This window comes from Quercus lobata, chromosome 8, assembly GCF_001633185.2.
Source record: "Quercus lobata isolate SW786 chromosome 8, ValleyOak3.0 Primary Assembly, whole genome shotgun sequence".
Classification (NCBI taxonomy): Eukaryota; Viridiplantae; Streptophyta; class Magnoliopsida; order Fagales; family Fagaceae; genus Quercus; species Quercus lobata.
The window spans coordinates 65,384,574-65,456,662 of record NC_044911.1 but is presented as its reverse complement, the minus strand read 5'-3'; the positions used below and the strand labels follow the sequence as shown (position 1 = coordinate 65,456,662).

The 72,089-nt window shown below is 35.8% G+C and overlaps 3 protein-coding genes across 7 annotated transcripts; all 3 read right to left on the bottom strand.

The window, feature by feature from the left end:
* Positions 1 to 14,940: 14,940 nt before the first annotated feature.
* LOC115954930 (OVARIAN TUMOR DOMAIN-containing deubiquitinating enzyme 9-like) lies at positions 14,941 to 24,855 on the bottom strand. The gene is made up of 9 exons (XM_031072933.1): positions 24,549 to 24,855; positions 24,182 to 24,450; positions 21,054 to 21,127; positions 19,431 to 19,485; positions 17,856 to 17,930; positions 17,694 to 17,767; positions 17,544 to 17,592; positions 15,932 to 16,042; positions 14,941 to 14,994 (listed from the first exon to the last, which is right to left on the bottom strand). The coding sequence occupies exons 2-9, from the start codon at positions 24,404 to 24,406 to the stop codon at positions 14,971 to 14,973; spliced, it is 687 nt and encodes a 228-aa protein (XP_030928793.1). The 5' UTR covers positions 24,407 to 24,450; positions 24,549 to 24,855; the 3' UTR covers positions 14,941 to 14,970.
* A 17,296-nt stretch (positions 24,856 to 42,151) lies between these two features.
* On the bottom strand, positions 42,152 to 52,332 carry LOC115954612. Of its 4 annotated transcripts, none has more exons than XM_031072520.1 (11): positions 52,095 to 52,332; positions 50,912 to 51,014; positions 49,627 to 49,827; positions 49,304 to 49,415; positions 49,195 to 49,228; positions 46,127 to 46,164; positions 45,951 to 45,985; positions 45,704 to 45,856; positions 43,050 to 45,583; positions 42,756 to 42,845; positions 42,152 to 42,598 (listed from the first exon to the last, which is right to left on the bottom strand). In XM_031072520.1, exons 2-11 carry the CDS (start codon positions 50,980 to 50,982, stop codon positions 42,531 to 42,533), a joined length of 3,336 nt encoding a protein of 1,111 aa, XP_030928380.1. In that variant the 5' UTR covers positions 50,983 to 51,014; positions 52,095 to 52,332; the 3' UTR covers positions 42,152 to 42,530. The 4 variants fall into 4 exon arrangements, with proteins under 4 accessions (XP_030928380.1, XP_030928381.1, XP_030928382.1 ...); XM_031072521.1 differs by having other exon boundaries at positions 50,912 to 50,996; XM_031072522.1 differs by having other exon boundaries at positions 52,102 to 52,332.
* A 9,331-nt stretch (positions 52,333 to 61,663) lies between these two features.
* On the bottom strand, positions 61,664 to 65,152 carry LOC115957945. 2 transcript variants are annotated; one of them, XM_031076295.1, is made up of 9 exons: positions 65,073 to 65,152; positions 64,443 to 64,988; positions 64,132 to 64,279; positions 63,879 to 64,029; positions 63,584 to 63,709; positions 63,398 to 63,478; positions 63,017 to 63,209; positions 62,671 to 62,941; positions 61,664 to 62,065 (listed from the first exon to the last, which is right to left on the bottom strand). In XM_031076295.1, exons 2-9 carry the CDS (start codon positions 64,644 to 64,646, stop codon positions 61,797 to 61,799), a joined length of 1,443 nt encoding a protein of 480 aa, XP_030932155.1. In that variant the 5' UTR covers positions 64,647 to 64,988; positions 65,073 to 65,152; the 3' UTR covers positions 61,664 to 61,796. The 2 variants fall into 2 exon arrangements, with proteins under 2 accessions (XP_030932155.1, XP_030932156.1); XM_031076296.1 differs by lacking the exon at positions 65,073 to 65,152 and having other exon boundaries at positions 61,664 to 62,062; positions 64,443 to 65,066.
* Between the last annotated feature and the right edge of the window lie 6,937 nt (positions 65,153 to 72,089).

Genomic DNA, 72,089 nt, shown 5'->3' with positions numbered 1-72,089 from the left:
CCTAAACCCTAAACCCTAAACCCTAAACCCTAAACCCTTTTTAAACCCTAAACCTAAAACCCTAAAACCCTAAACCCAAACCCTAAACCCTAACCCAAACCCTAAAAACCCTAAAAACCCTAAAAACCCTAAACCTAACCTAAACCCTACCCTAAACCCTAACCCTAAACCCCTAAACCCTAAACCCTAAACCCTAAACCCTAACCCTTAAACCTTAAACCCTAAACCCTAAACCCTAAACCCTAAACCTAAACCCTAAACCCTAAACCCTAAACCCTAAACCCTAAACCTTAAACCCTAAACCCTAAACCCTAAACCCTAAACCCTAAACCCTAAACCCTAAACCCTAAACCCTAAACCCTAAACCCTAAACCCTAAACCCTAAACCCTAAACCCCTAAACCCTTAACCCTAAACCCTAAACCCTAAACCCTTAACCCTAAAAACCCTAACCCCTAAACCCTAAACCCGAAACCCTAAACCCTAAACCCGAAACCCTAAACCCTAAAAACCCTAAACCCTTAACCCTAAAAACCCTAACCCCTAAACCCTAAACCCTAAACCCTAAACCCTAAAACCCTAAACCCTAAACCCTAAAACCCTAAACCCTAAAACCCTTAACCCTAAACCCTAAACCCTAAACCCTAAACCCTATATGAGTAAATTTTATCACTACTCATAGAGTCATTTCCACAAACACCTTTACTATGCTTCAAGTTGGCCTTTACCACATCACTTTCCATGGGAAGCCAAGAGGGTCTTGGATCACACTCAGGTATTTAAACCACAGCAAGTGAACCCGCTCTGATACCAATTTAAAGCTCGAAATGTGTGAAAACGCACGAGTTTGTTTAGACCCCCAATTCAAATTACGACTTAATTGATTTTACACTAACTTAATACTAAGTATAGAATAGTGTAAATGCAAGCAAACAAACAAGAGAGCTACTCTAATTCATAATTAAAGAACACAGCAGTAAAATGAAATAAACAAGAGTAGGGAAGAGAGATGCAAACACAGATAACACCAAGACGTGTTATCAAAGAGGAAACCGAAGAACTCGGCGAAAAACCTCTCTGCCGCCCTCCAAGCGGAAATCGATCCATTACACAATCAGTTGGGATACATGGGTAAGCAAGAGACCCTCCAAGCCTAATCTACCCTCTGTACCTAAGCCCTCCAAACTCTTACTCCAACAAGGCTTCTCGGAACCGTGTCTTGTCTAGCTCTCCGGATCTCGCAACAAGCTCTATGTTGCATCTGTCATCCTTGGCTTCTTCCAATGTTTCCCAGCAGCACCAAAACTTCACTGGTCACTCTTAAAAGGTGTGGTAAGTGTTTGGGCTATTGACCTCTCAATGGTATGGAAATGGAGAGGTAGATGATGAGGAAATTCCCCAAATAAATGTATAGAGAATTGTTGGTATAACAATTTCTAATTCTCAAGTGTTTTAGCTAGGGTTTTCTCTCAGAAGCTCTCTATCACATTTGTGGGTAATAAGGGTATATATAATGAAGGTACAGAAAGTGTGTATCAAGCAGTACAGACTGGCAGAATAGAATGTCTTGCGGGTGTCTCGCGGGAAGGCCTTACCCGCGAGATACTCGCGAGACACAGCTGTCTCCATCTGTACAGACTCTTCGCATTCCAGTCATGTGCAAGGCACATGCTTCACTTCACGGGAAGCTTAGTCGCGAGACACCTGCGAGAATTCTCAGGCTTCACTTGTTTGAGTCTTCACACACTCTCTCTCTCTAACACACAACCCTTACAATCACATCCCACAATAAATACAGGGTACACAAGATTGAATAAAATTACAATCAAATTTGGCACGGAATAAAAGCCAACAAAATAGATATTTGTAAATCACAACTTTACATATCCAAACATGAATCATGAGCATGGCCCAACCCATAAAAATGATTCTACCTTTCCGACAAGAATAAATTGGAGTAAGTAAAAGTTTAGCTAAGCTAAAAGGCAACTCACATAGCTGTCAACAACCTAAGGTATTTTTTAGCTGGAAGCACATTTCGGCATACAGGTTAATTTGTCCAAAAAAAAAAAGTCATCGTTGTTGGTAGAAACTGGAAAGACACGAAGTCTTCCACTATAGTAGTCTAGCTAGGTCTTCTCCAATAATGCAAGGATTATCTAAGAGAGCACAGTATAAGGTGCAGAGAAAGCACCATTGGCCCCAAGTCCTTGGCGTCTTTGTTAAGTTTAGCTATTTAGGTCTTGTTTATCACTATCCATAGAGAGCTCTACTTAAGCTTAACTTGTTTATATATGTAAAGTTGTGATTTAAAACTATTTTGTGTTGACTTTAATTGTTGGACTTTGTGGAGCCTAGTTTTGTTTGATCCAGTTCGACAACCTGACTCGACTCGAATAATATTGTGTGGTTTTTTAATGGGAGATTTACTAAGGCTTAGTCCATGGAGTAGAGGCTTGGGCCAATAGGCCTAAGCCAGTGTGCTCATGGACAAGCCTCTTGGGGGTTCGAGGGCAATGCCCTCGGGAAAAATTTTTTTGCCCGTTTAGCCCATTGTGGAACCGACTTTGGTGATTAGGGTTTTATAGGGTTGTTGCCATGTTTTTTGAGAGAGTGAAAAATCTTGTAGCCGCACTTTTGTACTTTTCCCTGATAATAGTGAAATTCCTGCAACTCTGTCGACGTAGGCAAATTGCCAAACCACGTAAATATTGTCTTGTGCATGTGATTGTTTTCTTTAGCATGTGTTTTCTTTTTTTCTTTTTTGTGTTTCTCACAGGTTGGGATTTTGATTAAATTCCCTACATTAATTTTGTGCCAAATTTGATTGTAATTTTGTTCAATCATGTTTACCCTGTATTTTAAGTGAGATTTTATTGTATGGGTTGTGTTAGGTTCTAAGAATTTAGGAACTAAATGTATTAGAACTTCACTTTGTATATGTTGGTAAACCATGATCAAAATATTTAGTCTAGGTTTAGACTTGCTCAAAGTTTGGTTTAAATTAAGTTTGAAATCGAGTAATTGCAAGAAATTACTATTCAATTTCTGCAAGGCTCGATCGATCAAAAATTAGATTTGATCGATCAAAGTCACAGATCAGCAAGAATTAACAAACATAAAAAGGCCATAACTGATTCGTTTAAAGCCCAAATCGCGATCCGTTTTTTCCAATATTTAAAGGACATCATAAGCTAACCCTAGATAGGGTTTTCAAGGCTTTTTGGAGAGAGATTAGAGTGCATCTTGTGCCTCTTTTGTAGATCTAGTGTTTTGTACCCAAAAGCTCTCTAAAGTCTTTGATGTGTTGTATGTTGAATCTCTTGTGAGATCTAGAGATGTTTACCTTCATACACACTTAGAGTTATCAAGATTAAGATTCATGTCAAGAACTTGGTGATCGCTTCAATTACTGCATAAAGAATTCAAAGAAGATCTGAAACCCTTGAGTGGAGTCTCAAAGTCACAAGTGGAAGTACTTGTGGTTACAGTGGATCAAGGAAAGAAGTAGTCTGTGGACTTGGAGCTATCATATGGTCGTGGTAGTAAATTTTCTACTCGAGGTAGCAATAAGATGTTAGTGGTCTAAGTTCTATTGTACAAACTTCAATTCTTTTATAGTGGATTTGTTTTACCTTAAGGATAGCTAGGTTAAATCCTCCCCAGGTTTTTTACCGGTTTGGTTTTTTTGGGTTATCTTATCGTTTGTTCTTTATATTTCTGCATTATTTACATGATATGATTTGAATGTGTTAACGTAGATCTGAATAATTTATCTAAGTATTCACTTGGCTAAATAACTAGGTTAAACAACTTGTGTTAAGGGGTCTAAAACTTAACAGGTTGTGTGTGAGAGAGAGTGTGAAGACTCAAGCTCCATTGAAGACAAAGTGACTTTCGCAAGAAGTTTCGCGAGAAGCCTTCCTACGAAGTGAGCCACGTGCAGAGCACATGACTAAAATGCAAAGAGTCATGACAGCTGGTTTTCGCGAGTAATTCACGGGTAAGGCCATCCCGCGAAATACCCGTGAAACATTTTGTTTTGCTATTTTGGCATATCTGCTACACCATGTCTTCACCTACACTATATATACCCTCATTACCCACATATTGTAAGGAGTGCTTTTCAGAGAGAAAACCCTAAACATTACTCTTGAGAGTTAGAGATTGTTATGCCCACAATCCTCTACACAATCCTTTGTGGTTTTCCTCAACTCCCATCTCTCCATATCCAAATCCTTGAGAGATTGATAACCCAAACACTTACCACACTCATTCTGAGTGTAAAATGAGGTTTTGGTGCTGCTGGAAAGCATTGGAAGAAGCCATTCGTTTGGTGAATGCAATCAGGATGAATTGCATGATTCGGAGAGCTAGAGAAGACAAGGCTTTGTTAAGTCAAGAAAACCAAAAAGTACTTTGTTGGCCAGTTCTTCACGAGAGTTAACCGCCTTGAAAATGTGCCAAAAAGTGACCTTTGGTCATAGTTTCGACAATAACCATTGAAACGTAAGGAATTGATAAACGCAGGCTGAATGTTTTAGAAAGTAGACATTATGGGCTTGAATTTGAACACAAATTTTGAATTATTTCGACCTAAAACAAGAGCGTGATATATGTTTGAATTTGTACCATCAAGTTTTACCCGAAATTCGGAGTACAACTATGTGCAAATAGAATGGCGTAAAAATGGATGTCTAAGGTTTTTTTCTCAGATTTAGTGCTAAAATATTAGACATATACCTTGAGAAAAATCCACAGAAAATGTGCCAAAAAGTGACCTTTGGTCATAGTTTCAACAATAACCATTGAAACGTAAGGAATTGATAGACGCGGGCCTAATGTTTTAGAAAGTGGACATTTTGGGATTGAATTTGAACACAAATTTTGAATTCTTTCGGCCTAAAACAAGAGAGTTATTGTCGTTTGAATTTGGACCATTAAGTTTTATCCAAAATTCGGAGTACAACTATGTGCGGATAGACAGGCATAAAAATGGATGTCCAAAGTTTTTTTCACGGATTTAGTGTTAAAATGTTAGACATATACCTTGGGAACAATCCACACAAAATGATGTTTTAGGAAAAAAAATTCTTTGGTGGCTAGTTAGTCACGAGAGTTAATCGCCTTGAAAATATGCCGAAAAGTGACCTTTGGTCATAGTTTTGACAATAACCCTTGAAACGTAAGGAATTGACAGACGTGGGCTGAATGTTTTAGAAAGTTGACATTGAATTTTAAAACAAATTTTGAATTCTTTCGACCTAAAACAAGAGGAGAAGTTCATACATATTGATGAGGCTTTCTGAAATTCAAATTCTTCATTTTGATGTCATTTTGAATTGGAATATTTGAAATATGTGGCTTCCTTTTTCAAAAGTGTATATTACCCTTATAATGAAAGGAATTTTTTTTCTATATCCATCTATATATGAAAAGAGTGAATGACCATAGCTACAGTAACAAAGCTACAGTACTTCGGTTTAGTCAAGTATTGTCTATTTTGGTAGCCAAAACGGTGAGTTTTTTGTGAGGAAAAGCAAAGCTGTTTAAGGGGAAGAGACTAAAACAAATCTTGAGGAGAGAAAGAGTGTGAGAGGTGGAGAGGGAATGTTTGCGGTGGAGGCGAAGGGAGCCAAGAGTTCTTACCTGCTTGCTGCCAACCTTGGAACTTTAAAAACTTTATTTGTTGTTCTACCAACTTTATAGATATTATGCTTATGATTTCTTTCTTAAGAAAGCAAGTTGCTTTGAGCAATGTAAATTTATAGAAAATAGTTGGCTTTATATCATAACATCTTTTGGTTGGTTCTTTGTGGAGGAATTTTAGGTTGTAATGTGATAATCTTCCTGACAAGATGCTTAATTGTCCAAGTGATCTTATGCATTGTTTGCTGAAAAAGGATGCTAGCCTACTCTTGCAAATGTCTTGTGAAGAGAAAGATCTAATGGGGTGCCCACTTATAATCAGGAGGAGAAGTTTATACATGTCGACGAGGCTTGCTAAAATTCAAAATCTTCATTTTGATGTCATTTTGAATTGGAATGTATGAAATATGTGTCTTCCTTTTTCAAAAGTGTATATTACCCATATAATGAAATGAATTTGTTTTCTATATCTATCTATGTATAAAAAGAGCGAATGACCATAGCTATAGTAGCAAAGCTACAATACTTTGGCTTAGTCAAGTATTGTCTGTTTTGTTAGCCAAAACAGTGAGTTTTTTGTGAGGAAAACCAAAGTTGTTTCAAGGGTAGAGACTAAAACAAAACTTGAAGAGAGAGAGAGTGTGAGAGGTGGAGAGGGAAAGTTTGGGATGGAAGCGAAGTGAGCCAAGAGTTCTTACCTGCTCGGTTAATGTTTCTCTATATGATGGGAGAGAAATGGGTGGCTTGTGTAGGTATGTGTCTCTCCTAATTTTCTGACTCGCCTTCCCTAAAATTCCTAGATCGGTAGATCCTCATTCTCTTTTTTTTAATCTCCCTTAAATCCTCCTCTCTAAAATGATTAGATCTGCGTACATTTGATTACCAGTTCATTAGTAGAAACTTTGGAGAATAGAATTTGTATTTTTTTTTTTTTCCTGGGTTCTAGAGCAGCTCACAACATAGCTTACCTAAAGCTCAAAACAGCAAAAATCTTAGTTTTGTTTGCATGTTTTGTTCCTTTGGCTTCTTAGGGTCTATAATTGATACTTTCTCCGTCCCAACTTGTTTACCTTGATTCAGAAAGAAAAATTTTTAAGGAAATATTATTTATTGTTTTGTCTGCCTTAAAAAATGTATAAATTTCCAAAAGTTCTCTTAAATAAATTTATCAAAAAATTGGAATATTAAATCTGAAATTACAGGCACTAAAATCTACTCCTTACCAATATTTGCATTTTTTAAATTACACAGCACAAATTATAACTTATCCTCTTAATCAAATTTGAAAAATCTACAACTGCCACAATACAAAAAATATTGGGTGTTGGCTCCAAGAAATTTTGGATTACTTCAAATACAAATTCTAGTTTATCTTTTTAATCAAAATTTAAAAACCCAATACTTCTAAAAGACAAATTCTATTTACTCTAAGTAAGGAATTTTATCGGCGCCAATTCAAACCTAAAATTTTTTTTAATGGTGGTGGCAAAAAAGAATTACTCCTAAGTGAAATTTTTTTGCAATATTTCATTGCCTATATTTGGCATTTGGCACACCAAAAACCAACCCTCATCAGGTATTTCAAATCTCAAAAAATTTGCCACACAACTACAGTATCGTCTCAAATATGAGACGGTATGGACATCAATGCCACAAATATTCTGGCTTATTTATTTAGTTTTTCTCTCTCCTCCCATCAGATTTCTCTCTCTCCATCTGCAACACATCTCTCTCTCTCTCTCTCTCTCTCTCTCTAGCATTCTCATCGCCCTCTTGCCACGCTGATCTCGCCATCGCCGATCTCACCACACCACGCCAATCTCACCATGCCACTGACCACCACACCACACCGCCGAGCTTCGTACCATCACCACGCCACTGACCAGCACATCCCAAAACCGAAGCCAAAAAAAAAAAAAAAATCAATGCCCTCGAAAATGCTAGAGCGAGTTCTCTGTGTGCACCGTGCCATTTCGCCACACAGCGACACCATGCCATTTCACCTCCCTCACTTTCATCTCCATTCTCTCCTTGTACCCTTTCCACTCTCGCTCCTTCGTTTGTGTCTCCAGTTACAACCCAATTACCTGCTCTAGATTCTTCGAGTTGGTTAGTCTTAAATCCAATTTCAAATCTCTCAGTATCCCTTGGTGTAAGCCCCTTGCTCTTTTTTCAATACCCGGATCCGATTCAATTTATCATTTTAGTGTAAATTGTAATTAATTTTATAATTGATTTGGTGGATTTGGGATGTGGGTTTGTTTGATTTTGTGAATGTGGGTTTGTGCCGATGGTGGGTTTGGGATGTGGGTTTGTTTGATTTGGTGGATTTGGGACGTGGGTTTGCTTGGTTTGGTGGATGTGGGTTTGTGCCGATCTCTCTGGTTATGTTTTTTTTTTTTTTTTTTTGAGGTGGCATTGGTGGATGTGGGTTTGTGTCGGTGGTGGCTGTCGGTGTTGTTGCGGTAGTGGTTGTTGGTGGCCGTTGTTGCGGTAGTGGTGGTTGTGTCGTCGTTGTTGTTGATGATGATGATGATGATGATAAGGAGGAGTTAATATATTATTTTAATGTGTAGTAAATATTATTTTAATATATAGAATTGAAGGATAAAACATCTGATGAATGAGATATTGTAAAATGATGTGGTAAAATAATAAAGTAGGCTTTTGGTGTGTCAAAATGACATTTTTTTAAAAACAACTGATAAGAATGCTCTTATATGTAAATAGATCTAAAGTATTCCTCTTTTCAATTCTTGTCTTACCAAACAAAGTAAGATGAGTGACTTGATAGTTGATAAAGACAAAGTAAGATGAGTGGATTGTTCAGATTTTTTTTTTTTTTTTTTTGGGAGTTTTATTAATTTGGAGAGAATGGAGTGTAAGATCCCATCAAAGAAGAAGAAAAAAAAGGTGTGTAAGATTAAGTTTTTGATCAATTTTTTTTTTAAAAGAATTATTCTTAATGAAGCAACTAAAAAGGTGCTCAATTAATTTGATTTTTTACTATCAACAAATCAAATATTGTCCATAATTTACTTTAATGAAATAACGATGGCATTCATTGCTTGAACTGGGGGTGAAACAACCTGTTGATTATCTTGACGGCATGGAGAATTGAAAAAGAAAAAGTAATTGAAATTTAATATTTTGGTCAGTAAAGTAATAGGATTTAAAGCTGCTCACTCTTAGTGTTGTACGATGGTTACTCACACCATCAGAGCACACTCCTGTAATTATTGCGCTTACATGATAGGCTTTGTTTTGCTGAATTTTTTGTGTAGTTTTGGGAGATCAAATGTCCAGAATGGTTGGCCAACATATTTCATGTGTAGAAGAAAGGTGGGCACATAAGAATTTGTGTGGACTTTAGGGATCTTAATAGGACATGCCGTAAAGATGAATTCCTATTACCCAACGTTGATATTCTAGTAGATGCAACTACTAAACACGAGCATTTTTCCTTTATGGATGGCTACAGCGGTTATAATCAAATCTTTATGGAGCCATTAGATGCCTAGAAAACTACCTTTAGAACACTTTTTGGGAATTTCTATTACAAGATTATGCCTTTTGGATTGAAGAAAGCTGGTTCTACCTATCAGAGAACCATTACTCTAATCTTTGGTGACATGCTGCACAAGCAAAAGGAGGACTATGTGGATGATTTGGTGGTAAAGTCAAAAAGCTCGGTTGAACATCTATTGCATCTAAGGCAAGTTTTCGAGAAGTGCAAGGAGTACAACTTGAGAATGAACCCTTCCAAGTGCGCCTTTGAGGTGTCCTTAGGGAAGTTCTTAGGGTTCCTTGTTCATCAAAGAGGGATGGATTTAGATCCCATAAAAGCTAAGGCAATAACTGCTCTTACTCCACTAGCAACTTTGAAGGAGAGGAGAAGCTTTTTGGGAAAAGTTCTTACTAGAGAACATTTATCCTTGGGTTAACTAAGATCTTGAAATCTTTGGTTGAACAAACCAAGAAGGGAGTGGCCTTTGTGTGGTGTGACCAATGTGAGAAGGAATTTAAGAAGATACAAGCAATTCTAGCAGATCCTCATACGATGGTGGCTCCACTACCTGGAAAGCCTCTCTTGCTATATATAACAAATACAGAGCAATCATTGGGGGCTTTCTTGGCTCAAGAACAAGGAGGTATGGAGAGTCCTATATACTACATTAACAAGCTCATGAATGAACCAGAATTGAGATACTCCATAGTTGAAAAGGTATGCCTTGTAAATGTCTTGTGAAGAGAAAGATCTAATGGGGTGCCCACTTATAGTGAAGTGGAGAAGCTTATACATATTGATGAGGCTTGCTGAAATTCAAATTCTTCATTTTGATGTCATTTTGAATTAGAATGTATGAAATGTGAGTCTTCCTTTTTCAAAAGTGTATATTACCCTCATAATGAAATGAATTTGTTTTGTTCTTAAATATATTAAATTTTTCTTGTTAAATACCCGACTTATAACAAAATGAAGTTAACTTGTTTCTGATGAATACAACTTTTATTTGTGTAAGTTTCAAACCAAACAATAGAACATGAATCTCCAAATCCATCTATAGGACTATTTGCAAATTGTTCAAGCCTGAAAGGACTTTGGAGAACTTTTCTAGACGAGGCATTCATTCGAAACGCCAAGTCATCCTACTGAATTTTCCCAATACTGACCTACCCACTGTCATCTACAGTCGGAGTTGGGAGTCACTATGTGGCGCCCCGATCACGTGCCCTTTCGCGATCATACAGGAGTTTTACTCCAACATGCATGGATTTGATACTTCTGTACCTCATTTCTTCTCTCGCGTTCGAGGTACGTGCATTGTAGTTACTTCGGAGATTGTCTTCGAGGTACTACACATTCCTAGAGTAGCGCATCCTAACTAGCTTGGTTGCAAGCGTCTGAGAATTGTATCCAAAGACGAACTCTCATCTCTATTTTGTGGGACACCTTCTTCTTAGGGTGACTGTCAAAATACCCCTTGCTCGGCTTTTGTTAAAGGCCCGAAATTCCTGAACATGGTGATGACATTCCTTTTCCATCCATTGTCTCACTATAACAATATCACAAAGCCTCGTGCTCGATTTTTGTTATCCCTCTTAGAGGATATCTTTATCGACTTCCCCTCTCACTTCATCATATCCCTTATAGATGTTTATAGGGATACGGCGACCTGTGATAAGCTCCTTTTTCCTTTGGCTATCACGAGGATCCTTCGCCAATTTTCAGCCTCCTTTCCCAGTTTTGATCACTTTCCTGTTATGGGTGCCATTGACGCCGCTACCGTTAAGTTATGGGTGCCATTGACGCCGCTACCGTTAAGTGGAGTGATGCACAACTTCGCTCGAGGCAGACTCAAACCGAGACGGACGCTCCTCCAGCTTCTACCACTCCATCCACCTCCGCTCCGTCTTTTGTGGGTGGAATGGCTCTTAAGGCCATCATGGCACAGCTTGTGCGCATGGATGCTCACCTTGACACTCTCAGTGATGAGTTGTGTCAAGTGAACACCCGTGTTTGTTGTATCACACGACGACAGGCTATCATAGGTGGTTTCACTATTGCTTCTTCTCCCTTTCCACCGGCCTCCGAAGATGAGAGTGACGATGGCTCTAGCAGTGATGATGCTGATGAGGACGATGGTGCTAGCTCGCCTAGTGATGATGAGAACTCTACTTGATGTACTTACCCTTTGTCACTCGTGACAAAAAGGGGGAGTAGTTTTGATATGAGAGTAATCATACACATTGGGGGAAGGTTAGCATAGGAGATCATTTTTGTTAGGGGGAGTGTATATGAGGGATGTAGTGAGGACTTTATGTATCTTTTTTTTTTTTTTTTGTAAGTAATAAGTTTATTGATATCAAAAAAGGGGAGCACCCTAGTACACAAGGAGTGTACAAGGGGTTAGACAATCAAGAACAAAAATTACAAGAATCTAGGAAATCAAGAAAATATAAAAATGATTGGTTCTACAATGCAGCCAACCAATCCATTAAAGTTCTAAAGAAAAATAGCTTCAAGTCTGAAATTGATTTCTCCTTATCTTCAAAGCACCTACTATTTCTCTCTCTCCAAAGGCACCATAATAAGCAATGGGGAACAATCAACCATATATTCCCATTTCGATGACAACCAAATCTGCCTTGCCAACATGCTAAAAGGCCCACTACAGACTGCGGCATAACCCAGCTTACTCCAAACAATCAGAACACCATAGCCCACATATCCATTGCTACCGAACAATGAAGAAAAAGATGATCAACCAATTCACCATTACACTTGCACATGTAGCACCAACCCAATATCCAAACCCTCATTTTCATAAATTGTCAATCGTTAAGCACTTCCCCAAAGCAGCAATCCAAACAAAGAAAGCTACTCGAGAAGGAATCTTTTGTTTCTAAATACTTTTCCAAGGAAAATAATAGTCATTAAAGCCCACTAAGAGACTATAATAGTCTTTAACCAGGAAGCCCTTCTCTCCATTAAGTTTCCAGCACATCTTATCCTCACCAAACCCTTTCACCGAAGCACCATAAATGTTATCCATGAAACCAGCCAGTGCCTCTAATTCCCGAGCATGCACACCCCTAAAGAAACTCACATCCAAAAAATGGACTCCATTATCAAGCTTCATAAGCTCAGCCATACTAACCTCCTTATCTCGGCAAACTCTAAACAATTCAGGATAGCTGACTGCAAGAGAAGTCTTACCACACCAATGGTCTTGTCAAAATTTCACCTTAGACCCATCCCCAATATCATATAGAATATGGTGAGAAAAAGAAGGCCATCCCCAACTAATATTTTTCCACAAGCCAACACCATATGGACCATTAACAAGCCTAGTACACCAACCACCCCATTCACTACCATATTTCACCTCTATCACTTGCCTCCAAAGGGCATCTCTCTCCATCCCAAATCTCCATAGCCACTTCCCAAGCAAAGTTTCATTAAAATGTCTTACCTTCCTTATCCCCAAGCCACCCGAAGCAATGGGACTACAAAAAATTGCCCATTTAACCAAATGGAATTTTGGTTCATCTCCAATGCCACCCTATAAGAAATTTCTCTGAAGTTTCTCAATTTGGCTAGCCACAGCTGTAGGAATAGGAAATAGAGATAGGAAATAAGTGGGTAAATTAGATAAAGTGCTTTAAATTAAAGTGACATCTTCTCCACAATTGGGTTCCATATTGCCTTGTCCTTGAATTTAGCTCCCAAAGGAAGACCCAAATACTTCATTGGAAGAGTACCTTGTTTACAGCTGAGGACAATCAACAATAAATCCAAATTATCCACCATACCCACAGGAACCAACTCTGACTTACCCAAATTTGTCTTTAGACTAGAGACCACCTCAAACCAAATGAGGATCATCTGGAGAAACAGAACCTGATCCAAATCAGCACCACAAAAAATCAAAGTGTCATCCGCAAAGAGAAGATGAGACACCGCCAATGATCTTCCCTCTTCACGACCCACACAAAAGCCTAACATGTGACCATCATGGACAGCTTTATCAAACATTCTCCCAAGGGCTTCCATAACCAATATAAATAGCAAAGGGGACAATGGGTCACCTTGTCTCAACCCCCTAGAACTCTCAAAAAACCCACAAGGAGAGCCATTTATCATAATAGAGAAACAAATTGTAGATATGCAAAAGAATATCCACTGCCGCCATTTGGCAAAGAACCCACCCTTTTCTAGCTGCATAAGAAATCCCCAGTTCACATGATCAAAGGCCTTCTCAACATCTAATTCACAAAGCAGCCTTGGCAACCCAGTTTTCAATCTACTATCAAGGCATTTATTAGCAATAAGTACAGGGTCAAGAATTTGCCGGTTCCTCACAAAAGCATTCTGTGAAGCTGAAATTATATCTTCCATGACTGTGCAAAGTCTATTGGCTAAGAGCTTAGCAATGATTTTATAACACCCCCCCCCCCCCAACAAGACTAATGGGGCGAAAATCCTTAACTTCAATTGCTTCATTTCTTTTAGGTATGAGGGTGATGAAAGTTGCATTCAAACTCTTCTCAAACTGACCTTTAGCAAAAAAATGATGAAAAACAGCCATAAGATCAGTTTTGAGAATACCCCAGCAAGCTTGGAAGAAAGCCATTGGAAACCCATCAAGTCCAAGTGATTTGTCACCATTAAAATTCTGTATGACCTCAAAAATTTCTACCTCTTCGAAGGGTTTATCTAGCCAATCTGCATTATCACCAGAAATCCTAGGAAATAGCAAGACTTCTGGAAACGGTCTATCAACTTGCACCTCAAAGTATAATTTCATAAAGAATTGAGTAATACAATCAGCAATCATACCTTGATCTAAAGACAAGATTCCATCAACCATAAGGCTCTCAATACCATTATTTCTTCTATGGGAATTAGCCATTCTATGGAAAAATTTAGTATTAGCATCTCCTTCCCTCAAATGCAACACCCTAGACTTCTGCCTCCAACTAACCTCTTCTACAAGAGTAAGCTTTTCAATCTTGGTACGGAGATCAGTTTGTTCTAACTTTTCCTCAACTGTTAAAGGTTGAGTCTCCTCTCTCACATCCAAATCATTCAACTTGTTCCAAAGATGCTGTTTTTTAATAGTGACATTACCAAACTCTGCTTCGTTCCACCTTTTTAGATCCAACTTCAAAGCTGCCAACTTCTTAGCTAGTATAAAACTCGGGTTGCCTTGGAACAAATAAGATAATTAGTCGCAAGGAGGTCTCACTTTCCTTCCCATTTGGAAAATGTCATCTACCTTTGCTTTTGTCCTTTCTCCTTATTCTCTTTTGTCCTTTCTTCTTATTCTTCTTTCTCCATTCCCATGGCTTCTCAGGATTCGATGAAGCCCAGAGGCCAACTCTTGTGGCTCGAGCCTCTTTTTCCCACTGGTATCATAATTCATAAACATAGAGATTTACAATTCTTGTCAGTAAGTCTTATCTTTACCTTTTATTTTTATTGAAAACTCACAAACATAGTGTTAGATTAAAGAGGCATAACATGGAGAAAGTACAAGAATGAAGTGAAGGTAATTTCTTACTCTTGCAAGTTCTAGGCGTTGGTCGTAGGTTGCATAGTGCCATGCAAAACCTTTCTTGAGCATTAATTCCTGGCAATGACAAAAGAGGGATAAGTTAGCTTAGTATTAACAAACACAAAAGAAACCAATGTTTAGAGAAACAGCACCTGAACAAATTTGCCATCGCAATATATGCAGCTTATTGATCTTCTAAACAAGGACTCACAAGCACAATCTTTGTCAGCTCCTCCTTTGCTTCTTTCCCATATGGCATTTCATTCTCTGGTGCATCTATTCCCCTGTTCAGAAGCTATTAACAACTGATTCTATATAAAAAATAAAAAACTAATAAATAAATAAAGAGATTAATTGCACTTTGTCCTCTTAAACTATGGGGTGAAGTTCAATTCCATAGTTCAATTCTCTATGTGGAAATTGTTTGATTTCAATTTTTTTTTTTCCTTAAAATTTTGAAATTGATGGAAATTATTAACTGCGAGGGATAATTTGTCAATCACCAATTAATCATTGGAAACTTGTTCGATTTCACAGATAATGGGGGATTGAATTTGACCCCATGATTTAGGGGGGCAAATTGCAATTAACCAAAAAACTAAAAGATTTAGCTACTTGAATCCTACTATAATTTTACCTTAGTCGAATTCGATACTTTCGAGCAAGGGTTTCCTTATTGTTCTGAAAATCGAGTATCCTAGTGGAAGAAAACAATAACAAACTATAATATTGAATCAAAATTGGAATCAAGGCCTATGCCTAGTAGATGACTAACCGATATCCAGACTCAATAATTTTTTTGTGAATTGCATATGCTTTTGTATAATTTTTCTCAACACACGCTTGTGATCTTTGGACAGCTGCTACTTGTACTTCTATAGGAACACAAGATGGCTCCCTTGGGTCTGTATACATTGTCATCCCATCTCCATCTGCTATAGCTCTTGAATCAACTTAGTTTCATTCCAATAATTCATTATCAATAAGTTTATAGACATAATTAATGTCATTTTTCACAACTATTGAGGTGGCAAGTTGTTAATACTAGACAATAAAATGATGTCAGTGATGGACACATGTGAAAGTCAATTACAATTTACAACTTGCCACCTCGGTAAGTAGTGAAAAATATTGTATCTATAGTGATTCATTATATCAAACCCAGCTTTATGACTTGATTATGGTAACATACATTGAGTCTGAAAAGAGAGTGGTTCTTACCGGAAATGTCTGAAATTCATACTTTACTCCTGCAGCCAATGATGTTGGGACCCCAGCAGTAAGTTGGACTAGGGTATGAGGAAGAGAAAGACCATAAAAGGCCAATAAACCCTACAAAATAGGCAATTTGAGAATATTTGTTACTTTCTTCCATTACAGTTCTATGCATTATATGCAACAAGTTATACATATATGTTGTGACAGGATCTTTTATTGTAAGCACCTATCAGGATTAAATCATTGGTCAACAGTGTTGTTGTGTCTTTTAAGATGAGTAACGAACACTTTTAATTGTTATGAAATTATTAGGGCCAAGTCCTCAACCACTTTTTATCCAAAAGTATTACACTCATAACAATTTCACAATATTTTTATAATAAATTATTGGTTGTAATTTAAATTTATCACTAAAATTACTTTTTTACTCATCAATAACAACGAATAATAACCTGCCACTTATAATTTGTTGTGAAAATATTATAAACATGACATTTCTCTTTTTTACCTAGTGGGCTTGAAAAAATTAATGAGCTATTGGAGTTGGATCTTAATGGGAGTCATTCTTTTTTTCTTTTTTTTAAGAGAGTTTCAACTTATGGCAGCTTTTGATGATAACTCTTTATCATACCAAAACACCAATCGGTTTTTAGCGTAGGCGGGAATTGAACTCCAAGTCTCTTATTTAACCATCAAAAACTTTACCAGTTGAACAAACTGAAACCCACTAATGAGAGTCATTCTTATGTGTGAGACAATGAGAGAGAATAGATACCATCCAATCAATATGATAATCTATGCTTTTGTTTAGTTTATATTTTAGCTAGATTATGTCATATGCTAATTAAGTTATTTATGTCCTTGCTATATATTGTGTATATAGGTATTTGGCTCTTGTAAAAACACTCTCTCTCTCTTTCTTCTTTTTTTTTTTTTTTTTTTTTGAGTAGTTCATGAGGAGAATGTTGTTGTTTTTATTAGTTAATGAAATCGATTTTTCTCAAAAATCAACGTGATAATCTATGATTTTATATATATATATATATATATATATATATTATTCAATAGAAACATAATAAGTATTTAAATGTATACTAGTTTTGGAAAAAAAAAAATTATACCTAGCTTGCTTTCTAGCTGTTGACTATTTGCTGTTGTATTAGGATTCTTTCTCATTTTCATTTTTTTTTTTAAAGGATATTTACAATATAATTTTGTTTTCTCATGCATATCGGAAGAGGTTGTATAGGGTGTTTAAGTTATTTAAAATTAGATATAATTCTTTATTGGGTGGGGGTGTGGTGGGATTTTAAACGTATGACACAATAATTTTTTAGATCTATGAAAGATTATATCTTCATTATCTTTAAAAAAAAAATCCTATTTCAAAAATATATATATATATATATATATATCTAATATGAGAAGGAGACATATGAAAAGGAGTCAAAATTAGGTTTGCATCAATTTGGTATAAGAAATTCCTTCAAGTTCAATAGAGTTTAGGCAATCAGGTAATAGAAGTATCGATGAAAACGTTAAAAATTGTTTTCTAAATCACCAAAGCTTGCAGAGAGTAAAGGGGGAAATAGGAAAGTCTTATAGTTCCTCATACCCAATCTGTAGTAGCCTGCAATGTCACATGATCACCCCATTCGCCACTCCTAGTTCATGAACCCAAAAAAAGGCATATAAGCATGAGAAATATTGTAATATTAATAATTTTGTGAATAAAATACCATTAAAACAGACAATAGCACAATACTTGCTCATTTTCTTCAAATAGTCATTGTAAGCCGTGGGGACATAACCCCCGTACATTTTCGGGTGATACTTAAGCTGATGACAACAAACAAAAATTATGACACTTCAAATAAATAATTAACTTTTGACATCTTAAAATAAGAACAGATCAAATGCAACCAACCTGTTGAGTAATCTGTTCTCTTTCGGAAGCGTGGTGGTCAGGAGAACGATACAGTTGATCAGATAAAGCACGAAACTGGGAAAATATAGAACTAATAAAATGTCTTTCAAATATATAACATCAAGAAGTAATGCCAATAATTATTATCAAGCATCACAAATATTAATACATAACAGTCCACTTTCATTGATCATTGTATAAGTTTTGTATAACTTCAAGCAATTCACTTGCAATATAGATAGCATACATCAACAATCTGGACCTTTCTCACTCAAAAATCATGAATGATGAATTTTACACAAGGATTTAAAAAGAAACAAAGCTTCTTAAGTCAATGGTTAATTATCAAATAATTTGATGTCATTTTTTTTTTTTTTTTGATAAGTAAGAAGAAAATATTATTAATGAAGGAAAAGTAAGAAAAATACAAAGAGTTCACAGTAGTGAAAAAAAAAACAATATGGAAAACAAATAGACACAAGCAGCCACTAAGTTATTCTAATAGACGAAAGAAAATCCATAGGGGTGGAACAATTCGAGAAACCCCAACACCGAGACCAATTAAAGAGGGTCCGTTGGCATAAATCTAATAACTGAACCACAGTTTTCCCCTTATCCTCAAAAGACTGCTAATTCCGTTCAGTCTAAATAGTCCACATTAAACAGCCTAGGACTAAATTCCAAATATCAGAACCATGTTTCCCAAGCCAATGATACCAACAAAATAATAAGTCCACAACTAAACCTGGCATGACCCAATCGATCCCAAACAACCGAAGTATATACGTCCACAAAGAATGAGCTATCGGACAATTTCATTTGCAACTCAAATGAGGAATTTATACAAATTATAGAAGAAAAAGACACATGTTACCTGCAGTTAATGACCATTAAAATTTAACAAGTACACATATGTCAAGTATATCTACACATGACTTGGACACCAACTGTATCTGGCAAAGGAAACCACCCCAACCTATCATCTATTCAAATAAGGCATTTAAAAAGTAGTTATAGAAGAAGATCCAGATAAAGGTTTGTTGCCTTCATTGGATGCCCATTACTTAACATATAAGCTCCGCATATCAGCCATCCCAGAATATTAGCAAATGACAATTCAAGGAATCTGCTATACATGATTCATGAGGTCCATTAAATTCCAACTTATTTGGATCCACTTTGAAATTGAATTGAATTTACATAAATCATTTCCATGGAAATTAAGGTTGAATTTTTAACGGTGCAATGAATTGCTTCTAAGGCCAGACTCAAAAGAGAATAAATACTATGACCACCAACTAACATCCAAGAATGCACTGCAGGTGATACTCATAACAAGCCCATAAAAAGGGATAACTGAGATACAATGTGCAGGCATATAAATATTATAAATTAAACTTCTTTTTCTTCACCCTCATCCCACCCAAAATAAATAAATAAATAAGCAACAAACCAACACTATTTTTCACCACTGAACAATATCATAGAACCTATCGTTTCCATTTCCAAGCATAAGCATTTATGCCGAAATATTTTTATGCGTGTGCATGTGTTGTGGGGGGGGTGGGAACCAACCTGGCAGTTACCATCTCCTTGAACCTTAAGCTCAACCAGCTCATATAACTGCAGCCTGAAAAGACCAAATATCTTAATATTAGATATGCAGTAATTTGAATGAATTTTCAATTAATATAAATACCCAAAAAGAAAGGTCACACACTAAAGTAATAACTTATAAAAATGTAAGAACTTGACAAGAAAAATGCATTTAAAAAATTTTGTCACCAAGGCCATTACAAAAACCTCATTCATAGCCATGTCAATAGTGTATGAGAAACACATACAAAATGAAGATCTTGGATTTATTAAACTAAAGATGACTCTAAGCTTATATTCATTACATTTATGCTATAATCAGAAATACTGTACCCTTCCAAACCCTTCTCTTTTTCCCTGCCCCTCTTATAAATTCCAAAGCCACCCTAATGTAGGTGTTGGTTTGAGAAATCAAATATGCCACCGGCATTTAGATTCTTGGGAATATGATGTTGGGGAACCTCAATGCCCAAGAAAGTAAGTTGCCCATGTTTGGTTTGATTAGGAATATTAAGATTGTTGAGAATGTGAGATCACAGATTTGGTTTATTTACAAAATTTTTATAAGAATGATTTATTCTTCCCAAATTATCCTTAGATTTATAAATACAATGTGTCACACATGTATTACCCATCACTTTTACATGGCTTATACAAAAAATATAATGAGAATAACAATATGAACCATTAATTAGCTCAAATCTCCTAAAATAATAATAAGAATTATTTTAGTTTTTTTTTTTTTTAAATGGTTTTCAAGGATGTCTTGCCTTGTCAATCAAAATTATTTATTTTCTTAAAAGACAAAAAAAAATTCCAAATAGGAGATAAATTTATAAAAAAATTAAAGGTGAATATAACCATAACATCAACCAAAAAAGAAGTTGAATATGTAGCATAATTACTTTAATAGAGACAGTAAAATTTTAGTTAGTCAAATGGTATGAAATTGAGGATATAATTATATCTCTTTATAAAATAGAGCCTTCCAAAGCATGGGAATGTGTTACCCACCTTTTTAAGAGGGTATCCACAAACCACCCTTCCAGATGCTTGTAGGTATCTAGATTACCTAGAACTATTTGTAACCAAACACGGGAATGCTTGGAAATCTTAAAAGATCACTCCGGACCAAACGACTAGTAAATTTCAAACAATAACCCTTTCTTTTTTTGATATGTAATATGATAACCACTTTCTCCACAAAGTTCCACAACATGAACTTCAAAATCCTGTCCATCTTAAAATTTCAAAATGACCCCTAAACCATGTTCAATACAAATTCAATCCTGATATAATAATTTCAAATTTTAGTACCCTATTTACTATTTATGCTCTTTGTTCATAATTCAAGTTCCCCTTCATTCTGCGCAAGTGGAAAATTTCAGTTCTCAGTACATAAATCAAAATGTTAAGACTGGCAGCTCAAGGATCATTCAAGTGCTTTTGATCAATTATGAAGTAAAAGACTGTTTTAATAGTTGTAATATTTTCAGTAATTATTCTTTTTAGTAATATAATTTATAAGCATATAACAACCTGGACTTCTCAAAACTCAAAAAAATACTAAGCATAGCAAGACAAGAAAAAATGACAGAAGACCGCTCTAGCAGCCTTTGATGATCTGATATTTCTTCATCAGCTGTGGGTATTTTCTCAATAGTCTTAGGAACATGCTGCAAAACGTAAATGAGAGAGCATCAATTGCTGTATAGTTTAAATGTCAATAGCCACAGCCTGGACAAGAAATTAAGAAATTGGATCTATCTGCTGAAAAGTAACCATATTTGTTTCAAAGAAATTAAAGTCAAATTGAAGTTGTAATGAAGATAGTCTGTAATTTAAAAGGATTTCACTCACAAGAGATTTTGGACAAGTATATATATCCATTCTATTCCCAACAGCACCCCTAAAAAAACTAGAGGATGATCTATGTCGCTGATCCACTTTAAGCTGAACTGCAACTCTCCTTGATGTTACAATAATAAAAGTTATTCAAAAATCATTTATGGAATCCGCTTTACAATGGCATCATGTTCAATATGTGTGAATATTGACAGCCAAGAATATCACAGCTTAGGAGAGGTTTGAAAATCCAAAGCAACTAAACACCCACAATGGAATAAATTCACACCCATTCTCACTGTGACTTTAATTAAGCACCCTGGATACAAAACCTTCATTTTCTTGAAAATGCTAAATATCTCTCTCTCTCTCTCTCTCTCTCTCTCTCTCTCTCTCTCTCTCTCTAAAAGGGCAAACCACTAAACATAAGACATGCTAGACAATTCCACTTCTAGCCATGCAATCCTCCTATTGTAATATATAGCAAATTCCACACACAAATAATGAAGAGGATGACAATGATAATCTATAACTTGAATATATATGTTGCCAGACAGGTGAACAGAACAACTAAAGATAAGATACTATACTTACAGGAACAGGAACCATCTAATTCAATCGTTTGCCTACTTCACCATCAAGACTGAACTCATCAACTATATCGATTATATGAAACAAATCACGCACATAAGATGGTTTTTCTCCTCCTGGTTTAGAGCATGATGCGAACATTTTAATTTCAGGTTGTACATCATTTTCCACTCTGTTATGATCACCCACCTCCTCTATTTTGATTCCACAGTGAACTGCCTTCTCCATTTGTATGAAAATCCAAAGCAAATAAACACTCACAATAGAATAAATTCACACCCATTCTCACTGTGACTTTAATTAAGCACCCTGGATACAAAACCTTCATTTTCTTGAAAATGCTAAATATCGCTCTCTCTCTCTCTCTCTCTCTCTCTCTCTCTAAAAGGACAAACCACTAACCGTAAGACATGCCAAACAATTCCACTTCTAGCCATTCAATCCTCCTATTGTAATATATAGCAGATTCCACACACAAATAATGAAAATGATGACAATGATAATCTATAACTTGAATATATATGTTGCCAGACAGGTGAACAAAACAACTGAATATAAGATACTATACTTACAGGAACAGGAACCATCTGATTCAATCGTTTGCCTACTTCAACATCAAGACTGGACTTATCAGCTATAACGATTATATGAAACAAATCCCGCACATAAGATGGTTTTTCTCCTCCTGGCTAGAGCATGATGCGAACATTTTAATTTCAGGTTGTACATCATTTTCCACTCTCTTATGATCACCCACCTCCTCTATTTTGATTCCACAGGGAACTGCCTTCTCCATCTGTATGAAAATCCAAAGCAACTAAACACCCACAATAGAATAAATTCACACCCATTCTCACTGTGACTTTAATTAAGCACCCTAGTTACAAAACCTTCATTTTCTTGAAAATGCTAAATATCTCTCTCTCTCTCTCTCTCTCTCTCTCTCTCTCTCTCTAAAAGGACAAACCACTAAACATAAGACATGCCAAACAATTCCACTTCTAGCCATTCAATCCTCCTATTGTAATATATAGCAGATTCCACACACACATAATGAAGAGGATGACAATGATAATCTATAACTTGAATATATGTGTTGCCAGACAAGTGAATAGAACAACTAAAGATCTGATACTATACTTACAAGAACAGGAACCATCTGATTCAATCGTTTGCCTACTTCACCATCAAGACTGGACTCATCAGCTATATCGATTACATGAAACAAATCATCCACATAAGATGGTTTTTCTCCTCCTGGTTTAGAGCATGATGCCAACATTTTAATTTCAGGTTGTACATCATTTTCCACTCTATTATGATCACCCACTTCCTTTATTATGATTCCACAGGGAACTACATTCTCCATCTGTATGAAAATCCAAAGCACCTAAACACCCACAATAGAATAAATTCACACTCATTCTCACTGTGACTTTAATTAAGCACCCTGGATACAAAACCTTCATTTTCTTGAAAATGCTAAATATTGCTCTCTCTCTCTCTCTCTCTCTCTCTCTCTCTCTCTCTCTCTCTCTCTCTCTCTCAAAGGGCAAACCACTAAACGTAAGACATGCCAATCAATTCCACTTCTAGCCATTCAATCCTCCTATTGTAATATATAGCAGATTCCACACACAAATAATGAAGAGGATGACAATGATAATCTATAACTTGAATATATATGTTGCCAGACAGGTGAACAGAACAACTGAAAATAAGATACTATACTTACAGGAACAGGAACCATCTGATTCAATCGTTTGCCTACTTCACCATCAAGACTGGACTCATCAGCTATATCGATTATATGAAACAAATCACCCACATAAGATGGTTTTTCTCCTCCTGGTTTAGAGTATGATGCGAACATTTTAATTTCAGGTTGTACATCATTTTCCACTCTATTATGATCACCCACCTCCTCTATTATGATTCCACAGGGAACTGCATTCTCCATCTGTATGAAAATCCAAAGCAACTAAACACCCACAATAGAATAAATTCACACCCATTCTCACTGTGACTTTAATTAAGCACCCTGGATACAAAACCTTCATTTTCTTGAAAATGCTAAATATCTCTCTCTCTCTCTCTCTCTCTCTAAAAGGACAAACCACTAAACGTAAGACATGCCAGACAATTCCACTTCTAACCATACAATCCTCCTATTGTAATATATAGCAGATTCCACACACAAATAATGAAGAGGATGACAATGATAATCTATAACTTGAATATATATGTTGCCAGACAGGTGAACAAAACAACTGAAGATAAGATACTATACTTACAGGAATAGGAACCATCTGATTCAATCGTTTGCCTGCTTCACCATCAAGACTTGACTCATCAGCTATATCGATTATATGAAACAAATCATCCACATAAGATGATTTTTCTCCTCCTGGTTTAGAGCATGATGCGAACATTTTAATTTCAGGTTGTACATTATTTTCCACTCTGTTATGATCACCCACCTCCTCTACTATGAATCCACAGGGAACTGCATTCTCCATCTGTATGCCAGGTCCATTTGCTGCTTGCTGATCATTGGCATGCCCTACATATTTGTTCGCAATCTATCAAATAAGCAAAACAGAAAATAACACCAAAATAAACAATAATCACAAAGGCAGCCACCGCCAAAATTTCCACTACCATAACTATAGTGTCTACCCGAAGGACCAAGACAATTCTGTGCAAGAATTGCAAATGCTCTGGCCCACCATTAGATACTCCGGAAGCTTCTAAACAATCAATCCGCAAAAATTCTTCTTGAAGCGCATGTGCTATAGCCTCATGATTCTCCACATTATCCTTCTCACAATAGCCTTCTCTAACAAACTCAACTCGACTCAAATCTTGGTCATATCGAGTCACACCACTACAAGAAGCATTATTCGTAAGAGTGCAAACATCTAGCAGATGATGGAGACCCCACCGAGTAACATCAGGATCATAATCATATGTAAGATGATGGAGACCCCACCGAGTAACATCAGGATCATAATCATATGTTGCCATTTGCACGCATAACTATAGGTTGCTTCCTTATCTCTATGCCCAAAAGATTTTGATATCTGGGTGAGACACATAAATTAGTCACAGTAAAAAATGAAACATCCAAACTAAAAATTTCATACAGGCATAACCCAATTAAAAGAATCTCAAATATTAACAAAACTGGCCAAACTTTAATGTAACAGTTCCTGATACACCTAATTAAATAACATTACCGTCACCCTCAGGAAAAAAAAAAAAAAGATGCCAGATATGAGAAATACAGTTAATCCACAATCAAATTATTTCTATAAAATTTTGATGCATAACCCACAAATATGAAACTATACCTGAAATATAAACTTTCATATATGTGCAAAAGTGAAAACTTTCAATCAAACTACTGAATTAAGAACCAAAAAGCAAAACCACTGAATTAATTTATCATCAAACTTTCAAACTCTAAATTCAATAACTTAAACTAACAAATAAAACAAAACAAAGACAACAAATTCAACTAAAAAAATTCACCCTCAAATTGCAAGAACCCGAAAAAAACAAAAAACAAAAAAAAAAAAAAAAAAAAAAAAAACAAAAAAAAAAAAACTAATCCTTATAAATTCCACAGTTTCAAAAAGTTCCAAACTTTTTCTTAAAATTCAAACAAGCCCTATTAAAAAAAATTGAATAAATTAAATAAAAATAAAAATAAAGGAATTTGTGGTAGAAGTAATGTAAAAGCAGAGACAAAGTACGAAACTTTACGTACCTGCGTGAGTCTGAGAATCAGAGGAATAAGTTGTGGGATCGAACGAAGCTAAGATTTTTTTTTTTTTTTTGGTTTTGGGTTTTGGTTTGCTTGAGGATAAAATTTTTGAGAAATGGACTGCGTGCGAAGTAGGCAAAGGCAAAGGCAGGAACGGAATGCGGAATCGTAACGAATGCGGAATCGTAACGGAAAGAATGTTGGCAAAGGCAGGACTGCGTGCGAAGTAGGTGAAAACTGTCGTCTCTTTAGGTCTGCTTTTCTTGAATTTCGTTTTTTTAAAGTGGCGCCGAATCAAATCGAAACCGCCATAAGCTGACGTGGCACTTTGGACCTTCATAGTTTTTTTTTTTTAATAGAGTTTTAATTTATGAAGAAAAAAAAAAACCTAATTGGAAGCTTAAACATATTCTTTTATGGTAGAAGGTTGAGAAGGACCTAACAATGCGTTAATTTATGTAGATTATATCTGTCATAACTTTTTATCATCAAATCAAGATATTAATCAGTTTTTGGTGTAGGCAAGAATTGAACTTCAGATCTCTTATTCAACTATCAAAAACTTTACCGGTTAAGTTAATTGGAACTCACTCATAGTTGATGCTTAATACTCCATTTAGACATGGCAATATGAGTCAAAATTTTCTGACCTGACCCGAAAAATATATGACCCGAACCCGATTTTTTTTACCCGAAGCAAAAACGGGTTGACCCGTGACCCGACCCGATTTTTTTGCAAGTTAACCCGACCCGTTAAAAAAAAATTCGCTAAAAAAATATTTAAACTACATAATGATACTAGGTGCATAAAACACAAAGTATCAAAACTAATAGTCAACATATTATATAAACAAGTAAAACTGTTGTAGAGAATGACTATTTGATTTTTTTTTTTTTTTTTTTTTTTTGCTGAAGACGGTTTGAGCTTCATGCCTTCATCACAACCAATAAGAGCTCACAAATAAATCACGGACATGAGTGACATGAGAGACAAGACAACACAAGGCTCAAGGCTGTCAAGACAACCATTAAAAAAAAAAAAAAAAAAAAAAAAAAATCTCATTCAATATTAGCTTAGTTGTAATCCATTTTCCAAGACTCCAAAGCCAAAGCCACGCCCACAATGCATAAAACAAACCTGAAAGTTGAAAGTTGGAACGTGACAGATCAAAGTTCCAAACCACAAAGGGCTCCAAAGCTTGCGCCTTTAAATCAAGTTTTAGCATGGGAAAAAATAATTTTACTCCATATCGATCACATTTTTTATTTGAGGATGTGAAAGCTACGTTGTGTACTAAAGGTTGGCTATAGGAATTTGAAAGTAATTTAATTTTTTTTATAGTCATAATTATACAATTTTAATTCTTTATTGATTTGCTTTCATGGTACATTAAGTTATATTAAAATATTGTATTGTAGATGAAGATGCTGACGAAATTGGCCAACTTGAGCTACAATTTGCAAGCATGAATATTTGCAGTGCTGAACCTGCTACCAACGTTAAGTAGATTGAGATTAAGGTGTAATTCTTATAAAATATTTACTTATTCTTCTTTACTTAATATGTTATGTTTATTTTTAATTTAACATTATAGTTTGTTTCCATAATCTTTCCAGCAACAAGAAGATAAGACATGAAGAAAAAGTTACAGATAGAAAAGACAATCAACATGTGAAACAACAATCTAGTAAGATGATCAACATGACTGACATTTTCCGATTAATACTAACAGACATTTCCAATGTTCCTGCTTGATATTAATTCGAGAATAATTAGTTAGACGTGATAGACAACTTGTGCAGGTTTAGTAAACATACCACAGTTGAGACATGTGACAGCCAACTTGTGTAGGCTTAGATGAGAATCAATAAAAACTTGCCAACTCAACTTGTGTGAAGAATATTGTCAATTTTTATGTGTGTATGTAGCATTACTCTTACACTTACACATGTACTTCCCAGTTCCCCTATACCTGACACACCTTAATTTGTGAGGTGTTGGTCAAGAGGTTCCTGCAATATTTCTTGCTTTGCATGAATTAATTTGTTATAATTGAGAAATCCTGCTTGAGGGACCTAACACCTGTACAAGGCTCATTTTCTTAGCAAACATATGCACATGTTTAGGTTTTCCATAAGAAATTCTGCTCTTCTAAACCCAACAAAAAACCTAAGCTTGATACACTCACCAATCTCAAACACCACAAAAAATTAATCCACCTAAAAGGCACAACATCCAAACCTTTCTTACTTGAACCCATCAAACTCTAATTTGCAGTACCAAAAACAGAATGTACAAATACTTTAAAATATCACATATTTCTAAATTACAACTTTACTTTTACACAATAAACACGATAAACAAATTAAATTGATCAAATAAGTTCATCCAAACGCACAGTTTGTTTTCCATTGAAATGAAACAAGTGTTTTCTGCGTATCATTTATTTTTAAGTTTATAGTGTTTCATATATGAATTAGTATGTCCCTTTTTGGCTTTAAACTGCCCAAATTAACAATAGCAGTAACAGTTGCAACCAATTACATATATTTGCATCACACAACAATGAGTTATAGCAGTATAGTTACAAGCAATAACATACACTTGCATCATACAACGAGTTTGAAATTCTCTTGCACATCTCATGAGTCATGAGTCTATGACGACTACCCGCTAAGTAAGGCCGCAATCAGGTGTACTATTACATCTGCAACTCCAGTACACAACATAGCATCACGTTCTGCTTGTCTCTCCATTAAAACAAATTCATTAGAATCTTTTTTTTTTTTTATTCTTTCACAATTGGAGCATTCTCCTTAAGAACTTGACTCATGCTGGGACACTTTTTTGGGTCTTCCTCTATGCACTTGCTAGACAATGTCAAAACTCTCATAGCAGATTTTATACACCCAGATGTGCCTATAAGGTTGGGGTCCATAATCTGTGCCAGCTTGGTTTCGTCTCCAGACACAGAAGATTTGATCCACTCCACTAGATTCCTGTCATTCTTAGGCCTGTTAACATCGAAAGCGGGCTTGCCGGTTGTCCATGGATTTGATCTTATTATGTAGATCAACTTCTGGAGTCGTATAGCCCATGAAACTCCAATCAAGTTGTCCAGCACTTGGAGTACTGTTGTGCATCTCTATCTCTACAAACTATTTCACACATGTAGAAGATGTATTAGTTTCAGTTACAAATTTGCCCAAGCTTATTGAGCACAATATTTAGTTTAAGGATAATGAGTGTACAATATTTGTTATGTGGATCTTGGTTGAAGTTTCTCAATATAAAATACATATAAAGTAAAAATTATAGGGTGCATTCATTTAAGCTATACCAATAGACAATAAAAAAAAGAGGTTGAATTTTATTATACTAAAAATTAAAAAAACATTTGTAGTCATTCTAAATTAAGAAGTTGGTTGGGGTGGGCACCTGCAAATAGAAGGGGTAAGAGTGGATTGTCCTTGACCTATTCTCTCTATTGGAAATAGATCCATAATTTTAAATGACGTGACACGTTGCTAGACATATAAAATAAAATCTTAACCTTGATATTCCTCAAATTCTGAAAATTAATAGGATTTTTATTTTATTTTTATATATTGTTTTACAACCACTGAGGAGATGACATGTCATGATTTATGTATAATAAAAGTGTTATTAATTTCTCTCTCCAACATTAATCATATGTTTTCATAATCAATTTCACAAAGAAGAAAAAAAGTATCATATCAAATAAAAAATAAACTTGCGGGTATTTATATACTTACTGTAGCAACTGCCTAGTCGAAAAGTTTGCATTTCAGATTTTCATCAATGACAATGGAGGAAGATTTGAAACTCCTTAATACTATCTGTTTCAAAAAAGAAAAAATGCACATCATAACTGTTAAAAGGTTTGTGTTGAGAAATCTGAGTCAAAACACATTTTAATGTAATTGTTTTGTAAAGTTTCTTAATGTCCAAGATGAAATGAAGATCTATTTTGAAGACACAAGTAAACAACTCATGAATCTGCTTGTTAGGACATATGTGATTCACGTGTTAGGAACATATGTTACTATTTTTATGTAATTGGCTAATCCCTTGACAAAACGCACTTTACTTGTATTTGGGTAGATCTAGAATGGGTTTAATGCTTCAAGAAATAAGGTTTCAAGTTCAAGTGTTAAAACCATGTAAGTCTGTCCAAGAAACAAATGTGAAAGTGCTGCTCATTAAAGCTTGACAGCTAGCATCTATCGAGGCATAGAGAGCTATCTAAATCCCGTGGCTCGACAGTTGCTCGACAGATAGGTATCTGTCAAGGTTTATGTAAAACAAATTTTTCAATTCTTTTTTCATCCAATCCGTGGATATATGTTTGGACTTTCTTTTCTCACAACCCTAAACATATATAAGGATTATTTTAAGGGCCGTCAAAGGTAACACAAGTTGCACAAGTGTGAAGCAAAGTCTTGTTCATGCAAATTGTGACCGGAGACAGAATTTGTCCTAGTTCATCTTTCTATTAAAGAAGCTACTATGTTTGTACACCGTAGGGTTTTGTGACCAAGCAACTTCATAATCTTCATCGTCTAGATGAACTGAAGAACTTTGCAGTCAACATCCTTCTCAAGTTGGTGATCAAGTTGCGTACTGGGATCCGTGCAATTGGTTAGTCACGTACTGGAAGCCGTGCATTGAAAATGAGAGATTGCCACAACAGAACAAGTCCAATTGGGTATTAGGGTAAGGGTTCAACTGTAGGTTGGTATAAAGTATTGGAATTCTTTTACTTGTGACCGCTTGTTTTGATAATAGTGGATTCTCGGGAATAGTGACCTTAAAATCACCTGGTGGGGTTTTTCCCATATAAGTTTTCCCCATTCGTAAACAAATCACTGTGTCAATTTATTTTCCGCTACATACTTAGTTTAATTGGTGATTTGTTTGTGCTACCACGCGTTTGCATGTTAATTTGATTAATTAATAAAATTAGCTAATTAATCAATTAATTCATCACAATGGGTCAATACGTTCTTGGCCTATCACTGCTGAGAAAAGAGGAAAGTCTGCCCTTCACATGTTAAATGGACCTTTGCATAATTAACGTAATTAATCTACTTGGGTGATCTTTTAGTTTAATTGGGGGTCAAAATTTTCCTAACAATAACTACTTAATACCATAGTCTAGCAAGGAAAACACACGCACATGCTACTAATCTATATATATATAACCGAAGCCTCTGAAGCTCCCACAATTTTCCACATCAGCACAATATTTATAAAATATAAAAAATAAAAACTTTTCTGAAACCAAAAAAAAAACATAAATGCAAAATTTTTTTTTCTAAAGCCCTCTCCTTCCCCAAAACCCAACACTAAAACTCAATCTCGCCAAGAAGCCATCCCCACACTGTCAAGTCTGAAATAGATAGAAGGCATCACCGATCTTTCCATGGTGCTACTCACACGACTATTGCCCCAAAAGTGGTGTGAATACAATTCTGGTTTCTTTCTTAGCAGGGTAAGACTTATTCATCAAAATGATTAACATGGAACCGTCGTCGATTAAGCGTAGAAGACCCCTTTGGTTAAGACTCAAAGAAACACAAGGGCCAACAAAAGTATACACGGCCTTTTCGCTTTGGTTTCTACCCACAAGGCCGCAAAGGCTTCGCTATTGGAATATGGCTGCATACTCAACCAAATAACACTAATGTCTGGACTGCAAAACCAGATAACCCTTCTGTCTCCTCAAATGCTACATTGAATTTAACAAGCGATGGTTTGCTACTCCTTCGCACGCACAGAGCAAGGTGAAGAAAATTTCACAGCTAACTTTCTAGAACCTGTAGATTCAACCCATTATACTCCTATGTATATTTTGATTAGGAATCCTTAACCCTAACCAAATTTGATTAGGAATCCATAACCCTATATTATATTATAAATAATATTTTTTAAGGGATTATTTGTTACAATGCAACTCACGACTGAAAATTTGTATTTTTCTGAATTTTTATTGCTCTCTTTATAATTCGGATTTTCTATTCAGTTTTTCTAGATTTAATTTTGTGAATTTTTATCTGGGTTCATGTGGCTACCGCTTAAAAACTTGATTTTAGTGTATAGTTTGTGGATTTAAATTCGAAATTCATTAGGAATTTTAAATTCTAATTATTTGAGATTGTGTATTTGAAATTTTTTTATGATTCATATGTTAGATATTGGGTCTGGAAAAATTATATCTCATGTTATGACCATGATGCACCTAGCTGGCTAAGCTATTTCATTTTAGCTAACCACTAGACAGTGCAGAATAAATTCATATTTCTCATGCCTGTTTCAATTCTTTTGGTCCATGAATGCAATAGTTGTTATGGAATACCAGTAACAGTATACCATTATGTCGGGGCCTCTTATGTGTGCAATGAAAGTAACACTATCAAGGAAAAGGCCTTTCCTGTACTCACACCTTGAGATGAATAGTCCCCCATGGAAAACAACGCAATAGGATCAAAGACCATAAAAGGTAAGATTTAAGCTCAAAATAAAAACTTGGTACACCTTTGGTAGAACTTGGAAGTCTTCTTGAAGATAAACTGCAATTCATATCACCAAAAATTTATGATTCATATGTTAGATATTGGGATTGGTATTGATGGTGAGATAGGTTTATATAGTAGAAAACAACATTTAGATAGTTTTGGTAATATTTGATATTATTGTACAGATTTTTTTTTTTTTTTTTTTTGGCTGCACTATTGTAACGATGATTTACTATATTGATTATTAGTCTGTGGACTGGTGTCACTTTGGAGCTTTAGAAGCCTCTATTGGGCTGCTATTGTTGTGGACTAGAAGAGTAGTAGAGAAATTTGATGGGGCTGTGGAAAATTATTCAGTCTATGTAAGTTTAGATGTGTGGATGATCAATACAAGTCGGTGTTTCAAGTGCCTATGGTCCCAATTCTGAGCATGACAAATATGTGGGTTTGGTGGTGTCTTGGAATAGATTTTGATATGATTCCGTTTGAGAAGTAGGTTTGATTTTTTTAATGACTTATTTCATGGTGTGTTTGTGCATTAAGATTAGAGTTTTTTACCCTTAATAACTTCAAAGGAATCAAACCTTTTAGAAAGTTTTATTATTTTACTTAAAATGAGGATTCCCTCTTAAATTTGATGGAAGCCATGAGATCAAGTTCATAAAACCCTCTTAATTTTGATCAAGAGTGTATGCCAACTGTTTACGAAGTGAAACAACTACTTTTGATAATGGTTTCAACAGATTAATATATTTTCCATAGTTTGTCAACAGATTAATATTCATAGATTTTATATTGCCATGGAGACCTACTGACAGAATCACATGGTAACATACTTACATAAAAATTAAATGAATAAAAAAGTCAATATGTAAATCTTCTGCAAAACAATTGAAGATTTCTTAAATGAACATGTATAATTATTTGTGAAAAGGCTCCACAAGTGAGGTTGTACTAACACTAGCATATATATAGTTTGAATGGGGTTCTCTTGATTTTCCTTATCTTATTGAGGTAATTGAAATATTTAACTTTCTCATCATCGATGTAGAATTTCATAGTAAATTTCTTCTCTTTGGTTATATTAGTCCTTCCTTTGTATTGCTTTGTTTTGTTTATTTTATTTTTTATTTTTTATTTTTTTAAATCATTTATTTGTTTCTTTTGTTACAATTTTATATAGTGCTGAGGTTAAGGTGTACGTGACCATATCTGCATTATAGCTAATTTAACATCATGTTTTCCTGGCTTACAAAGGGCTGAGACCTTGGAAATTGTTGAATTCCCAATAGTAGGCTGCATCAGGAATAACAAAGTTGGGGTCAAAGATATAACCTTTTCATCAAGGTAAACATATTGCACATGTTTTTATTATTATTATTGTGACAAAGAAATTAAGAAATTATTATTGTCACTATCCAAAAAAATTTGTGCATCATGTATCTTAAAGAGCTTAATTGTGATCATAAATAAAATTGTATTTTTAATATATATTGGAAGAATCCTGGGTATCATGGTCATAATTTCAAACCCATTGCTAAGGAAATCTTCGTGGTTCAACAACACCTGGTGGTTTGTCAGCTAATTGATGTAATGAGTTTCATAAAAATCTTCACTACACTACACTGTTTCAATCTTTTTGCACTGCACTATTTCTCTTCTATTAATGTTTCTTGAATGTTAGCAAAAAATTGGATTCTTATTGTTTTGCAAGTAGGGATCTGGTATTTTTTTATTTGGGTTATTTGGTAATACAACTACAAGATAAGGACAATCAGGTATTTACCAGTCTATCCTTTAATCTGTACTATTTCTTGCATATTTATTGGTAATATGTTTCTAGAAATAATTTGAAATTGGAATGTGATTGCATATTTAAATTTCTTGGTTATCTCAAACTTGGTTTTATGTTTGGTTTAATTGTTTCATTTCAAGATTGCCATAGTTTTTACTACCTCTATGTACAATTTGTATTCTATCAAAGAATCATGTTTTTTTAATTTCTATATTGCATATTTTTATTCTGAAGTTAGTACGTGGATGCTATATTGTGTATTTACCAAAACCTTTTTTTAGTCATGAGCAATTGTACATTGTAGTGGCTAGGGTTACAAGTAGAAATGGACTAAAATTTCTTTAAAAAAAAATATTGCGTATAAAGAAGTTTTTACCAATTTCCGAGGCAAGAAACCAACTAATAGAGGTAACATAATTTATATTGTAAAAGTCACTCATAATTGCTTTGCATTTATATTATTTATTTTTGTGTTTATCTCCTTCTCCAAATTGATTTAGCCACTTTGTTTGGAGTAGTTTCTATTTAGGTCTTTAAGTTATGTTTTTCTCTTTGCTTTTTAGTTTGTGCATTAAATATGATCAAGTTTTTTGATATTTGTATGGATTGGTTTCAGTTTAGGTCTTTAGGTTATATTTGGTTTTGATTAAGGAATTTGAGTAAAATTGGTTTTAGTTAGTTATTTTTGTTAATTTGTTCATATTTATCTATCTATGTTGACTGGGTTAAAACACAAAGGAGCGGATTTGAAGAACTTAAGCGAGTCTTAGTCTCTTTCGAGCACTTCTAATATTGAAATAGAGCAGGAGTTTATTCTAGACAAAGTTATAAGCAATTCAAATTAGGTCGGAATGAAAAAGTAAATTAGGCATTTTCCCTTAATCTATATAAGTAGTAACGTGAATCTCTATGGAGGAAAGGCTTTTCAATTCCTTTAATAGGTTTCTTTTAAGATTTTTTGTGTTGGCTTGTAATGATTTTTTCTGAAGGAATCTTTGCCTAAATATATATTTTAATTTATCAATATATATTTTTTGCTTCAATTTTAGAGTTGCAGGTTTATTCAAATGTTAATAAGATGAATTGACCATCTCACATTATGAAATCAGAAGGCAGTAAAATTTTATATATCAAATGTAGGAGAGTATAACTTATTGTCAACAAGTAGAACAAGAGTTCATATTGATTTGGAAATTCCTAAGACTGCTAATTTCAAAGATCAGTAAATGCTTTGTTTGGATTCACGCTTTTAATGTATTTACAGTTTCCACAATTCTATGTCTAATATCTTTATATAATATAACAGGCTGGTGGAAAGTAACCAACCAATAGTACAAATTCCAAAGCAATTCAAATCACAAGTGACAATTCAAGAAGAGATACATCAACAAAAGAACCATAAATAAAATATCCAAAATTATGTGGAAATCTAATAATGAGGTAAGAAGAAAGAAAATCTTGAACAATAACATTGTGTCCTTAACATTGCTTTATGTACTATAGACTTGCTTTTACAAAATTTAACTATAAAATTATGAATTGATTGATATTCATTAATTAAATGGAAAATAATTTGTTTTCCAAATACAACTAAATGACTATAATCTCAAGTATAGATGAGAATTCTTCACCGTCAAGAAAGTTTTAAAATCTTTTGAAGAAACTGACAAAGTAATTCAGCTTGATAAAAAGACAAAAGTACGTATTCTTTGATATAACAAAATTACAAATTTGATTTTTAACTTCTATATGCTGTAATACGTTTCTCAACCTATTCTATTGTCAGGCTTACAGTAGTGATACTTCAAATGAATATAACATCAACTCATCAAGTGAATAAGGTGGTGATTCTACAAAGTTTCAAAAATTTGATGTTCAAAGCGATGTGCAACTCATACCAACATCTGTAATCAAGGAAAACAAAAGGACATTCAGTGACTACTACGAAGTAACAAAAGAAGAAGATACAAAAAACACATCAAAGTTGGCTTTCAATTTATTTGAAATATTGATTAAGTAGTTCTTTAAATTTGGGTTTCATTCATTTAATGGATAATTGAGGATGCAAAGGATTTGATTTTCCATTTTAATTTAAACTTAAGTTTGATTTCTATTTTTCATTATGTAATTTATTGTTTCATATCAAGGATAGGAAATTATGAAAATGGAATCCGAATGTACAATCAATGAGGAAGAGAAAAAGAATAGTTTACATCTTTATACAAATAGCTTTCCCGTGCATCGCATGGGTTAGCGACTAGTAATAACAATTAATATACCTGATGATCATGAAAATACACCAAAGCCCGAGCAACAACTTGTACGACAATGAGTCTTTTTACCCAAGACAGTAACAACTTGGACATAAAGTAACTAAGGCTTCCAATGCATGTACATTCTCCTACTACAAATCTGACACCCCCTAAAAGGCAATATCCTACCAAGTTTAGAAGGTTTTGGTGCTTCATTGCTACAATAGTGTTTAATTCTTTCACCCAAGAATGATCACTCTGGAAAATATAAATTTATGGGATCGATTCAGATAGATATATGGAAGAAAATAGATGAAAAGTTATACATGTTAAAGAGGAAGAAGAAGATGGTGCAAGAAATTTTTTTTTTTTTTTTAAAAAGGTTACAAACCTTGACTTTAAGTACATGTCCTCGAATCCGTTGGATGAGGATGGGTGTACTTTTCCCACTTAGTTTGATGGTGCCTCTGTAGAAGGCACCAAAGTCACCCTCTCCAATCTTGTAAGAGGATTTGAAACCTTTTGTTGCTTTCTCCAAGTCTGAGAGATTGAATTGAATCAGATTATGACCAAGTGATGTCTCCATTGCACACAGAATACTTTGTTGATCAAAGAATTGGGAGAGAGAAACAGCACAGGCAAGAGAGCAATGTGAAAGAGGGAGTGGTGCCTTGAGAGTTAAAGTACTAAGCTAAATCCCCCCAACAACAAATTCTGTTCTAACTAAGACTTGCTCCAACAAAATATTTTAAAACCAAATCCGTGAAAAAAATGGTAGACTTCCATTTTTACGCCCTTCTATCAGCATATAGTAGGAATCTGAATTTCGGGTAACTCGGTGGGGCATTTTTCAAACGACAATAACTCTCATGATTTGTTTCAAAAAAATTCAAAATTTGTGTTAAAATTCAAGCTTGGAATGTCTACTTTCTACAACATTCAGACTGCATCAAAGAATTTATTGGACCGTGAGCTATGCCATTCCACCTCAAAACCAATTGGTGATGAGGAAGACATATTCAAATCTTTTATGGGTTTCGACATCACACCACGCAGGCCTATCTTTAAAGTGGTTGTAGTGAGTGTTAGGACATATGTGTTACACATGTTAGGAACATATGTCACTATTTTATGTAATTGACTAATCCTTTGACAAAATGCACTTTTACTTGTAATTAGGTTGATCTAGGATGTGTTTAATACTTCAAGAAATAAGGTTTCAATTTCAAGTGTTAAAGCCATGCAAGTTTGTCCAAGAACCAAGTCAGAAAGTGTTTTTCATTAAAGCTCGACAGTTATCATCTATCGAGGTTTAAAAAGCTACTCAAGCCTGTGGCTCGACAACTAGCTCGATAGATGGCTATCTATCGAGATTTATGAAACTTAGTTTTTCAGGATTGTTTTTCATCCAATCCGTGATTGTATGTTTGGGCTTTCTTTTCTCACAACCCTAGACATATAAACAGATTATTTTAAGGGCCTAAAAAGGTGACACAAGTTGCACAAGAGCAAATTTCACAAGAGTGAAGAAAAGTGTGACCGAAAACCTAGTTTGCCCTAGTTCTTGAAAAAGCTGCTATGTTTGTACACCGTAGGATTTTTTGACCAAGCAACTTCATGATCTTCATCGTCTAGATGAATTGAAGAACTTTGCAGCTAACAACCTTCTCTAGTTGGTGATTGAAGTCGCGTACTGGGAACCACGCAATTGGTTAGTTACGTACTAGGAGCCGTGCATTGAAAATGAGAGATTGTCACTACAGAACAAGTCCAATTGGGTATTGGGGTAAGGGTTCAACTGTAGGTTGGTATAAGGTACTGGGATTCCTTTACTTGTAACTGCTTGTTTTGATAATAATGGATTCTCAAGAGTGATGACCTTAAAATCACCTGAAGGGATTTTTGCCGTGTAGGTTTTTCCCATTCGTAAACAAATCACTGTGTCAATTAAATTTTCACCGCATACTTAATTTATTTCGTGATTTATTTGTGCTACCACGTACAATTACATGTTAATTTGATTAATTAATAAACTTGGCTAATTAATCAATTAATTTATCATAAGGAGTCAATACATTTTTGACCTATCAGGGAGTCAAATTGTGGTCCCCCAAAATAAAAAGGTTTCCGAAAGGTCACTATTCAACACATTTTCAAAATGATTTAGTCTCGTGAATAACTAGCCACTAACGTGTTTTTTACCAAAAATTTGATTTTGTGTGGATTGGTCTCATGGTATAGGTATAATATTTTAAAACCAAATTTGTGAATGAAATGGTAGACTTCCATTTTTATGCCCTTCTATCAACACAGTTGGAATCCGAATTTGGGATAATTTGTTGGGCCATTTTTCAAACAACAATAACTCTCATGATTTGTGCCGAAAAAATTCAAAATTTGGGTTGAATCCAAGCTCAGAATGTCCTCTTTCCAAAACATATAGACCACGTCAAAGAATTCCTCATCGTTCAAAAGTTATTGTCAAAACAGTGACCAAATGTCACTTTTCAACACATTTTCAAAACAATTTAGTCTTGTGTATAACTAACACTAACGTATTTTTTTCCAAAAAGTTGATTTTGCCTGGATTGGTCTCAAGGTATAGGTACAATATTATAAAACCAAATCCGTGAAAAAAAAACATTAGACTTCCATATTTACGCCCTTCTATCGACACATAGTTGGAATCCAAATTTCGGATAATTCGGTGGGCCATTTTTCAAACGATAATAACTCTCATAGTTTGTGCCAAAAAAATTCAAAATTTGTGTTGAACTTTCCAAAACATTCAAACCGCGTCAAATAATTCCTCACCGTTCAAAAGTTATTGTCAAAAAGGTGACCAAAGGTCACTTTTCAACGCATTTTCAAAGCAATTTAGTCTCATGAATAATTTGCCACTAACGTATTTTTTATCAAAAATTTTGATTTTGTGTGGATTGGTCTCGAAGTATAGGTTTAATATTTTAAAACCAAATTCATGAACAAAACGTTAGACTTCCATTTTTACGCTCTTCTATCGGCACATAGTTGGAATCTGAATTTTGGGTAACTCGTTGAGCCATTTTTCAAACAACAATAACTCTCATGATTTATGTCGAAAAAAAAATTCAAAATTTGTGTCCAAATTCAAGCTCAAAATGTCTACTTTCGAAAGCATTCAAACCGCATCAAAGAATTTGTCGGACCGTGAGCTATGCCATTCCACCTCAAAATCAATTGGTGATGAGAAAGACACTCAAATCTTTTATGGCTTTCGACATCATACCACGCATGCCTGTTTTTACAGTGGTTGCAGGGAGTCAAATTGTGGACCCCCCCAACAATTCCTCCCTCACAATGACACTCCCGAGACTTGAACCCGTGACATTGGCTCAAATACCATTTGTCGAACTGCGAGCTATGTCATTCCACCTCAAAACTAATTCGTGATGAGGAAAACATATTCAAATCTTTTATGGCTTTTGACATCACACCATGCAAGCCTTTCTTTAGAGTGGTTGTAGGGAATCAAATTTTGGTCCCCCCCAACAAAAACGGTTTCCAAAGGTCACTTTTCGACACATTTTCAAAGCGATTTAGTCTCGTGAATAACTAGCCACTAACGTGTTTTTTACCAAAAACTTGATTTTGTGTGGATTGATCTCGTGGTATAGGTATAATATTTTAAAACCAAATTCGTGAACGAAACGTTAGACTTCCATTTTTACGCCCTTCTATCAGCACATAGTTGGAATCCGAATTTTGGGTAACTCGGTGGGCCATTTTTTAGACGAATAACTCTCATGATTTATGATGAAAAAATTCAAAATTTTTGTTCAAATTCAAGCTTGGAATGTATACTTTCTAAAATATACAAACCGTGTCAAAGAATTTCTTACCGTTCAAAAGTTATTATCAAAATGGTGACCAAAGGTCACTTTTCAACGCATTTTCAAAGCGATTTAGTCTCGTGAATAACTAGCCACTAACGTATTTTTTTCGAAAAAAAATTGATTTTGTGTTGATTGGTCTCAAGGTATAGGTATAATATTTTAAAACCAAATCCGTGAAAAAAAAACATTAGACCTCCATATTTACGCCCTTCTATCAACACATCGTTGGAATCCAAATTTGGGATAATTCGGTGGGTCATTTTTCAAACGACAATAACTCTCATGATTTGTGCTGAAAAAATTCAAAATTTGTGTTGAATTCAAGCTCGAAATGTCCACTTTCCAAAACATTCAGATTGCATCAAATAATTCCTCACCGTTCAAAAGTTATTGTCAAAACGGTGACCAAAGGTCACTTTTTAACACATTTTCAAAACGATTTAGTCTCGTGTATAACTAGTCACTAACGTATTTTTTTCCAAAAATTTGATTTTGTGTGGATTGGTCCCAAGGTATAGGTATAATATTTTAGAACCAAATTCGTGAACGAAACGTTAGACTTCCATTTTTACACCCTTCTATCGGCACATAGTTGGAATTCGAATTTCGGGTAACTCGGTGGACTATTTTTTTAGACGACAATAATTCTCATGATTTTTGTTGAAAAAATTCAAAATTTTTGTTCAAATTCAAGCTCGGAATGTCTACTTTCCAAAACATACAGACTGCGTCAAAGAATTCCTTACCGTTCAAAAGTAATTGCCAAAACGGTAACCGAATGTCACTTTTCAACGCATTCTCAAAATGATTTAGTCTCGTGAATAACTAGCCACTAACGTATTTTTTTCCAAAAATTTGATTTTGTGTGGATTGGTCTCAAGGTATAGGTACAATATTTTAAAACCAAATCCGTGAAAAAAAAAAAAAAAAAAAAAAAAAATTAGACCTCCATATTTACGTCCTTCTATCGGCACATTGTTGGAATCCGAATTTAGAATAATTCGGTGGGCCTTTTTCAAACGACAATCACTCTCATGATTTGTGCCGAAAAGATTCAAAATTTGTGTTGAATTCAAGCTCAAAATGTCCACCTTCCAAAACATTCAAACTGCGTCAAATAATTCCTCACCGTTCAAAACTTATTGTCAAAACGGTGACTAAAGGTCACTTTTCAACACATTTTCAAAACGACTTATTCTCGTGTATAACTAGCCACTAACGTATTTTTTTCCAAAAATTTGATTTTGTGTGGATTGGTCCTGAGGAATAGGTATAATATTTTAGAACCAAATTCGTGAACGAAACGTTAGACTTCTATTTTTACGCCCTTCTATCAGCACATAGTTGGAATTCGAATTTCGAGTAACTCGGTGGGCCATGTGGGCCATTTTTTAGACGACAGTAACTCTCTTGATTTTTGTTAAAAAAATTCAAAATTTTTGTTCAAATTCAAGCTCAGAAAGTATTCTCTTAATAACAAAGTTTATTAATCGAGGGAGGAGTTTCGTTCATATGACGATCGATTCTACTATCTTTTTAGCTTACGATCATTTCAGATAGCTTGCCTTTTATCATCTTTTTATTTTTATGATTTGCTTATTCTTATTCCTGGGTGGACCACTATATTATATATAGGCAGTAGTCCGTTTTTTGGTGTGCAATACATGTTTACTGGTTACAAGGCCTCGCATTTTATTGAAACTAAATTGACAAGCACTAGTTGCTCTTACTACCAACAACCAGATTAGTTTTCTTTCCTTTTCCTTCCGCACTAGAATAACACCCTTTTAAATTTTTTTGAAGGAACAACCAAACTAGTTAGGCAGAAGGAATTTTTACTCATTTTTTTTCGGCTAAGGAGGGGGTTTAGAAGTTAGAACAGGACCTTAAGGTGAATGCCTAAGGAGAGCCAGAACTTTAAGATTGACAACTCAAGCCACAACTGTTTCCATTGTTCCGGAAAACATGCTCCCCTATGGTTCCCTATGGAGCGAGCATATTATGTAGCAATAAATGAACCAAGCCATATGCACGACTCAAACCTAAGCAAAGCCTAATTATTTTGTTGTTATTGTACGTACAGTATTCTAATGTATAGTGAAATTCTTAAAGTACACTAATTATAATTTGATTAACGTTTGACATCAAAGCTTTACAAGGAAGCAACCAAATGTTCAGCCGGATGCAAAATCAAACATCATGATACTTCTGAATTTACAGAGCCCCACTTTAACCAACCTGACCTGCAGAAGCATAGGGATGACTCCCTGATCTGTGCATGTAGAGCACAATATCTAGTACATGCAATAGCATCGCAAAAGCATGATAAATTTGCTTTGATCCAATTTCACCTGCATATGGCATGGGAGAGAAGGTAAATAAACACGGCTCATTATACAATCATCCTTCGCATTACCGTAGCTTTGTCTCACTTGGTTTACTGCCCCTAAATGCTGAAAGAGAGAAGAATGACCTTGTGGCTGAAACATAAAAAATAAAAAAACTGGAATATCAGGATCAATAAACATTAGTAAAATATAACACTGGAGTGAGAAATGGAAAGAACCTGTATAACACCAAAGCATACAGGAATTTGATAAGGATGTACAATACTCCAGATCATAGATGAACACTTACCTTTAGTTGTGGGGACCACAGCTGAGTCACAGCTCTCTTGCAACTTTTGAGAAGAAAAGGGGTCGTTCACTTTGCTTAAATTTGATTGAGCTGCATGCAAAATAGCCATGGTATAAAGCATTAGACTCAAATAGAAACATATCAAACTATTTTAGTAAGCAATACTCCCAAATGTGGGGAGTTCAAGAAGATCAGGATGTAATGTTAGGACCAAAAAGGATGAAATAAACTAAAAACTAAAAAGAAAATATATATATATATATATATATAGAAAAGGGGAAGAGGAAAATATACCAGGGAGTAGTTCACGAGCATCCAAATTTCTTTCGAAGCTTTCACATAATGAAGTCTTTTGCTGTGCAAAGTTCTTTGCTTGAAGAGCAGCCTTTCTAAGAAAATTGTCAGCATTTCTCTTACTTAGAGGTTTAGATTCCTCAGCATCATCCTCTCCTTCAGAAAAGACGGATGGACTAGACCAACCAGTACTACTGGCATCCCCTTTGCTCTTCCGAGCAAAATTCAAGAGCCTTTTCAATCCTTTTGGGGCATCTTTTTGGCAGACCATGATGGGAGGATTTTCAGCATTTCCCCACTCAATAGTATCAGGTTCACTACTTTCTTCTTGCAGCATCTGGGACAAAGAATGACGTACACGTATTGACAATCCAACAGGTTCAACATTGGCTGGAGATGCAAGTTCAGATGTGCTGACATTACATGGAATGGGCAGTTCCTGATGCTCTTCTATTTCCACCCACGCCATGGGGGAAACAATTGATTCCTCCTCAACTTGAGATATCAATGAAGAAACTTCCTGAATTTTGAAGACATTATCTCCATCAGCAGCAAGTGGTTTAAAGTTCTCAGTCTCACCACATTGCCAGTCACTATTTACCTGAGTTTCTGATTGTATAACATCATGAAGACCCAATGACACAACATCTCCCTCTTGCTGCTGACTGACCAGATCTGAAGCATTAATAATTACCTCACTTTCTTGAGCTTCCACTAAATTTTGACAGTTTGTCAAACATTCCTCCACCTGAGGAGAATGCTTTTTCTTGTTAACAGGACCAATAGCAGGGGCACTCCGAGAACCCTTACGGAGAAAAGGTTTTGATTCCAGTGGGACTACACTGCTTTTCCTGGTGATTTTGTTATAGAAACTAGGCTTTGTTGAATCTTTACTAGAACAATCTCCAGAAACTCTCACAACTTTCGTTTTGGTTGTTTTATAAGAGTTTGTCACCCTTTCCTGCCTTTTCTCATTCAGACCCTTTACATTCCTGTCATGATCACTTCGTGTATCCTTTACATTTCTCTGCCCCACCTGGGATTTTTCCACTCTAGGGCTCGGTCGAGGGAGTGATGGTGCTGGGTTGAATTTCTGACGTGCTGGTGTAGTGCCAACAGAACATATGATTTTACCTGGTGATGCCCTTGTGGCTCTTGGCGATGGTGTTGACGGCCATGATTTGCGTGTAGCAGGCAGGGGTGATGCTTTAGATGAAACCTTCTTTGTAACAGATGGCTTCGAGGTTTCTTTTCTAGCATTTACAGGTTGAGATGAACTTTTATGTGGTTTTTGGGTTTTGCGCATAGCATGTTTTTTACCAACATCATTCCCATTTGTGGAGGCCATTTCGGCTTTTCTCTCATTAAGAATTTGCTGCATTTCTCTAAATTGCACTTCTTTCTCTGCTCGCCTTTTAGCATTCTCACCTCGAAGTTTTTCATCCCTCTTCTCCCTGTAGTGGTCATAAAACCCACCTCTCTTCTCAGAAGAAACCTTTTTATTTCTGCTAGTTTGAGGCTTAGCATATCTAACAGGCTTATTTTCAGTTATTTTCATCAACATCTGACCTAACTCTGCTTCCTTTTGTCGATTCCATTCATCTGAGGCTGTTAATTTTCCAATAATTTCTTCTCCTTGGATTTCTTTAGCATCAGTTGCCAAAACATTCATGTCTGCTTGAATATCTATTGGATCATATGCTTTTTCTTCTCCCTTTTCTAGCCCTACATCTACTTCAGACGTCTCAACAAGATTGTGACCTCTAGATATACATTCTGACTCTGAAGTCACTCCTACTGAAGACATTGAAATCTCACCATCTGCGACATTATTGGGAGTCTCTGGAAAAGAGTCTTCGGAAACAATTTCTGGCAGACATTGGGAAGAAGCTTCACCCATACCTGAACTCCATCTTCTCAATACAGATTTATTTGCACAGATAGAGATATTTGTTAATGACCTCCGTTTCTGAATATCTGTAGCATGATCCCTCTGTTTGCTTTCAAAAAGATTTATGGCATCTTGAACACTGATTCTTTGCACATTTATCTCAGGTTTCTTAATGGGTTGTTCAAATCCTTCGTCTTCACTATTGTTTGTAGCTATGTCTCTATGAGACAATGCCCTCTCTCTAGCAGGAAAACAATTGAGGCTCTTAATCGTTAATGCAGTGGCCCTCCGTGATCCAGTTCTTCCTATTTGAATCCTCCGCATTGGAGATGCTGACCGCCTGGGTGATGCAGACCTTATAAGAGTTCGACTTCTTTCAGCAGATGTTTGATACTCATCACTTGAGTCAGAAAACTCCTCGCTTTCTGTTGAGCCCTCTCGCTCAATCTGGGCAACTTTTGCTGGTGAAACACCATATTTTATTGGTATAACTGAATGTACAGGTTTTGATGTCCAAGTACTCCCATCTTTCTTGTTTACATTGTCATTCCTTGAATTGTGTGTGAACAAGGACTTGTCATCATTTAGAGGACCAGCACTCTGGCTCTCCTCATTCAGTTCTACAAATTTGAAAAAAGATTTCCTGCCATGGATTGTAATCTTATTCAGTTCCAAAGGAATTTCATTTACCATATGACCATAAATTATGTAGAACCACATTGTTCAATCAACATTGCAACCTTTACTTTGGTAGGCAACTTACTTCAAAGCTGTTGCTCCAAAATGTTCTAAAAATTGTGCTAAATCAGTGATTTCTTTATAGGAGCAGGTAGCACCAACAGCCTTGTTAAAAGCAGCAGCTAAGTCCCCTCTTAATGCTGTGAGCCTTAAGTCCATAGCTCGCAACAGTTCATTTCTGCGAGGATAATTTTCAATAGCTCAGTGGTGATGCAAAATAAATAAATATATATAAAACTGCTAAATGAAACATAACAAAGAACAGGACATACTTTGAAACATCTGATGGTGCAATCTCAACTTCAGGCTGTTCGCATGCAACAAATTGTCAACCGCTCATAGTAAATGTAATATGATTATATGGATAAATGAACAAAATGAGCTTTTAAATATCTAAACAGCGAAATCAAACTAAAAAAAAAAAATGTACAAAGGGAAGAGCAATTACTTTGGATCTTGGTTCCACATCCATAGAGTTACAGCTATCTGTCAAAAGTGGAAAAGCTACAACCATTAACATTTACTAAACCCTTGAAGTCAAAGATTTCACTTAATACAACAACAACCAAGTCTTAGTCTCAAAATCAATGTTGGTAAAAGTGCGCTTAAGCAGGAAGCGCAAAGTGCCAAAGCTTCTGCTATTTTCACTTCCAAATTGAGGCACATTTGAAGAAGCACTATGGTGCACTTTTTGGAGCTTTTCAATAAGCTCAATGCACACTTTTTGGGGGTTTTACAAAGCAAAAACAAATGATAATTGTAGCCATTAAATGATTAATTCTATTATATAAAATTCAAATTTGGGGTATGCTATATAATACACTTAAGCCCACCCCTCCACCATTAAAAACTCTAGTATGCCCCATTGAGAACCACAATCATTACAGTCAAAATTTTGGGATCTGCTATGAATCCTCAACAAACTAATCAAGGTTAGCCACATGTATTCGTTTTCCTCATTCTACTCTATCCAAAGTCATACCCTATATTACCTCCTTAATTGACATGTCCTTTTTGGTTACTTCAACTAATGATATTTTCGGTCTTCTTCTACCCTTTTTTTGTACTCTTTGGTTTTGTGAATTTTGAGAGACTCATCCCTACACAAATTGCTTTTTTTAAAATTTCTCTGTTGATTTGTTAAAGTTGATATGTTTTATGGTTTTGGGAAGTTTGGACAGCCTTGGAGACTAGTGACAACCAGAAGGAAATTGCTGAGTTAAAGGTATTTCTTCATACTTTGTTTTGGACTAAAGATCTGGGAAAGTTATGTTGCTTTTTGGGTATTCTTTGAAAAAGAGAGAAATGCATCCTTCTATAGAAAAAACTACTGTAGAGGTCTTTCTACCAAATGTCACCATCACAATATTCTTTGTAATATTTTGTAAATTTTCTCATATATATATGAAATGGATTGGGCGAGGGCTGAAATATAGAAACAGCAACTTCTCTCTCATACTTTTCTCCTTACTTAAATCTTCCTTTTCACTAACATGGTATCAAAGCAAGGGATTTGATTTGACTCTAGTCTTGATCAATACTACCTTCTTTATTTCTTTTTTATTCTCTCTCTTTGTTTTACTAGGATAACCCTCAGATAGGAGATCTACTACATGATATTCCTTTTTCTTCGGAGGAAAATTATTACTTGGACAAGTAAGCAGCATAATTGCTCTTTCCTAGGAAGGAACTTGATTACTTGGACAAGTAAAAACAGAGTGTTGTCTCACATTCAAGTGCAGAGGTTGGCTCATACATCATGTAAGCTTATGTGGATTAAACATCCTCTTGAGGTGTTGAAGTTTGATGTGAAGCTACCATCAGTATATTATGATAATCACATAGCAATTCATATCACTTCCAACCCAGTGTTCCATGACTGAACCAAACATATAGAGGTGGGTTGTCACTTAGTCTGAGAAAGAGTGGAAACTAGAAAGTGGTGTGACTGCTACTCCATATGTCTCTATAGGGGCTCAAGTCTTTTATTTTTTTCACAAACCAGTGTGCAAGACTTGTTTAGATTTGTTATATAACAAACTGGGACTACATGACATATATGCCCTAGTTTCAAGGAGTGTTTTTTTAGTTTTTATTTTAACAAGTAACAAAAAAATTTTATTGAAATAGGAAAAGAAACCCAAGTACACCGGGGGTGTACACAGGGAGCAGTACAAAGAGACTTACAAATTACAATGCTCAAGCAAATCTAAAAAAGAGAAGCAAGGAACACAATGAAAGCCAAACTCCAATCCTGTAATGTACGAAATAAGAAGGATTTAATTTCAAGGATAGAGTGTTCACATCCCTCAAAACTGTCCGTTCTCAGCACACCACATGATGCAATGTGGTACAGCCCTCCAAAATGATATGTTACGATGTTTACTGAGAGCACAGCTTGGCAAGGTAGTGAGAGTATTTTGATAATATCCAAAATGATATATTTGTCACCCAGATATATCATTTGCAGTTAGTGTTGAGAGCCATTACATGAAAGCTCCTCATCTTCCACATTGAGAGGCAGTTATTCAGATTGTGAGGTACCTTAAAGCACATCAAGGCTATGGTCTCTTGTATAAAGCTAACGGTCACCTACAGGTAGAAGCCTTTACAGGTGCAGATTGGGTAGAGTCACCTTCAAACAGAAAATCCACTACTAGATATTGCGCTTTTCTAGGAGCCAACCTGATTACTTGGAAAAGTAAGAAACAAATTGTTGTAGCCTGATCTAGTGCAGAGGCTGAGTATAGAGCCATGGCACACACATCATGTAAGCTTATGTGGATTAAGCATTTACTTGAGGAATAAAAATTTGATGTGAAGTTGCCAATGACTATGCATTGTGATAATCAAGCAACAATTCGCATTGCCTCCAATCCTATGCTCCATGAGTGAATTAAGCATTTAGAAGTAGATTGTCACATTACTTGGCAAAAAGTAGAAAATGGTGTAATTACTACTCCATATGTTTCTAAGAGAGTCCAAATTGCTGATATGTTTACCACAACTTGATGTAAAACTCATTTGGATTTATTATGTAACAAGTTGGGATTATATGATATACTCTCTAGCTTGAGGGGAAGTGTTATGGATTAGTATATATGTCAGGGGCATATATAATATTTTTGTGTGTTAGGAGGCTGACCAAGAAACCCTAAACACACGTTTACTCACAACACATTCAATTAAACCAACACATTTGCATTCATTGAGTTTTGGAAAACTAAATGCACCTATTTGTTTATTGTGAGGATGTCATCAAGGAGTGTTATGAGTAATATTGTAAAAGTAGTGAGGGTATTTTGATAACATTATATTTTATCCTCAAACTATAAATAATACATATGTATTAGGGTTAATTAATTTAATTTTCTAAGTACGATTTTCTATAATTACTGCGTTACAAAGATATTAAAAAGGGGACAGGAGTTTATAATAACAAAAACATGTGAGAATAACACAACTGTGTTTATTACACCAAATTTTCTCGAATGATAACACTTTGGAAAAAATTACCTGCTTCCGAACTTCCAAATTGATCGTGACAGTCCTGAGGAGGAAAATTTTTGTTGGTGAACAACCATACGCATTAAAATAATAGTTTATATAAGGACAGAAAATACACCTGGCTATATAAAGAGAGATGAAATTTTTTGGCTTCCTCCAATTGAATCATCTCATCTTCAATAGCTTTAGTGACCTCTAGTAAATCCGCTGAACCAATAATACATAGGAATCTGAGAAGAAAGAATAAGATATGTACTATTAAGAGCAATAGATACCAACATTTTCGTTAAAAATAAATAAATCAAATGAGAGACATTTTTTTATAATTAGATATTTAAATAAAAAGAACAAAGTGAGGGGCCCAATCCTAGTACACAAAAAAATATACAAGAGAAAACATCCAAATAATAAAATAGGACAAGAAACTTAAATTATAATAACCTGTTCAAAGTTGATTTTGTGAACCATGCAGCACTATTGAGGTTTTCTGGAAGTTGAAGTTTAAAGCTACCATCAGAACCTTTAGCATAAAAGTCATTTACTTTTGGTACATTCGCCAACAATTGTTCAAGAAGCCCAGTTGCCAGTTTTTCTACTTTGTTGTCACTGTAAATCAATGCCTCGTACCTAACACCCCCATCCCTGACACCAAACATTTTAGATAAGTTAATTATAACTAACAGAAACATAGATACATGTGGCCAATATTTTGACATTTCAACTCAAATAAGCTCAATAGGTCTGGCTCAAATCCAAGTTCTCTTCATTCCATCTTGAAGGACTTATTTGATTCTATTAGGACTGTCCAAACACCCACAAAACCCAAACCACCCATCCAACTCAAGTCAACCCAGTGAGTTTTGGCTGATTTCAATGCATGTGGTGGTCAACGGCAAGTCAAACTCCTCAAATCCTTTTTTTTTCCAGGTAGAGTGTCAGGTTTCCCACATAAAAATCCAACACATCCAACCCATCTGACAGTGAATTTGAAGGCCTTCTAGAATCATCAAAGGGGAATGGAGATCTAGAGATCTCCATTCCCCCAAATAGCCACTGGTAGCTCCTTGTTGTCACTGCACCACATCAGCAAAACCAACCGTATCCGGAACTGGCCGGTCTAAAACCCGAGCATTGGCAGTTGACAATGGGTGAGCTATTTATAAATCCAAACCTGATCCATGGACACCCCTAGATTCTATATTTACCTAGATGTTTCAGCATTAATCTAATCCAAGTCAAAATTGAAACAAAAAGGCAAAACCTCAATATCCATCGAAATTTATGATGAAACAAAAGACTATATGGTATACAGAAAGGTTAAGCCATCAATATTCCAAAACAATGCAAAATTGGAAGGTTATTCTTAAAATTTCATTAAAGCCTTGATATATATAATCCTCTCTAATAACCATGTAATCAGTAGAAAATTTTTGAGGGACTGTGTGTGAAGCCAAAACAGACAGCTAACATAATTTTCGAAGACAAAACAAAAAAATAAAAAATAAATAAAATAAAATTTCCAATGATTTTTTGGATATTTGGAATTTTTTTTTTTTTTTCCAATCTGCAATTTTGAAGTTATATAGGCTGATGAAATATTTTCAGCTCCTCCTTTTGAACTCTCTAAATATTCTTCACTAACATGTATGAAGTGTAATAAGTGAACTACTTTTGTCAGCTCCACCTCCGCCAACAAATTTCAGATAATCTACAGAAAATTTTTTACCTGTTTTGATTAGGCAAAATTTGAATCGCAGCATAATCTAAAGGTGCATCAGCATCTATTCCACCCTCCATTTTTAACCAGCTTTCTGTAGAAGCAAAGGAGCCTGAATAAGCAGGAAAGAAAAGGTATATATTAACTGAAAAACCAATCTGAGTTTGTGGATGTTTTATATGCAACTCCAAATGTATATATAACCAGAGAAAAAACTGAAAGTGTCGAGGGCAGCTAGATGCCTGATAATTTGCATGCCTGATATATTGGTAAGTTACACACGCATCCAATGGGTCTTGAACCCACAACCTCACCCTCCACCTTACTATCACACGGGGAGGTTTTTATTGGAACTGAAAAATATATTCAGGAATATTTATATGAGTTATCTGAAGGTTAAGTAGATTAAATAGAGATCCATCTCAAGGAGACAACTACCTAATCTACTACAAGCTTATCTCCTCTAATTCAAATTCGTCTTATTTCAGATAGCGTACGTTGGCATGCTACTGCAGAGGATTCATGTAAGAAAAAGAAATTTATAGTTTTGGAGTTTAGGAGTGAGATATATCATCTACTATAGACAATAACTATTTGGGTGTTTGGAGGATGGCCTAAGGTAGACAATAACTATGTAGTTGTAGGATCTCTGTTGGAATTCCAGAATGCTATTATATTTATATATATGTACACTCTCTCCTCCTCAAACAAAATTCGTCAAGCAATTCACGTAGTTTCTTACGTTTTACATCCTCCAAAACAAAACAAAAAAAAAAAAAAAAAAAAAAAAAAAAAAAAAAAAAAAAAAACAAAAATAGAAAGAAATCTACTTCATTTTGTTATTTATTTTGAATTGTTTGAGATTGAATAATGCCTGCCTAGATTCAGAATGAGACATTTATAAAACATCAAAAATAATTAAGTGCACTGCACTCAGATCTGAGAAACCATGAGCATAATGAAAAGAATACAAAGCAGTAAGAGAGTAATTAAACAGTAGTAGTAGTGTTGTAGTAATTAGTTAAAGTTTGAGTTTTGCTTGAAAATAAAAAGAAATGCAAAGTGGAACTAATCCTAATAATAATAATGCAGTATTAAAAAACCCAAAAGCAAATAGAAATGCGAATAAATCTCCATATATCCAAAGAAAAAGTACGAAAACGAAAAGGCTAGATTTTTTTTTTTTTTTTACCTTATACCTGAGATCTGAAATTATGGCACTCTTTAAAATGTAGGAGAGAGATAGATCTTTGTTTGAATGGGAACTCAAAAATTCATGTACAAAGCTGCCAGAAGAAGAAGAAGAAGAAGAAAACGAGCTAGATGATGAGAAGGGGGAAAGGGTAAGAGGAGTAGAGAGAGAGAGACAGACAGTAAAAAGTAGTGTGCGTAGCGCGTTGCGCGTTGGTTTGCTTGCTTACAAAAGCTTAACCAGATGATATTAATGCATCACTCATTGACTACTATGCTTTCAGTTACAGACGCGTGTTTTAAACGCTCCCCCAACTCCTCTTGTGTCGGTACTCTTTTTCCTTTTCCTTTTCCTTTTTTATCCTTCTATCTAATTTACTTTTTAAATCTCAAAATTTTTAAAAACGTTCCAATTAACCCTTTTTATCACAATTCTCTCATGCTTGAATTAATAAGCCTTTGTCCAAAATTTTCTAGTTAAATGAATGTAGAATATAAATATTACACTTTTGCTCTACATTCTTTAGATCATGATTTCAAATGATCCCTAATCTTCCAAATGTTTCAATTTAACCTTTATACTTTTGAATTTGTTTAGAGAAAAAAAAAATCAAAGTAAGTAAATTTTACGTCTAAAAAAATATAAAATATAATTACCAACCAAATCTGCAAATGGAAAATGTTTAAAAATTTTCACCAATATAATTTTTACCATCATTCTCTCAAGTTTTAAAACTCCCCAACTTCCCCCCTACTATAATCTTATTATTGCTTTCTATTGAAATTGCAAATGCTTTCATTCATTTACCTCTTTGTTTGATAAATTTGATTTGTATTTGTGGGGGGTAAAAGACTAATAGGCCCATGTAGATGTCTACATTGGGCCAGGGGCTCGGCCCAAGGAAAACCCCTCCTTGGCCATGGGAGAATCCTCCTCAGCTGAGGTATAACCTAGGGTAAAAGAGGCAACAGACCACCAGGAGTAAGACCCCATATCGTTTCACAAGGCAGGAAAAGTACTAAAACAGAAAAAGACAACAGAGAAAACAAAAACGTCTAAGGGAAAGGCTGCCATTATTGCATTCAGTGCCTTGTGCCTAGCAGAGTCATACTTCTCTGTCCTTACAACCACTCCCAACAACTGAAGGGAGAGGTTGATGGGACAAGTACCTACCCTAGGGACCCCATTCAGGAAAAAGGAAACGACTATAAAAAGGGGAAAAAGAGAAACAGAAGGGGGATCCTTCCCCCCCCCCCCAACAGATGAAGGATGTCAGGAAAAGCTCCTCAGATCATGCCGAGGACCAATTTTCTTTGGTAAACTCGGTCCATAGGGAATGCCGTGATGGTCGTTGTCCATACACTAAAACCCAACTCTTTGGCCCACTCTCTATCAATTCATTGTATCGGGCTCACTGGTCTAAGGTCCCATGCATCTTGGACTTGGCCTGAAAAACGTGACCCTACAATTGGCGCCGTCTGTGGGAAGAACTTGTGCACTAGCAAGTGCAACAGCCAATCACAGTGGGGTCAAGCTCCTGCCAATAGGAGTCCATCAGGAAGACCGTTGTGGCGGTGGTACAAGCTACACGAAAGCCTCCCCCTATTTCCTAAAACAACATCATCGTTGTCGTTGCTTAGCCTCCACTCAGGCCCACACTTCGAAGCGTTGATTACATGGGAAGGGTTGTTCAGCGAAACGTGGTCCTAGGGGCTTCTGACATCAGACGTGTGCCTCGGGCACCTGATAAGGGGCTAACTCTCACAGTCCTAGTAGTCCAGTCCGCTAAATCCCCTACGAAGAGAGAAGTTGTCTTGCATGATCCTCAAACTCAAGCCTATGGGGAAACTAGACATTGTAAGAGCCTAAACCTAAGTGCTAGACAAAACTAAGGTCTTGCATGGTCCTCGGACTCAAGCCTATGGGGAAACTAGACACTGTAAGAGCCTAAACCTAAGTGCTAGACAGAACCAAGGTCTTGCATGGTCCTCAGACTCAAGTCTATGGGGAAACTAGACACTGTAAGAACCTAAGTGTTAGACAGAACCAAGGCCTTGCATGGTCCTCGAACTCAAGCCTATGGGAAAACTAGACACTCTAAGAGCCTAAACCTAAGTGCTAAACAGAACCAAGGTCTTGCATGGTCCTCGGACTCAAACCTATAGGGAAACTAGACACTGTAAGAGCCTAAGTGCTAGATAGAACCAAGGTCTTCCATGATCTTCGAACTCAAGCCTATGGGGAAACTAGACACTCTAAGAGCCTATGTGCTAGATAGAACCAAGGTCTTGCATGGTCCTTGGACTCAAGCCTATGGGGAAACTAAACACTATAAGAGCCTAAGCCTAAGTGTTAGATAGAACCAAGGTCTTGCATGGTCCTCGGACTCAAGCTTATAGGAAAACTAGACACTGTAAGAGCCTAAGCCTAAGTGCTAGACAGAACTAAGGTCTTACATGGTCCTCGGACTCAAACTTATGGGGAAACTAGACACTCTAAGAGCCTAAGTGTTAGATAGAACCAAGGTCTTGCATGGTCCTCAAACTCAAACCTATGGGGAAACTAGACACTGTAAGAGCCTAAGTGTTAGACAAAATCAAGGTCTTGCATGGTCCGAGGACTCAAGCCTATGGGGAAACTAGACACTGTAAGAGCCTAAACCTAAATGTTAGATAGAACCAAGGTCTTGCATAGTCCTCGGACTCAAACCTATAGGGAAACTAGACACTCTAAGAGCCTAAGTGCTAGACAGAACCAAGGTCTTGCATGGTCCTCGGACTCAAGCCTGTGGGGAAACTAGACACTGTAAAAGCCTAAGTGCTAAACAAAACTAAGTTCTTGCATGGTCCTCAGACTCAAGTCTATGAGAAAACTAGACACTGTAAGAGCCTAAGCCTAAGTGCTAGACAGAACCAAGGTCTTGCATGGTCCTCGAACTTAAGCCTATGGGAAAACTAGACACTGTAAGAGCCTAAACCTAAATGTTAGATAGAACCAAGGTCTTGCATGGTCCTCGGACTTAAACCTATGAGGAAACTAGACACTCTAAGAGCTTAAGTGCTAGACAGAACCAAGGTCTTGCATGGTCCTCGGACTCAAGCCTGTGGGAAAACTAGACACTGTAAAAGCCTAAGTGCTAAACAGAACTAAGGTCTTGCATGGTCCTCAGACTCAAGTCTATGAGGAAACTAGACACTGTAAGAGCCTAAGCCTAAGTGCTAGACAGAATCAAGGTCTTGCATGGTCCTCGGACTCAAGCCTATGGGGAAACTAGACACTGTAAGAGCCTAAACCTAAATGTTAGATAGAACCAAGGTCTTGCATGGTCCTCGAACTTAAACCTATGGGGAAACTAGACACTCTAAGATCCTAAGTGCTAGACAGAACCAAGGTCTTGCATGGTCCTCGGACTCAAGCCTGTGGGGAAACTAGACACTGTAAAAGCCTAAGTGCTAAACAGAACTAAGATGGTCCTTAGACTTAAGTCTATGAGGAAACTAGACACTGTAAGAGCCTAAGCCTAAGTGCTAGACAGAACCAAGGTCTTGCATGGTCCTCGGACTCAAGCCCATGGTGAAACTAGACATAAAAGCCCAAGTGCTGGACAGAACCAAAGTATTGCATGGTCCTCGGACTCAAACTTATGGGAAACTAGCAACTTCAAGAAGGTCCTAAGTCTTAGGCAGAATGGAGGTATTGCATGGTCCTCGGACCTCAGGCCTTATGGAAACTAACACACAATGGTGCCTTTCTGTGTTTAGACCAGGTACAGTCATGCCTCGGTCCTCAGTCTAAAACAAGTCTAAAACAAGTTAAAACTACAAATATCATCGGAAATGCGGAAAAGAACCCTAATACCCAGCGACCCCCTCAGACGGTTTATTTCAAATTACACATCCTTGGGCGGTCACCCCATTCGCAATACAGAAGGTGTGGCTGTTATCCCGGTTAGTCTTTTATAGTTAACTTGTTTAAAGTCGGCACTGTTGTGCTCATTGATTTTGATAAGTTCAAAGTAATAACTCTACCGACGAAGGCATCGGTTCTAAGTATGGTTCGAAAGAAAAGACACCAGCACATTCATTCACAAGATAATTATTGCAGAAGAGAAAGGATACGTAAAATGTAATAAAATCATCTTTTATTGGATAAAGAGATAGTACAATATACATAAAAGGGCTAAGACAAGCCTGTAATCATAAGCTAACTAAAAAAAGAAGAAGGAATACACGGGGACGATAGATCCTTCAATTTTGTTATAACAACGACTAGGCAAGTCTGGATGGCACCATTGATGCAAGAAAAGAAGAAGTAGAGGCACCTGAGTGGTACCAGTGATGGAAGAGAAGAAGAAGCGGAGGCACCTGGGTGGCACCAGTGATGGAAGAGAGGAAGAAGCGGGGATGCCCAACCCCCATACCTGCTCTAGTAGCAACCGAGCAAGTATCGTTCTACCAGCAATCGAGCAAACACAGATGGTACCGGTGATGGGAAATCCCAGGCCTCACGTGCATGACATACGGCACTGGATGGAGGTCCTAATGCTGTCGCACCAAAAATCTGATGCGACCTCCACCCGCTTCGGATTTTGGCTAAAGGAAGAAAAGGCTCCTTTCTTGCCTTGTCGAGATGAAAAAAGGTCTTGAGCCTTTGTCTCCCTTGTCCTGACCGGGCCATTCTGAATCTCGGAGACACCCAAGGCTTCTGAAGAGGGTTTGATTCCTTCACCCTCACCCTAACCATGACCATTTCACTCCCTAAATCTCAGTCACTCTCATAGTAGGGACTTTGGGAACACTTGGGGAGTTAGAAACCTGAAAAACTCAAGGATCTGCAAGTAAAGGGGGACTATCTCCCACTGCGCGTCTTATATAAGGGACCAATCTGGAGGCAATCAATTCGCCCCAAAACCCCAACAAGGAATTACAAATGAGATCATTCTCGCTCGAGTTCCAAAGTAGTCTTCAACCGTTGGATTTATGTCACCTCGTGATAGGGCTCTAATTAAAGCACGCCTCGTGTACCGAAACAACAGGGACGTGGCTTGAATAGATTAGAAGAATGTCTCACAGCCAGAAACATGCCTTGGGCAAATGAAGAGACGCTAGCATTAATGGAGGGCAAGATTTGGCAAACTATGACAGAGGCCTGATGTCACCAAAACCCTCCTCTCCGTCCGAGGAGCCAGACAGCAGGATTTTGAGGGGCTATTGTGGGGGGATAAAAAACTAATAGGCCCATGTAGATGTCTACATTGGGCCAGGGGCTCAGCCCAAGGAAAACCCCTCATCGGCCATGGGAGAATCCTCATCGGCTAAGGTATAACTTAGGGTAAAAGAGGCAACAGACCACCAGGAGCGAGACCCCATATTATTTCACAAGGTAGGAAAAGTACTAAAGTAGAAAAAGACAACAGAGAAAACAAAAACGTCTAAGGGAAAGGCTGCTACTATTGCATTCAGTACCTTGTGCCTGACAGAGTCATACTTCTCTGTCCTTACAACCACTCCCAACAATTGAAGGGAGAGGCTGATGGGACAAGTACCTACCCTAGGGACCCTATTCAGGAAAAAGGAAACGACTATAAAAAAGGGGGAAAAGAGAAACATAAGGGGGATCCTTCCCCCCCCCCCAACAGATGAGGGATGCCAGCAAAAGCTCCTCGGATCATGCCGAGGACCAATTTTCTTTGGTAAACTCGGTCCATGGGGAATGCCGTAATGGTCGCTGTCTATACACTAAAGCCTAGCTCTTTGGCCCACTCTCTATCAATTCATTGTATCGAGCTTACTGGTCTAATGTCCCATGCATCTTGGGCTTGGTCTGAAAAACGTGACCCTACAGTATTCATTTGCCTCTCGAGGTTTGAGTCCCCCAATGCAATCTTTAAACCCTCCTTTATCGGTATTAAAACATTTTGGTATTTTATTAAACAATCTCAATTTGAAATATACTAAAAAAAATTATAAATATATCTCGCTCAAGTGAATCCCTTTCAAGCTCAAAAAAAAAAGTGAATCCCTTTCCATTTGCTATGCCACCCATTTTTCATCCAATAATTAGCAGCAAGGACCCTTTGACACAAAATTAAATGTATAAGTATTAAACTAAAATATTTAAAAGGTTATAAACCATTTTGAAACATAAAGAAATGCTTGAGGACCAAAATTATTACTAACCTATAATATAAGTTTTTTTGTTTGTGGCTCTATATAAGTTCTATAATTTTATGTTTTAGCTATTTACTTATTATGCATCATTAACGTGGAACCTTAGTGTAATCTAGTTGGCAACATCACCATAATAAAGTGGTAACTCAACCATTCATAATTCAATAAGTAAGCTCAGCCATTTTGAGCTACTTTGACACACACACACCAAAAAAAAAAAAGGAGAAAAACAACAACAACAACAAACCCCCCACGAGTTTTAAGTAGGGAAAGTTAGAGGCTGTTTGGATGGCCTATTTCTGTAACTCAATTCTCAGTTTCTATAACTCATAACTCAAAAATGATGGGACTCATAGCTCAATATCCGTTTGGCATACGATAACTCTGTTTCCATCACTCAATTCTCTGATTTTTAAGTTATGAGTTATGGAAACTGAAAACACATTTTAGCTGTTTTCAGTTTTCATAACTCATAACTCAATGGCATTTCCATAAATAACACTACATGGAGGAATCCACTGTCAATCACAGTCGCAAATTTTAACCATCTTGTTTTTTTTTTTTTTTTTTTTTTTTTTTTTTTTTTTTTTTCACACTAGTGGCTTCTTCATGTTCTTCACTGGGTTTAGTTCTTTCACTTTTTTCTTTTTTCTTTTTTGGTCTTTCACTGGGTTCTTTTTTTGGCTGGGTTTTTCTGGATTCAGTTCTTTCTTTCTTTTTCTTTTTCTTTTTTTTCTTTTTTTGTTCTTTCACTAGATTCTTTTTTTGGCTGGGTTTTTCTGGGTTCAATTCTTTTTTTTTTCTTTTTTTACTGGGTTCGGTGAGTTTGGGTAATGAAAAAAAAAAGAAAACCTGTATTGAGTGACAGGTATGGGATCCACAAATAGTGTGAAAAATATTGAGTGATGGTGCCAAACGGGTATGAAAAATTAAGTGATGAGTTATGAGTGATGAGTGATGAAAATTAAGTGATGGAAATTGAGTGATGAAATTTTTGCATCCAAACAGCCTCTTAGATATTACACTCAAATCCAAATTTCAAGATTTGAGCTAGAATCATAGAGGAAGTTTCTCTCACAGTGAGGATAAATGGAAGACAATTGACGAGGGAAAGCTAGGAAAAGAAACACTCATGGCTCATCCCAAAAACTAGTAAAATAGGCATGTTTTTAATAAGAATTTTGTGAGAGGCCTATCTAAATTAAGCAAAGAAGAGTCCCCCAACAGCTCACCCAGTGTTTTTCATTCTCTAGCAAGTATTTGTGGATCAAGATCAACCTTGTAATCAACTCCATCATCAAGTGTGATAGGGGTATTTTTGTCCATAACAATTGTTAGCACATTTTGACCCGTCAGGGTCACTCCTAATGGGATGACAACCAAGGACCCATTGGGATAAAATATTCGAATGCCTCATCATCCCGATGAGTAAGTCACCCGCTCGAAGAACCGTCAAGTAGCTCGTGTATATACCTGACGGGTGGCCTACACTTTATCCTTTTCTTGGATACCAAAAGATGGTTCATCATCCCGACAAACGGATGGGCACACCAACATTTGAACCTAATGGGTCCCACAAGCATTTACGTATTCCCCACTTATGTGTCCCTACATGGAAAAAACTTGCACACCACGTCCAAAAACCCCACTACACGTTCATGTCTTCCCCATATAGGAAGAGAAACCCTAAAATCTCGAAGCCTTAACTCCAAATCTTCTTCACAAGGAATTCTCCTACATTCAAGGGAACTCAGTCAAGCTCTACACCACTATATAAGTATCAAACCTTTTCTTCCTTAAGGTACGGAAAATAATCCTTAACTCTCACACTACTGAGTTCTTAGAGATTTTTCTATCATTGACTTAACCTTCGAAGGGTTTTTGGTCGGCATCCCACCGGTGCTCTCAATAAGTTCTTTGTTTTTTGTTCTTCAAGCACTTCAATTAGTGCGTGTGTGGATAATTAATTCACTGAAGATATCAAAGTGTAACAATTTGGAACTTGAAAAACATTTTCCTCATGTATTCATAATTAAATACTTTTTTTTATTTTTTTATTTATATAAAACGTAATTTAATACATGGTTGCTAACTTATGAACTTTTGGATAGTTTTCGTGTTTGTGTTTTTTTTTTTTTTTTTTTTTTTTTTTTTTTTTTTTTTTTTTTTTTTTTAAACAAAAAGCACAATACAAAACAAAACATATCTCTTTGGTTTATAGGGATGTAGCCATAAATGGTATAAAAATTACACTACAATGAAATTTAACATTTTTTTAAACGAATAATTCTAATGATTATATAAATTAAACACTTTTTATTTTTAAATAAAAGTAGTATCTTATAGTTCTCAACACGATTCTAAGATCAGATTCGTTTAGCACCTTCACCAACCTACATAGAATCCCAATTTTAACAATCCTATTTGATGCTAAAGATGAAGCATTCAACTTGTTTCCTCTTGTGGTCACAGCGTTACTATAAACTTGTAGCAAAGACAACATCAGATATTGCTTGGAGCACAAGCAAGACGGAGTTGGAAAATCGTAAAGGGATCACTCTACTCATGCCTTGAGTTGAGTGTTCGTAATCATCACAGAGATTGTGCCCCTTGATCCGTGTGAAGAAACTTTAGTAGAAAAATGTCCACCCAAGAAAAGGGGAAGGCAGAGCCAGCCCACCAGGATATTGGTTGGCCAACCCAACATCATTCAACACCTTCCCTGCTATTGAAACAATAGTCGGGATTTTTAAAATAATAATCTAAAAAAAGAATTTAGGTGACAAAATGTTGTTTAAAATTATGTAAAGTTTAACTTGATCCTAATGTAGAAGAGACTCAACTAAGACAGTTTGTTTTGGGTGTAAATAAAATTCGGAAAATATTTTACACCCAACAACGTGTTTGGTTGCATATCGCTAAGATCGTGCAACTGCCGCCCTCTAGATCGAACTCTCGTCATCTCAATCTCGGCACTGCCTGAAGCCTACCGCAACTTAACCGGTCTCGTCGCCCATGACCCACCCATAACTGATCTCTCTCTTTCTCAATTTACTTCTCCCTTTCCCTCAATTTACGATAACTCTCTCTTCCTCCCCCTCTCAATTTGATCGAATTTTTGAGTTTAACGAATGGTTTTGTTTTGATTTTTGTTTCTTTAAGTTTATTTATTGAAATTTTCTATTACAAAGTTTGTTTGGAAGTTAAGAAAATGTGAAAAACTAGTAGAAAAATAGCATTTTCAGAATGCAACCAAACACCTGAAAACATTTTCTGAAACAATTTTCATAATACAGCTAAACACTTGAAAATATTTTCCTTTCCCAAAAATATTTTCACTTGAAAATATTTTACACTCGGAAAATATTTTACATGTTGCCTAACACAGCCTAATGAACAAAGAAAAAAAGAATTGGTATGATAACATTAAATGGTACAGTTCCCATTCTCATGGCGCAGCAGAACAATCAATTCAACGATAGAAAAGAGGTAAAATAAATCTAAAGATAACTAGGAACAAATACAGAAACCATCAGTTGGACCATACATGAACTAGACCATGCCTATTGCCAGTATATATTTCATTCCGCTCTTCATCATAAAAGAGAGCAGTAATATCTTCCAAGGCTTCTGCAACCGTGCTCCTAATTCTGGAGGCAGGACTCTGCTTCTTTAAAGCGCAACTGCTACCACAACAATTGCCACTGCAACTGCATTCATTTTCCATGGGGAAGCTGTTGCTTGCTCTAATCTTAGCAAGGCATTTCCCAGTCAAAATATTGCTGATATTGATGGATCCTGCTGCATTAGTGATACAAAGACTATTAATATTGCTGATAGTCATGCGTTTTCAAAAAAGAGATGCTTCAACTTCTTGTACAATTGAAGAGAATAACAAAATATAGACTATTTTTTGTATAAATAAGAAAATAATTTATAGCAAACAGCCACATACAAACTCACCCCCACCCCCCCCACCCCCCCTTCTCTCTCCCCAAAACTGAAATGCAAAACAAAACACCCACAAACATTGTAAAAGCAAACCACACCATTCAATATCCACATTCTTCTCTCATTCTGTTATCTCTGTTCACACATTTAATCACCAAACTAATTTATGAAGTTTTAAAATACTGCCCCTATGAAAACACCACAAGTAGGGTAATACTAGAGATACTACAAATTTTACTAGATAACTTTTACAAAATGATGTGTAAACCAATCTGGAAAAAGTATATCATAGATTCATTTATTATATTTTTAAATCCAAAAATCATATTCATCGCCACGTCTGTTTGTAGAACTTTCCCCACAAGTAAATACCACAAAGTTGAATCTTTGTAATACAATAATAGTGGAAATCACAAACATAACTACTATTGAATTTTTTTCTTTAAAAAAAATACCATTTCCTTCAGACAGTGGATCATCAGAATCAGCCTTGCAGTAAGAGATAATAAGATCCTGATCACTTGTGATGTATATGTTATTCGTGTTGCAGTCGGGATGCCACAAAAGGTGATCCTCAAATGAAGTTACAAGCTCCCCACGGAAGTTCCAGACAGCCACTGTTCGGTCCCTAAATGTCAGGAATAACTGATTCTCATACAGAAATATAAATGCTGATGGTGTCATGAATTCAGTTCTGCTAACTTCTGTCAGCTCAAAATTGCGGACCTATGTATAATAGCAGTCAGATGTCTAAATCAAAATGAACAAATACCATTAAAAGATATCAATAGAGACCCTTACATCAAGAATCTGTAGATTCTCATTTTCTTGCTTTACTAGTAGCTTTTCATTAAACTGTTCAATGAAATCCACCTTCTTATTCCGGTGAAGAAGATGGTTGAAAGACTTGAGAACAGTTCCATCTTCTATTGAAAGAATCTTAAGGGGAACATGGCTAATTGCTTTGGTAAAAATCAACAACATGATCCCTGGACTGTTCAGGAAAAACCATCAAGGACAAGAAACATAAGTGAATATGAAAGTGGGAAAAAGGAACCAATTGCAAATACAAATTTAGCAGTATTAAAGAGAACAGCAGATGCAACATGTTCATTCCAAAAAGAATGTGCAACATGAACAACCACTATCATGCAAATGTATAAGCACATACAGATTCATTACCTGATCTTAATCTCTTGAACATGTTTATCCGATATGGAGTACAGCATTGTATAGTTTTTCAGGTCAAATACTTTGTAAATGCTAGCACAAGAGTGAAAAGGAAAATCATATCAAAATCAATACGCGAATTGTGTAATAGATAATCATATCTTAGCAGAAAAGAATATTCATATAATGATGTATTACCTATCCTGTGCAGAATAAGTGAGTACCTTCCCATTGACATCATCAAACTCTACGAAACCAGGCCATTTCAGTGACTCAGATTCAAAAAGGGCAAAGCCAGCATCTGGTTTACCCCTCCTTATATATCTAAAACATATGAACAGACAACAATTTCAACATGAAGTAGAAGCAGACAAAAGGAAATTGGGACAGGTAGTCATATAGTTTGAGATTCTTTCAATCTTTTTGGAGTTTTGTCTTTTTTTTTTTTTTTGGGGGGGGGAGGGGGGGCTGTGGAGTTAAAAGATGAACATACTCAATTCTTGTGCTTCTGCATTTCAAAGAACTGAAATTGTCTGAAGCATATACAGAAACTGTGATGAGTGAGTCATTGTTTTTATTATAAAACAGGCTTCGTATAACTTCATCAGGACTGACATTCAGGAAGCATATCCTCTGATTAGTCTCTGCATCCAACAAGGGAAACCGATATAATAATCCCCTCATAGTGATTCTACTATCAGATGCAAACAGAATATTAAAAAAGAAAGAATAATGCAGCTATATACCTCGGCTAAATGCTGCACAAACACCAGAATGAGCAAGAGCAAACACAATGTCACGTGCTGCTACAATCTCAATTATCTTTGACCTCTTTCTTAGAAAAGGCAGTCCCATGGAACAATGACCTTTTGGATCATGGGTATCATATTCCTCCTACACATGAATAAATCAAATGAGAAATAAATATAAATTATGAAGAGCAGACCTATGGATAAATGAAAAATGAAGTGGGTTTGAAGTTTGAAGAAGAATTGGTTGATATAAAATTGAACATAAAACTAAATAAATAAAGAAAAAGAAGAGATGAGGTACCTACCTGCAAACGGATGTTACGGAAGCGTTCCTGGGCGTCGCTCATACTGAAAGCACGGTCACGCTTGGAACTGATTTCCCGTCTCTGAAGCTTCTTAACGCTGTTGACGAAACCATCCACACCGCTTCCGCGTGCTCGCTTCTTTGCCACTACCCGCCTTCCACTGCAAGGCCGAGGACTCACCGATATCCTCCTACCGCCTTCCATCTCTCTTAACTCCAAAAATAAATTTAAACAAAAAAAAAAAAATTGATAACCTAATCAACCACCCACGATAACAACATTTACTATCAATCTGTTTCCTTTCCGCAATTACTAATTTTAAAATATTAAACAAAAAAAAAAAAAAAAATCTTTTATCTTTCAGCTTCCCAGATCATTAAACCCTAACTTCAACTTCAACTTCTCCCTCCCCTCCCCTCCCTATCGTCCAAAACCCCTAAAATATTATCGTATATTTTTAAAATAGAACAACAAAATTCTAAACCTGGCCGTTCCCCAGAAGAAAATACCCAAACCACTGCAATCTGGAGCTGTATCTCTCAATCTCTGAAAAGGTAAGGATAAAAAAAATATTTAAAAAAAAAAAGAAAAAAAAAAGAGAGAGAGAGATTAGAATTATCAATTATTTACGTGTCTATGTCTGATTTCAATTCAATTTGTGTGCGTGTCCGATTTCTTTTCAAATTCCGAATTTGGATCTTCACGACAAATAGCTTTCCAATGGGCTTTCACATTTTGTTCCATCACTTTATGGAATATGGACCGTAGAGAAACCGGACTCTACTTTTGGGCCTGCTCTTACTTCAGCTGCTATCCTCTAATCCACAGGCTAATTAGTAATTTGATAACAATTTCGAAACACAGTAATAGTTACTGGATGAGTTTCAAGAAAAAAAAAAAAAAAAAAATTATGTTGTTTTATTTATTTGGTAACTTCTTTTTAACTTACTCTCTTTCATATCTCTTATAAACATAAGAAACATGTGGATCTTCTTCAAAATTATTTTTTTTAAGTCGTTTTTTTATTATTAAATAGTGAAAAGATCCAAGAATCAAGCCACACCAACAGTATTAACAATAATATTGAACGATTTTTCATTTAGTAACTTCTTCTCTTTCATCTTTCTTAGAAACACAAGAATTCTATGGGTTTTCTCCAAAATTACTATTTGTAAGTCGGATTTATTTTTAATTTTTTGGGTTAAATAGTGAAAATGTCCAAGAATCAAGTCATACCAATGGTAGCAACAATAATATCATACGATTTCTTTACACGCCTTACGAATGCTATTCTTCTTAGATTTCTCATTCTCTTCGCTACGCGTTACCAATGATTTTCTTCTCAATAGTAGTTTTTTGTTTTAATACATACATCTTATGTGAAGTAGATACTGAAAGTTAACGAGCAAAATGAAAAGGTACAATTGTTTGGTATTTTTAAATGTATATGTGGCATAAATTTATATACCCATGTAGTCAACAAAAAGTCAAACGTTTCCCTTCAATATTTTATATATATAATATTATAGATATATTTTGTATATAAAATGTATATATTTATCATAAACTTGGGATGTATTTATGCATATAATAAACTAGCTCTAAATATATATAATACTATAATATTTATTCACACTAATATATATATATATATATAACATTTTTATTTGAAAACTATATATAACACTTATATATTAGGATAAATTTATAATATCTTCATTACATACACTTATATCAAACTAATTTTTTATAAGTCATATAGTTATATTAAACTAATCACTAATTCGTGCTATTCATGGGAACCTATCTATTTGTGAATTAGATAAAAATAATTATATAAAATTTTAAATTGATTAAGAAACTATACCATTGCACGATACTCTTGTATGACTTCAATTTGTGCTACAATTTGATGAAAAAGTCATTGCTTGAATGTGCAATGGCTTACAAAAAATTTGTCAGACAGTTTCAGATACTGCAAAAAAATAACTCAAAAATTTAGATATTAAAACTTTTGAAAGACCAAAAAATATTAAAAAATCAGATGATTCATTGCTTAGAAATTATTGAAACAAAAAAAAATATATATGACTAAATAATAGAGAAATATAAGAGATAGATGGGTGTTGATGCCCATTTTTGACAAAGAACCCAACAATAGAAGAAGCCCAAGAATAGAGAATGTGAGAAGGAAAAAAGGGTAAAGAAATAACAAAACAAGCTCGGTGGGTTGCAACGGCAAGATTGATGGCCAACAGGTCCACAAGAATAAAAAGAGGTAAAGAAGAAGTAAATAAGTCAAGGAAGCCTAAGAAATGAAGTAGTAAGTCTATGAGAATAATAAAAGGTAAAAAGGAAGTAAATGGGTCTAGGAAGCCCGGGAAATGAATTAGTAAATTCAATAGGTTGGCTTGAAGGCCAATAAGCTCGAAAAGTGATAAGAGGTTAAGATGTAGAAATTGGGCTGAAGAAGCCCAAAGAATTTACAAAAAAACTCATGGGAGTAAAAAAGGTAAATGGGCAGAGGAAGCCCAAGGAATGAGGTAGTGAAATGGGTTGGCACAGCAGGAATGTTGGCCAACAAAGCCCAAAAAAGGTAAAAATGTGGAAAGTGAGCCAAGGAAGCCCTGAGAAAAAGATTGATGAAGAAGTGAATTGACACGACGGAGCATCAGTCCACAAGCCCATGTGTGACGAGTGGTACACCATGCCTTACTCCAAGGGCTTATAAGGCATGCGTGGGGCGCTTCTCTAACCGATGTGGGACTGCACTCAAAGTCTTCCCATACTCGGAGACGAGGACAAATCCGTGCGGGCTTGGCTCCCCAAAGCGGACAATGAGCTAAGTGTGCGCGGGAAAAAATCCCCCACAGTAACAAATCGTCAATTGCACAACAAAATTAGTGGAAGCTACAATACTTCAATTGGAAAGGCACTATAGCTTTGCTAAGTAAATTCTTACAATTTTTTTAATTGCTCCAAGAAATCTCTCTCTCTCTCTCTGGAAAAAAAAGGAAAAAAAGAAACCCTCAATAAATTTGAGTAAAAAAAAAAAATGATAGAATCTGAGGTCAAATTGATTATTAGATGAGAATACAAAATCCTCTAAAATGTAAAATAAATAACTTCGTTTTAGAACCTCTTTTCTTCTCCCTTGTGTGTGTGCTTGTTTCTAAAAAAAAAAAATTTGTAGCTCAATTAAAAAAAAAAAAAATTGCTCCCACATCCAATTATTTATTCATATTGTAAATTATAAAACTTGCTACAATATCAAGTAAAAATGCATCCCTCTCTGTCTCTCTCTCCTCTTTCACCCTTTCTCCTCTCTACCGCCAAGTCACAATGTTGCCTCTGTCCATGCTACCATTGACAACAAATGCAAGAGGGAAACCCCAAAAAAAAAAAAAATCACAAATCACAGGGATCTCTTCCTAGTGGCGCTAGAGAATGTGGTGGTGATTGGTGGGGATGTGTTGGTGTTTTTTTTTTTTTTTTTTTTTTTTTTTTTTTTAATTTTTTTTAATTTTTTTAAAGAAAATTATTTATGTTTGGCCACTAGTTGTAGGTGGTGGATGGCTGGCCAAAGGTGGTGGTTGGTTGTTGATGACGTCGACAATCTCTTCCTAATGGCATTGGCGAAGGTTGCTGGTTGTGGTCGGTGGGGATGGTTTGGGTTATTTTGTTTATTTATTTTAGGAAACTAAAACAATTAAAGGAAAATAATTAGATTTTAATAAAATAGTTGTACATGCGGTAAGTTTTTATTGGTAGAGCATAGAGTAGAACAAGAAAATTAGGACAAAAGATAATGGCGGCTTTGCATTGATGTCAGGGTGGTCACAACTCACAAGGCCACCTTGACTTGCAAAAAAATGTTATATACTAAACTAACCTATTGTGACCAACCTAGAAAAATATTGAACACCCTACCTTGAAAATCACAATAATTTTGGTTCAACAAAAATAAGTGTAATACTACATCCACAACATTTTTACAATAATTTTACAAAAAATCCTATGCATTAAGCTGATACTAATTTTAATTTGAGTCCAATACTAACCTCACATTTCTACCTACCAATAATAGTTTGTCGCATAAGATTTATTATAAAAATATTGTGGACATCACATTTCTCCAAAAATAATTATGGCCCCCCCAAACATAATTCTTAGCCCCCTTTTTTTTTAAAAAAAAAAAAAATCTTAAATAACAACAATAAAAATTAGCCCAAGTGACCACAAAAATAACTCAAACAAAAATAAGACTAGACCAAACAACAACAAGCGTACAAATTATTCAACAAAAAGCCAATTTAAAAAAAAAAAAAAAAAAAAAAACTCTAATTATTCAAATTTGTAACTCGTTCAACCCATTACTTAAAAATAATCTTTAATTTCATTTTTACTTAGAAAATGATACCAATAAAAATATTGTAGTTGTGAGTTCTCTTTGGTTGTGCCAACAGTTATGCTTTCTTTGGTTTTGCAAACTCAACAATTTTGCTCTCCTTAGCAACTATGCTCATAGTTAGCAAATATTATCTCTCTCTCTCTCCGTTTTTCTCTTCTTTATTATCATTTCAGACTTTTTCTCAGTATATTATTCTCATATCAACATTTTTAGTTCCCACTTTATCTCTTATCAATTTCTTTTTTCCTTTTTCTCTTTGCTAGTAAAACGAAATTGTAATGCTTCATGAATTTGGGTATTTTTTTTTGTGACCTTGATATATTTAATTTATTTCTTTTTAAAAATTTTTATAATTTAAGTTTTTTAGTGACCACCCAAAAAAAAAAATTCTAGAGCCTCCAATAATAGAAGATTTGGACTGGTGATGTCAAATGATCCACTCTAAGTATCTGTTTGAAATTAGTGTAGGAACTAAAATTTTAATCTATAAAGCTACGTTGACCAATTATAGTGATAAAGTGCTTTAAAGTTGTTACACCAATTTGGTAACTAAATTGATTAAAAAAGATTTTTTTTTTTAAAAAAAAAAAAAATTTAGATGCAAGGTGTGGCAGGCAGAAAAAGAAAAGAAGGCAACTATCCTACCCACACAATAAATTTTTAGAGATGGGATGTAAGGTCAACATTAAATACCCCTTTTTGTAACAAAAGATGACAATCCTGGAGCTTGACAATTAACTAAATAGATTGAGAATTGACTGTGTTAGTCCTCGGGTTTTGTCCAAGGAAGAAGATACAATCACTGTTTTCGTTCTCTCTCCTTTTTTTTCTTCTACTATAATCTTACTCACCCCCTTTGATCCAGACACTTCTTGGCTTTATATAACTCAACAAAAATGCATCTGGATCTTACATTTGGAGGGCTATGATTAAACTCTCCTTGTTACACCTATTTGGTAACTAAATTGATTAAAAAGATTCTTTTAAAAAAAAAAAAAATTTAGATGCAAGGTGTGGCGGGCAGAAAAAGAAAAGAAGGCAACTATCCTACCCACACAATAAATTTTTAGAGATGGGATGTAAGGTCAACGTTAAATACCCCTTTTTGTAACAAAAGATGACAATCTTGGAGCTTGACAATTAACTAAATAGATTGAGAATTGACTGTGTTAGTCCTCGGGTTTTGTCCAAGGAAGAAGATACAATGGTTGTTTTCGTTCTCTCTCCTTTTCTTTCTTCTACTAAAATCTTACTCACCCCCTTTGATCCAGACACTTCTTGGCTTTATATAACTCAATAAAAATGCATTTGGATCTTATATTTGGAGGGCTATGATTAAACTCTCCTGAAAATTGTCTCATCAAGGCCTTGCTAGAAGGTTTTTACACCAGAACATGAGCTGTGTGGACACTGTTCAGGATCATTTTCCCATTAATGTGGCCAGCTAAGTGGTTGTAGTGCATTTAATGTGGAGGGAATGGCTGCCTTGTCATTCCTTTTTCTTCTCTTCTTTGTTTTATATCAAGTTACCTTTATCTCCCTTGGTATTGCACCATGCTCCCTACATGCCTAATTCATGACCTTCCGAGGTTAATATGAAGTCCTCGGTCCTCGGTCCTCGGTATTTTTTCTCAACGGCAATATCCCGAATGCCTTTATTAGAAACCAAAAACTCCTCATGAAATTCCCCTCCTCGAAAACAACCTTACCCACTTTATTACTGCTTTGGATCCTCGTACCCCCACAATAACCCCCCAAAACCTTACTTTTCGCATCTACCCTAGGAAAGGGAGGTTTTCTTTAAGTGAAAATGGTCGCTACAACACGCTCCCCATAGATTCCCATGTGAGAGCGTCTTTTCAACTGACTGAGACACGCTCCTGACGCTTCGAAATCGGCAACTCCGCCTTAAATGCTGTGGGTGGCTTGCTGTCTCCCACGTTCTATGGTTAGATTCTCATCCTATGGTCCTTATTCCTTCCTTGTTTAGGGACTCTTGCCCCATTTTACTCCTTTGCACATCCTTGAACTTTTACTCTTATTCTTTATCTTATAAATAAATAAATATATATATATATATATATATATATATATATTTGAACACTTAGGCCACCCAAGTAGCGCAGGTGCCGAGGAGTGGGTTGATCAAGCCCTTCATGAGAAAAAGGAGGAGGAATTGAGGCGATACGCCGCCCAAAAGGCCCAAGCCCTGGCTGACAAAAAATTGAAGGAAACTCTCCTTAAACTATCCGAGTGTGACAAAGTTAGGAAGAGTGTTGAAGCCGCCATTGAAGGCTTTGAAAGGCAAGCTCGGGATTAGCTCCACCAACTGAAAGAGACAGAAAACTAGCTCTCCCTTGCTCAGGTTCGGATCACTGAATTGACCGTGGAGCTAGCCCAAAAAACTAAAGAGATGGGTAAAGTGGAGCAAATCGCATACTATATGGAACAGAAAGAGATTGAAGCACATCTAAAGTCTCAATTCCCCATAGTATGCCAAAAATTCCGTCTTCGAACTTAGATCGAGGCTTTAAATGCCGGCGGTGTAGACCCCTCTTCAGAATTAAGAAATCCAAAGAAGGTGTTCTACCCCCCAGCCATAAGGGCACAGGCATCTACTCCTCCTCTGACTAGCTCTGCCATTTCCGCATAGCCTACCCGAGTCGAGGATCCAACCCCGGAACCTAACAAGGCTGCCCCAAAGGTCTTTGTAGTGGTAGATGAGACTCACCCCCAAGGTGGAGTCTTTCCAACAACTGAAGCTACTCCCCCTATATCCCAATTTGCAACCGAGGATCATACATCGGATGGAGTAGAAAAAGAAAAGGATCCCGAGGACTTGTTATTACTATTTTTTTTTATGAAGCTGGTGAACACTCTAACTGGTTGAAGCTTCAATCGTCGTTTTGTTATGTACTTCATTAGTTTCCAAACTTATGAATGAAAAGATTTTTACTTATCGATCTCTAGCCTTATGTAATTTTTCTTACTTGATAATTTACAATTCTTTCACCCTCGTCTTAATACATATCCCGAACTATGTGATCCTTCCTTAACTTTGTCGAATACATTTTTTCTTTATTTCACCATATTTAATCTACCTAAATAACTTATCATTCTACAGCCCTTAACGCAAAGCTCTCCTAAGCTTAATGTTTACCAAAGGATAAGTATTTCTACAGTTGGTTGACTACAGTGGTAGGTCCAATCTAAATTTCAATGAACCTGGCTTAGAA

Excerpts from the sequence above, each read along its gene's own strand:
- LOC115957945 (XM_031076295.1), bottom strand. The coding sequence starts at position 64,646 with ATGGAAGGCGGTAGGAGGATATCGGTGAGTCCTCGGCCTTGCAGTGGA. Across the intron at positions 64,030-64,131 it reads TTGTGCAGCATTTAGCCGAG|AGACTAATCAGAGGATATGC; the intron begins GTATATAGCTGC and ends TGTTGGATGCAG. Across the intron at positions 63,710-63,878 it reads TGCAGAAGCACAAGAATTGA|ATATATAAGGAGGGGTAAAC; the intron begins GTATGTTCATCT and ends CATATGTTTTAG.
- LOC115954612 (XM_031072520.1), bottom strand. The coding sequence starts at position 50,982 with ATGGAGGGTGGAATAGATGCTGATGCACCTTTAGATTATGCTGCGATT. Across the intron at positions 49,828-50,911 it reads ATTTTGCCTAATCAAAACAG|GGATGGGGGTGTTAGGTACG; the intron begins GTAAAAAATTTT and ends GTTTGGTGTCAG. Across the intron at positions 45,584-45,703 it reads TTTGGAGCAACAGCTTTGAA|GAAATCTTTTTTCAAATTTG; the intron begins GTAAGTTGCCTA and ends AATCCATGGCAG.
- LOC115954930 (XM_031072933.1), bottom strand. The coding sequence starts at position 24,406 with ATGGAGAATGCAGTTCCCTGTGGATTCATAGTAGAGGAGGTGGGTGAT. Across the intron at positions 19,486-21,053 it reads CATCAAAGGCTGCTAGAGCG|GCTGCAGTTATATGAGCTGG; the intron begins GTCTTCTGTCAT and ends TGGTCTTTTCAG. Across the intron at positions 17,931-19,430 it reads AAGGAGATGGTAACTGCCAG|TTTCGTGCTTTATCTGATCA; the intron begins GTTGGTTCCCAC and ends ATATTTTCCCAG.